The sequence below is a fragment of the Panulirus ornatus genome, chromosome 11 (assembly GCF_036320965.1).
Source record: "Panulirus ornatus isolate Po-2019 chromosome 11, ASM3632096v1, whole genome shotgun sequence".
Lineage (NCBI taxonomy): Eukaryota > Metazoa > Arthropoda > Malacostraca > Decapoda > Palinuridae > Panulirus > Panulirus ornatus.
Window position 1 is genome coordinate 62262022 of NC_092234.1, and position 72089 is coordinate 62334110.

Below are 72089 nucleotides of genomic sequence, written 5' to 3' on the forward strand. Positions count from 1 at the left end.
TGACGGGAACTGTTGCTGCGCTCTAAGGCGGTCAGATTGACCAGGGCACGTCTCATACCACTTTATCTCTCCAAGTCTCCCGGGTGAGCTCCACAAGACTCTAGCTCCCCAAGTCTCCAGGGTGAGCTCCACAAGACTCTAGCTCCCCAAGTCTCCAGGGTGAGCTCCACAAGACTCTAGCTCCCCAAGTCTAGGGTGAGCTTCACAAGACTAGCTACCCAAGTCTCTAGGGTGAGATCCACAAGACTCTAGCTCCCCAGATCTCCAGGGTGAGCTTCACAAGACTCTAGCTCCCCAAGTCTCCAAGTTGAGCTCCACAAGACTCCAGCTGCCCAAGTCTCCAGTGTGAGCTCCACAGAACTCCAGCTCTCTAAGTCCCCAGGGTGAGCTCCACAGGAGGATATACATTAAGTGTGGACTATAATTCACCTCTGTATATCACCCAGCCAGCAGACAAAGCACTGGTAGAAACGGTCGTCATTAACATTCAACACTGTACTGGTGATTACCATATGTAAAGTATTCCCAGTTCCCTTAGCTGCAAGACGTCAAAGGGAACTAATGCGTGCCACAACATACACGGACAATTCGGAGCTGGAATGGGATTGTGATGATGTTGAGACAAGAGGGGGTTGTCTGCACAACTCCCACCACCAACACCTACCTCTGCTGCAGGTGGCACACCTGGAATTTCAATAATATTGCATTACGTACTCCTCCGCGGGAGGAAGAGTTGAACCACATGCATTAGCACATTTAAAGTATACACATTATTCGTAGATTGTGTAGAATGGTAAAATATGCACACAAAACGTTTTTGATTAAAATGCGTTAGCATATCAAATAGTTCTGTATTCACTAAGACTGTCGATTATGTTGCATAAGTCTCAGCTATAACACCCCACCCCTGATGTTAGCCTCAGCTATAACATTTCATACCTGGTGGTAGTTTCAGCTATACCACTTCACCCCTGGTGATAGTCTCAGCTATAACATTTCATACCTGGTGATAGTTTCAGCTATACCACTTCACCCCTGGTGATAGTCTCAGCTATAACATTTCATACCTGGTGATAGTCTCAGCTATACCACCTCACCCCTGGTGATAGTCTCAGCTATGCCACCTCACCCCAGGTGATAGTCTCAGCTATACCACCTCACCCCTGGCGGTAAAGTGTGACACGTCCCATGACGACCCTCTACCTCACCTTGAACATTGCATAACTGAACGGCCTCATTTGAAGACATCTTACTATATTCAAAACTTGCAGATCTTGAAATAAACTTGTCTTTTACATATTTCCCAAAGCTTCTAGAGTGTTGTTAACGTAATCTGAGGGCTTCCCCATGATGATTTTACTTGACTTACTTTTTGCCAGGTGCTCGCAAAAGGGAAGCAACAGCTGCAGATGCCGCCAAGATTAGCTTAACGCCAATTAACCTAATTTCCTTCCATTTTTCTTTCAAAAACCTTCATAGCTTTCCCACGTCCTTTAATGGCTGTATAGCTCCACCAGTTTAACGCAATATATATATATATATATATATATATATATATATATATATATATATATATATATATATATAAATATATATATATATATATATATATATATATATATATTTATATATATTTTTATTTTTTATTTTTTATTATACTTTGTCGCTGAGAGTAAATGTGAATAAGAGCAAGGTTATTAGGTACAGTAGGGGTGAGGGTCAAGTCAATTGGGAGGTGAGTTTGAATGGAGAAAAACTGGAGGAAGTGAAGTGTTTTAGATATCTGGGAGTGGATCTGTCAGCGGATGGAACCATGGAAGCGGAAGTGGATCATAGGGTGGGGGAGGGGGCGAAAATTTTGGGAGCCTTGAAAAATGTGTGGAAGTCGAGAACATTATCTCGGAAAGCAAAAATGGGTATGTTTGAGGGAATAGTGGTTCCAACAATGTTGTATGGTTGCGAGGCGTGGGCTATGGATAGAGATGTGCGCAGGAGGATGGATGTGCTGGAAATGAGATGTTTGAGGACAATGTGTGGTGTGAGGTGGTTTGATCGAGTAAGTAACGTAAGGGTAAGAGAGATGTGTGGAAATAAAAAGAGCGTGGTTGAGAGAGCAGAAGAGGGTGTTTTGAAATGGTTTGGGCACATGGAGAGAATGAGTGAGGAGAGATTGACCAAGAGGATATATGTGTCGGAGGTGGAGGGAACGAGGAGAAGAGGGAGACCAAATTGGAGGTGGAAAGATGGAGTGAAAAAGATTTTGTGTGATCGGGGCCTGAACATGCAGGAGGGTGAAAGGAGGGCAAGAAATAGAGTGAATTGGAGTCATGTGGTATACAGGGGTTGACGTGCTGTCAGTGGATTGAAGCAAGGCATGTGAAGCGTCTGGGGTAAACCATGGAAAGCTGTGTAGGTATGTATATTTGCGTGTGTGGACGTGTGTATGTACATGTGTATGGGGGGGGGGGGGTTGGGCCATTTCTTTCGTCTGTTTCCTTGCGCTACCTCGCAGACGCGGGAGACAGCGACAAAGTATAAAAAAAAAAAAAAGAAAAAAAAAAAAAAATATATATATATATGAATGGAGAAAAACTGGAGGAAGTGAAGTGTTTTAGATATCTGGGAGTGGATCTGGCAGCGGATGGAACCATGGAAGCGGAAGTGGATCATAGGGTGGGGGAGGGGGCGAAAATTCTGGGAGCCTTGAAGAATGTGTGGAAGTCGAGAACATTGTCTCGGAAAGCAAAAATGGGTATGTTTGAAGGAATAGTGGTTCCAACAATGTTGTATGGTTGCGAGGCGTGGACTATGGATAGAGTTGTGCGCAGGAGGATGGATGTGCTGGAAATGAGATGTTTGAGGACAATGTGTGGTGTGAGGTGGTTTGATCGAGTAAGTAACGTAAGGGTAAGAGAGATGTGTGGAAATAAAAAGAGCGTGGTTGAGAGAGCAGAAGAGGGTGTTTTGAAATGGTTTGGTCACATGGAGAGAATGAGTGAGGAAAGATTGACCAAGAGGATATATGTGTCGGAGGTTGAGGGAACGAGGAGAAGAGGGAGACCAAATTGGAGGTGGAAAGATGGAGTGAAAAAGATTTTGTGTGATCGGGGCCTGAACATGCAGGAGGGTGAAAGGAGGGCAAAGAATAGAGTGAATTGGAGCGATGTGGTATACCGGGGTTGACGTGCTGTCAGTGGATTGAATCAAGGCATGTGTATGGGGGTGGGTTGGGCCATTTCTTTCGTCTGTTTCCTTGCGCTACCTCGCAAACGCGGGAGACAGCGACAAAAAAAAAAAAAGATATATATATATATATATATATATATATTTTTTTTTTAAACTATTCGCCATTTCCCGCATTAGCGAGGTAGCGCTAAGAACAGAGGACTGGGCCTTTTTTGGAATATCCTCACCTGGCCCCCCTCTGTTCCTTCTTTTGGAAAATTTAAAAAAAAAACGAGAGGGGAGGAATTCCAGCCCCCCGCTCCCTCCCCTTTTAGTCGCCTTCTACGACACGCAGGGAATACGTGGGAAGTATTCTTAAACCCCTATCCCCAGAGATAATATATATATATATATATATATATATATATATATATATATATATATATATATATATATATATATGGACGCTTGCTCAGATTATACAAGGAAATGATTCGTTCTTACACTTAGCATCCGGGTAGGTTCTTACTCTGCATTCCACGAAGGAGTCGAGTCCGAAACTGACTTCAAAATTAAGCCCATTTGCCCTCCGCTAGTGTTGTTGTTCTTCCCCTCCACTGTAGACATTACTCCAGGTTCTGCTTCCGAAAGTTGGATGCTTATGAACCCTTATGAGAGCTTGCACAAGTATTCCATGTCAGCCCGCTGCGTAAAATGATTACGGTATTTCCGATGGCAACTCAAGAAGTGACCATTGTTATGTCTTTCTTTGCTCCATCATTAAGCTTGGGAATTCTTTATCTTCTGTTTTTCTTAAGAGCTACAGGCTGCTCCCTTTCTATAAGGCATATATTTTCTCCTTGAAAACCCTTCGAATATGCTTCTACCTTTCTCTTTACTTCAGTATCTTCTAGGTCTCTTTGTCCGATGTAAAGGTGAAAAGAATTGGTAAATGAATTGTGACATCGATAAGAGAAAAACTGTACACAACTGCAGTAAAAACGAAAATGCGAAGTATAGTGTGAACTGTGAATATAAAAGGAACTGATTAGGAGAAAGGCAGGAAAAATGATCACTGTTACAGCCAGGTTAGTAGCGAGCAGAAGCTGTAAAAAAGAAGAAAAAATTGGGTTTCATCTTTTTGGGCATTTGAATTCGGGGCCGCGAAAATTATCCTCAGTCTTTACAGTTCATTGGTGCGTCCCCCGCCTGTGATGTTGTGATCGGTTTTGGTAACCCTACTCTGGGAAGGAAAAGGACGAAAAATAAAAGAATAAATCATTTTAGAAAGATTATGACGTCGAGTTGCGGTGGTGATTCTTGAGCTGAAAAGTAAATCGTGTGAGAGCCGTTGAGATGTCTTTAATTTCTTTAGCTTAGAAAGGGAATGCTTAGGAGGTGATTTCAATCAGGTGTTCAAAGCTATCGCAGGCATAGAGAATCTTGATCTAAGCAGCTATTCAAAACTAGGCTAGTAGGATATCGCCCATAGTAGTGGATATAAGGGAAGTAGGTAGGCGGTTTACATTGAATGAGGCGAAGAACTTTCTTTTCTTAATAGATTTTTTTTTCCTTCACATGGAACGATTTAATATCAAAGCAGTTCAGAGCAGTACCATAAACACGTATATGAATTATGGTAAACGAAGGTATCACTATAATTCCGAAGCTGATAATTATCTGTGCCTCCGTAGCGATAAAATTTGCTTCTCCGTTATTTCCTTGCCCGGCTCTATACCTCTTACCGCTTCTACCATCCTAAACAGCCTCGAGAGCACCCAGTGGTCTCTCGCTTTTTGCGTTTCTATTTATCAGTAAGTGATGAAAGTTACATGTAGTTACAGTGATGATGAAAGGAATGAAATTGTTATAATGATACTATAAGCAAGAGCATTAATTATAGGAACGTAATTAGTAATGATAATGATAACTCATTGTAGATTATGATGATAAAGATAACTCTGTTAACGGCAACATCAAGGATAATTATGAATGATACTGAATGCCCTGAAAATGATCGTGCAGATTCTGAAAGAAGAATTTTCCTTTGTACTTATCGCTGACAAAGGTAAGCTCAGTTGTGTGTTCCGGGCAGAGCTACTGCGCAATAAACCCTGCATGAGAGGTGGCTCTGTGATGGAACACAGGTACGTCTGGCCATCCCTGTGTGTTTATCATTCATTATCAAGCGATCTCAGTCTCTCTGAATGATTCAGATTCCTCAGTCAAGAGAACCAGGTCTCGCTCTTATTCATAGGCCATATTGAAAAATACATCAAACGTTCGCTTCAGTGCGTGGTTATCTTTGGTTCAATCACTACGTGGCTGGATCTCATCTTTGTCTGTGCCTAGCCAGCTGGCAGTCGCCGTGGGGGCACATATTCTCACCACTAAACCGCTGCATTACTACGACATATATTAAGCGAACTTACAGTGGCTAACAGTTAAAGTTGAAATATATTTTGCACTTTGTGACCATATTTTCCACCTCGCTTTTAAGGTACATAGTTATAAAAGTTTTAAGAATTTCCTGGTTGTGACAGCAACCTCCAGTAACAAAAATGACTTTTCTAACAAGTATTCAAATGGCAGAATTGTCAAATCTTTGTTCGTCCCGTAAGCGCCATTACAACATAGGGAATGTTTTGATATGTGGCTGTAAATGGTGCTTCATGTAGTTGTATGGTCGTCATATTAAAAGGTAATTCAAAGCGATTACTGGAAAACTCGCATTGTTAAAGGACATAGAATTCGGCGTGTAGCATTGCCTAGGTCGGATTGATCAACTTTAGGGAAATTACGAGCAATTAGGGACCCTTGGCTCCCTTGTGTGAAAAGTTTTTGGAGTGACGAGGCGAGTCTCCCTCTTGGGCAGTTCCCCAGCAGTCATATACGCCAGGAGGAGGAAGGAAGGGTGGGTAGTGTTAGCTAGGCGAGGCTTCTGTCCTTGTGCACATAAGAATCATTGCATGGATTTCAACCTGTGCATTTTACATTCGAAAATGAAATTCTGCTGAACTTCGTCTTTTTGATGTGGTAAGGTATTGTCATGCAGTCACCGGGATTGGGTAATGTGGAATGATTACAAAGTGGTTTGTTGAGGGTTGACGGAGCTGGTCTCATGGAAAGTACCAAGCGTCCAGTTACTGGTGTGGGACTGACTCGAGTGTTCGACTGGGCTCTTGTGAATGCTTGGTTAAAAGGGACCATTACTCTAACACTGTTCATTCGTGTGAACCCTTCTAAAGTAAACCTAATGTGATATACTAGGGACTTATGTGAAACCTTTGTTGAATCTTCATGAAAATCACGAAGATCTCTAAGAAAGTTCGAAGGTACATGAATGAAACTTCGATAGAACTCGTTGGAAAATGTGCTTTGGACATGGTGTGCAACCTGAGCAACATATGGGATCCTATGTAGTGGTTGGCGTGTGTACGGCAGAGGCTGGCATGTGTTTACATCGGCTAACGTGTTTCAGGCAGTGGCTGGCGTGTGTGAACAAAGGTTAGCGTGCGTGAGACTGCGGCTGGTGTGTGTGTTGGCAGTGGCTGGCGTATGCGAAGCTGTGGCTGGCGTATGTGAGACTGTGGCTGGCACGTGTTAGGCAGTGGGCTGTCTAAAATAAGAGATGAACACTGTCTTCCTTTTGGGTATGAAAACGAGGCAGTGGCTGGCGCGTGTGAGGCAATGGGCTGTCAAAAATAAGGGATGAACATTGTCTTTACTTTTGAGTATGAAAACGTTCTGTCGAGAAAAGAATCCTTGACGCAATGCAGTCAACGTTTACATCCTATCCTCATATCCTCTCGCCGTACACAATAGTGTTATATTTACTGCGTCTGTTTATCCTCGAATGCCATGTGATGCCCTCCGAAATATGTGTTCAGACATTAATAGGATATCCCACAAAATCAACTAACTTTTGTAACTTTATTTGTGGAATCTAACCTTTTACCATTACAAAACATCAAATGCATTAATCCAATAGAGAGAACCCTTAGATTAAAGGATACTGGAAATATATCCGGCACTCGTTGTTTTCTGTGTGTAAGAGAGAAGCGGTGAGAGTGCATCACGAGTCTACTGGGAGACAAAGCGGAGGACGCCAGCTGTCTGGGCAAGTCAGGACTGCTCATCGCTGACACTTACCAGAAGACATGGCCCGCGGTGGGCGGCTGTAGAGAAGACATCTCACTGGACAAAAGTGGAGATAAACTTAATGTTATGAGTAGCTAAGGTCTTTTTTTTGTGAGTGGCCTGGGACGTGTTTACTCCTACGTAGTTATTTCTTTTTCCACGGAAAGACACGGCGACCAGGATGTCCATCTCTCGCGCAGGTGTTGGGGCGCAGGCCATACGGAGGCTTTATACTGGATAGATCCCTGAGGGCTGAGGCCAAACACATGTTCAGGGATGTTGACCAGATAGTCAGAGATGTTGACCATATGGATGAAGATGTCGTCGACCAGATGATCATTGATGTCTGCCAGATGGTCAGAAATGGAAGTATATGACAAAGACAGAACACAGTTCTGATGGTCCATTACGAGGTTATCTGCTGAATGACTAGTGACCTGAGGTCAGAACTGTGGAAGAGACAGGATACCAAAGCTAAAGGCACGGCCCCACCCACCTTTCCGTCTGGCACATCATCTTGCATGAAAAAAGGAAAAAAAAAAAATATCTGCGAGGGAGCGCCATGTGGTATGGAGAGGGCATACTGCCAAACACATTTCATACAGACAGTGTGAACGGAAAAATTCCCTCCTCTCACTGGTTGACTGGAGTGGGCTTCTACAGAGAGATAGTTCAGATCTGAAACTAACAAAAAGGAAAAGGTCGATTTTGTGTCAAAACAGTAAGATTTAGATATTGATATTACCCTCTTAAAACCAGTGATATAGTTACTGATTATAGATACCACTAAACTTGTTTGTCTGCCTCAGTTTAAAGGTACTGATAGTCTTGATAATGAGACAACATGGTGGTAACTCACCCCAGTGTTCTACAGCTTTATATCTGAATAAAAGAAAAATACTTTTGCCTTGTTTACTATTCAGCCGCGCACCTTTTCATTTAGTAATGTTGTATTTGACCGTTGAATCTCTTATGTGAAGAAATATTTACGGGTTATGTAGCCGAAATCATTTCTCATTTTTTTGAAAATTTCGTTTAAATTTCCTCGGAAGTTTGCATTGTTTTGGAGAGAATTACTTTAGATCTCCGAGTCTTTCTTCATAAGAATTATTCTTGGGCAAGAAAATTATTTCTGTCGCTCTATATCTGAATTGTTTACAGTTTTTCATCGTCTTTGGTCCGGTGTGGTGACCAGAATCGAACAGCATATTCCAAGTGACCCACTTGCGCTGTCAAGGATGAGTACTGAATGCCTCGTATCATATTTAATGTTTCTAATCATGATAATGAGCATTTTGTTAGTTATAATGGACACAGTCTATCGTATTTCAGGTCATTACGAAATCACTTCAAGGTTTTTGTTTTTCACTTTGACTCCTATTTTGGTTTACTGATCGGTTTTACATTTGAGAATAAGATTTTTTATCGCTGAAATGCATTACTTAAGCAATCATTTGTCGACATTGAAATCTATTTGCCTTGGCTCTGACCATTCCATGAATTTCTCTAAATCACTTTGACTCTTCAGATAGTCTTCCTTTGACCGAGTCACATTTCCTAGTTTCATTTCTTTGGCAAAATTTGAAATCCTATTGGAGAATCTTGTTTCCAGATGAGTGATGTAGATGATGAAAAGTATGGGTCCCAGGATTGATCCTTGTGGTAACCCGCTTGTCGCGTTAAACCAGTTGGATGCTTCACCATACAATACCATGTGATCCAGTCCGCTACTCACGAGAATTCGATTTCCTTTGTTCCCACGTCGTGAGCTTTAGTGACCACCAGATGGTCAGAGATGTTGACCGGGTGGTTAGAGAGATGACCAGATAGTCAGAGAAGTAGACTAGATGGTCAGAAATGTTGACCGAGTGGTTAGAGATGACCAGATAGTCAGAGAAGTAGACTAGATGGTCAGAGATGTTGGCGAGATGGTCAGAAATGTCGACCAGATGATCGGGGGTTGTCAACCATATGTCTAGGAATGTTGATCATATGTTTAGGAACGTCGATTAAATGGACATGCCGATCACTTAGTCAGAGAAGTCGACAAAATGATTGGCGATCATGGGATAGACTTTCAGTCAGATGTTTAAGGATGTTCAGATATTTGGGATTGTTGATCAGATCATTAAAGATGTTGAAAAAGTGATCAGAGATTACGACTAGATGGTCAGGGATGTCGACCAGGTGTTTAGAGATATCGACCAGATGTTTAGGGATGTCGACCGGATGTTTTAAGGATATCGATCAGATATGTAGGGATATCGACCGGACATTCAGGGATGTCGACCAGAAGGTTAAAGATACTAAGTACATGTTTAAGGAAAGTCGACCTGTCGAGATGCCTTTATTGACAAATCAGCAACGTGGACGTCAAACGGAGACTTAAGGACGGTCATGAGGAGGGCGAGGGTGGGAGCTGCGAATCGCGTTCGGACGACCAGACACACACCACCGCCACCTGTGGTTAGGAAGAGGCTAAAGAGGACGACTTGAAGCGGCATCCTCTGGAGGAAGAGGTCAGTCTGTAGCGGGTCGTCTCTCGGGTGACGAACGCTGGCGCCCCAAACCCGGACTCAGCCGTCAGAGACTCCGCCAGAGGAGGAAGGTTCCCACAAGACGTTCCAACCAAGGTTCAGAGAATGAATTATTTCCTGGTTCACCAGGATCATGCAAGCACCCATGGGACTGAAGCTGTATCCCCAGCAAACCGGCCACCTCTCAGTGTCCTGAATGGATTTATGGGGGTCATTGTCCTTTCAGAAGCCAGCTGTGTGGATATATAAAGATATGCCAGTGACTGAGGTATCGCACAAAGGAGAAATGAGCCTGCCTTCTCACTGTTGTTCTTTCGATCACTGGGATGCCATGGAGAAATCGGTGTGCCATGAGATTCAGAATCACTCTCTTTGATGTGGCACAGAAGTTGCCATGATGAGAGCGCAGAGCATAAACACACACTCGGATGGTGGAGGCGAGGAGCCGTCCTCGGAGTGTCATCAACGAGGCAAGGAGCCGTCCTCGGAGTGTCATCAACGTCATTCATGATGCCGGTGGTGGTGGTGTTGGTGTCTTGGGTGTGGTTCGAGAAGTGTCGGGTGTTGGTGTTGTTACCAGGCTGGACTGCAGTGCGCCTGGTATGTCTCAGGTGATAAACTTGAAGTACAGATAAAGGGATCAAAAGCTGTAGGGAAAGGCAGTTGATCATGATGACTGTGGATGGGTAAGTGGCACTTGGGCTGTACCTTCACGAAGACTGCCACTATCTATTCCAGTCTAGTTGTGGCAGATGATGCGGTAGTGTTGGCGTTACGTGCTGGAGACTCTTGCGAGGGAGAGTACCTACCTGGTAACCTACGAGTACCTACGACGAGATTTAGCCAGAATGATAGAGCCAACGCGAAGTGCTCACAGCGCCCGTCTTGCTCGACGAATAAGACGGATCTCAGCTGTCAACTGTGTGATATGATAATCAATTCTTCGTTCATCTGAGGTTGATTTCAGACACGTATCGAGTTTTCCTTTAAATATTTCCATAGTTCCATGTATTTTTTTTTTAAATGTTCCTTGGTATTCTGAAAGATTTGATGGCTGTTTTCTTCCTTTGTTCAGAGGCTTTCAGGATTAACGCATTTTCTGTTATACCGTCAGTTTGTTGCCATGCGCAGATGATCATGTATCTTTCTCTTCTCTCTAGGCTATATAGTCGTAGTCCTTTCAGCCTCTCACGGTAGTTAGTACGTTCCATTCATTCGGCTGTTGCTCCTGAATGATCTCTAATTTGTTTACATCTATTTGTTTCCTTGGTTATTTTACTGAACAGCACCCAATTTTGTTTTATATATTCATATATGTCTGTACTTGATAGTTGTTTCCTGCGTTATCAAGGTAGCGGTGGGAAACAGACGCAGAAAAACACATGCATATGTAGGGGATAGGGGAGAAAGAATACTTCCCACGCATTCCCTGCGTGTCGTAGAAGGCGACTAAAAGGGAAGGGAGCGGTGGGCTGGAAATCCTCCCCTCTCTCTTTTTTTTATTTTTATTTTCCAAAGGAAGGAACAGAGAAGGGGGCTGTTTCCTCAGAGGCCCAGTCCTCTGTTCTTAACGCTACCTCGCTGACGCGGGAAATGGCGAATAGTATGAAAGAAAGATATATATATATATATATATATATATATATATATATATATATATATATATATATATATATATATATATATATATACATATATATATATATATATATGTATATATGTATATATATATATATATATATATATATATATATATATATATATATATATATATATATATATATATATATATACATATATACACATATATATATATATATATATATATATATATATATATATATATATATATATATATATATACATATATATACATATGTACATATTCATACTTGCTCGCCTTCATCTGTTTCCGACGCCAACCAGCCCCTCAGGACACAGCACAAACGCATGAAGAAATGAAAAATGACATACACATTCTCTTCTCCCCTGACACCCGATAACCGCCTCCTGCTTCATCGAGGTAGCGAAAAGGAGACAAAGAAAAGCCACATCCGCTCACATCCATACACGAGCTGTCATATGTAATGCAACAACGCCACAGTTTCCTATCCACGTCCAGGCCCCACAGACCTTCCCATGATTTACTCTGGACGTTTCACATGCTCTGGTTTAGTTCACTGACGGCGCGTCGACCTCAGTATACCACATCGTTCTAATTCACTTTAATCCGAGCACGCCTTTCACCCTCTTGCATATTCAGGCCCCGATCGCTCAAAGTCTTTTTCACTCCATCCTTCCACCTCCAATTTGTTCTTCCGCTTCTTTGCCCCTCCACCTCTGGCACATATATCCTCTTTGTCAACCTTTCCTCACTCATTCTCTCCCTGTGTCCAAACCATTTCAACACACCCTCTTCTGCTCTCTCAAACACACTCTTTTAATTTCCATACATCTCTCTTACGCTCTCATTAATTGCACATCCACCCTCCTCTGTAAAAACCTATTTATAGACCATGTCTCGCAACCATATAAAATTGTTGGAACTACTATTCCTTCAAACATACCCATTATTTGCCCTCCGAGATAATGTTCTCTCTTTCCACACATTCTTCATCGCTCCCAAAACCTTCGCCCCTCCCCTGTCCTATGACTCACTTCTGCTTCCGTGGTTCTGTTCACTGCCAAGTCCACTCACAGATATCTAAAACACTTCACTTCCTCCAAGTTTTCTTCATTTAAACCTACATTCCAACTAACTTATCCCTCAACCCTGCTGAATCTAATAGCCTTGCCTTTATTTGCATTTACTCTCAACTTTCTCCTCTCACACGCTCCTCCAAACTCAGTCTCAAACTTCTGCTTGTCTCACTCGAATCAGCCACCAGTGCTGTATTATCGGCGAACAACAACTGTCTCACTTCTCAGGCCCTCTTATTCCCAACGGACTGCATAATTCCCCCTCTCTCCAGCCGCTCATAGTGTCTTCCTTGCTTCACACGTACACGAACGCACGGTTGCGTTATTTTTCTTTCTCACCTTCGAGTTGTGGTGTCTTGTCGAAGTGTATGTGGTATGGAAGTCTATGTTAATATTTTGAGGTTTGAGTCAGATAACGCTGTAACGCAACTCTGAAACTTTATCAGAATGACGAAAAGAGGTGATTTATCCACACATATTTCAACAATGAAGCCACTCAAAAGGCCCTTCCTTTTCGAATAAACCATGCACACCACAGTACTGCCTGGCACTCCGCTAACGAACGTGTGCACGACAGGGGCGAGGTCTTTCAACAGCTAGGTCACGTGGGACCCGGTAATCACTGGTGTAGCTTCCTGTAATCATCTGCCTTCTCTTCTCTCCCGTCTGCTGAGCCAACAACTCATTCCGGTCCTGGAGTCGTACATAATTCTTCCTCGCTGACGGGGTCTCAGAGGTTTTATTCCATCCCATTGTTCTCCATGACGTTTTCCAGAGCAACAACATTCTCTTTATTGCAATATCGACTCTACCAGTCCCGTGGTGTGTCATATTGTTCGCCCCATCGTCTGGTCAGATGATAAACTTAATTTTCCACGCGATGATAACTCGTCTACCCTTCTACCTCACTCTCCACCAACCCTCCTGTGTACACCATGTGAAGCCTCCCTCCGGCCACACACACACCACTGCCTTTCCGATTTTTACATTTGTTTCTCCATCTTTTAAATTCGAGCGAGTATTTTTGACTACATATTGCCTTAATCATCCATTTTCCTTGATTTTTTTTCAAATGAGCTAGATGTTTTATATGATCCCTTATACACGGAAAGGTTGACGTGATAAATACAGTGAAAAGGTGATGTGTCAACACAGGGATTTCACTGATAATGATGGGTTTCGTTTCTCAAGTGTCTTTCGGCGCTTCAGGATCAGCACACGCGACACAATCAGCATCATCCTACTTTACGAAAGCCCTGTGGCTGTGCGGTGAGCCGGACAACATCCACTCATAGAGAGATATTGAAGGTAATAATATCCAGGCTAAGAGGACGCAACACACTCCCGTCTCCCGCGTGTAATGAGTGACCCCGGGCAAACGATGCCACATGCCACCAGAATATATTACTCGACTTAGTGGTTTTCATAATCAACGGTATTAATATACAAATTGCTCTTGCATTTTTTTTTTTTTCATGGATTCAACGTTTTCTGCGAATTCTAATATTGTTTAATTAAAACAGGACAACCATTGCGCCTGAGGCAGGATATTGAAATCTTGCAGATGAAGAATATAAAAGATATTCCGTAAAGTTTTCAATGGTTTCATCAACAATAACGCTTTTCCATTCTGTTAATCTTTTATGATATTCGAATTCATGGCTTTTCCTTTTTCTGAAATGAAAAATTTGACCTGAATATTTCTACTACCACAAACATTGACTTATCCAGTAGGCCAGCGGAGGTCAACACGTAGATTGAACTGATCTACCACGCTAGCACAGGTCAGTATGTGGTCTGTGCTGATCCAGTAAGCCATGATAGGTCAACACGTGGTTTGTACTAGACCAGTAAGCCAACGCAGGTCAGCACGTGGTCGTGACCGATCCAGTTGGCCATTACAAGTCAACACGTTGTCTCGATTGATCTAGTTAGCCAATACAGGTCAGCACGTGGTCTGTACCGAACCAATTGGCTATTACTGATCAACACGTGGTCTCTGTACTGGACCAGTTGGCCAAAACTGGTGAACACGTGGTCTCGACTGATTCAGAAGGGCAGAACAGGTCAACACGTGGTCTGACTGTTCAAACTGACCATCACAGGTCACCACGAGGTAAAGAGTGAGATAAGGTCAGCATAAGGATTAAACTGATCAAAAAGATCAGGTCAGAAATCACGAGGGCAGATAAATCAGGTCAAAATAGCTTAACCAGCGCTCTGGAGTGATCAAGCAAGTCAGCAAAGGACCTAGATTAATAGAGAACCCTGACCCAAACCTGTAGTTTGCTAGTTTGTAGCGACTTTCTGTTGGACTAACACACACACACACACACACACACACACACACACACACACCGTAGAGCACACCCTGGCTGGTTCAGTCTGGGCTCTACGTCAGTCACGTTGGTTGTGAGGACGTATTCAAATAGCTAACTCACGACAACAAGAATGAAGAATGTGTTTCACGTCCTTTACTGTTAAAGTCCAGGAAAAAAATGTAGATCACGTGTTATATCGGCACAATTTGCGTCACGTCGTATATGGTCAGTACTGCCACACAAGCAATTTATAATCGTTACGTATTAACATTCTGTAATCATTTATATCTTTGTGAGTCCTTCTACGAAAAGCAATGTCTGTCACGTCTTGTACGTCACAAAAACAATTTATACAACGTAATCATATTGTAATTACTACCACAAAAACAGTTTATGTTGTTTATAACATTGCAAGAAAGGCCACAAAGACGCAAGATGTTAAAAGGAGCGGAGGATGAAACCAGGTATTCCAGGCACACAACCCCTGAGTCACTACACAAACACCGGAGGGCAACTGGCTCAAGACGCTAGGAAAACTTGCACTTTTGGTGCAGTGATTCCGAGATGGAAACTTTTGCCTCACGGTAATTTTTATGTACAACCCAAGCCAGTCAGGGAGGGCCTCCCAGGCCACTGAGGGAGAGCAACCCAGGCCACTCAGGGAGGGTAAGCTAGGCTACTCAGGGAGGGCAACTCAGGCCACTCAGAGAGGGCAACGCAGTCCACTGAGGGAGGACAACCCAGGCCACTGAGGGATGGCAACCCAGGCCACTCAGGGAGAGCTACTGAGGCCACTCAGGGAGGGCATCCCAGGCAAGTCAAGGAGAGCAACCCAGCCACTCAGTGATGGCAACCCGCGCCACTCAGGGTGGACAACCCAGGCCACTCAAGTGGATAAATCTAGGCCACTCAGGGTGGGCAAGCCAGGCCACTCAGGTAGGGCAACCCAGACCACTGAGGGATGGCGACCAGGCCACTCAGGGAGGGCATCCTAGGCCACTCAGGGAGGACATCCCAAGCTCCTCAGGGAGAGCAGCCCAGGCCACTGAAGGAGTGTGACTCAGGCCATACTGAGGCGGTCGAGTCTGACGACCCGTTCTCTCTTAGACAGAATTAGTTCATACTCAAAGGTAGCTCGATCTCGACAGATTCGCCCCCGGGCTTTATACAACCAAGAGGCATCTCTTGCTCCGGGCAATATCACAGAAGTCCATAGGTCGTCAGGAACACTGAGCACGTACAGACCACGAAAACCTTTAATCATTAACGTCTCTGTTTCATGCACCAGTAACTTGATCACCTGAAGATTATTCCATGGCCTCTGTTTCTGTCATTACTCACCTCGTCAGGCTTGGAACACCACAGACGAACACCATAGACGTTATCATCCTTTGCCGCCATGACTGACCTCCTGTAGGTCCCCCTGTGGAATTGGGAATGTCTTAAGCTCGCACTCAGTGGTCCCAACTTCCTCTTTTGCTTCTGCCTGCCGACTCCGCAGCTGTTTATTCCAAAACAAATCTGCTATTGAAAGCCATTGCGTTTCCAGGATGATTCGTTGCCTGTAGTATCACGTACGAGAATGTTAAAGCTTCGTTGACTACAACCGTGGCACATATTGTCTCGTCTTAGAGTTACATGTAGCGGTAGATGTCTTCCCTGCTCGTTATACGTCTTGATCAAGTTGGCCACATCACTTACAATGACTCTAACACCAGGACACCACTTATCTCGTTCGGTTCGTCTCTTTGAACACCAGGACACCATTTATCTCGTTCGGTTCGTCTCTTTGAACACCAGGACACCATTTATCTCGTTCGGTTCGTCTCTTTGAACACCAGGACACCATTTATCTCGTTCGGTTCGTCTCTTTGAACACCAGGTCACCATTTATCTCGTTCGGTTCGTCTCTTTGAACACCAGGACACCATTTATCTCGTTCGGTTCGTCTCTTTGAACACCAGGACACCATTTGTCTCGTTGGGTTCGTATCTTTGAACACCAGGACACCATTTATCTCGTTCGGTTCGTCTCTTTGAACACCAGGACACCATTTATCTCGTTCTGTTCGTCTCTCTTTTTTTCCCGCTATAGTGGCAAACAACTTCTGGTCTATATCTTTTTTTTTGTGTATCCCATTTGCCTTTCTCGTCTTTTAAACGTTTGACTCCTCTTTTCATTTATCGTCTCTCTCTCTCTCTCTCTCTCTCTCTCTCTCTCTCTCTCTCTCTCTCTCTCTCTCTCTCTCTCTCTCTCTCTCTCTCTCTCTCCCGCCGTTTTTGTCATTGTCCCTCTGTCTCTCAGACATGAAACAGTTTTTAATTGCTTGTTAACTGAAGCTCCGTTTCCAGGTATCGTGTTCGTCCACACGGGGCCAGGTTTCAGAAGCCACCGTACCCAATGTCTTGTTAGTTACGTATAGGACAGTTAGTTACGTATTAGTTAGTTAGTTACGTATAGGACAGTTAGTTACGTATTAGTTAGTTAGTTACGTATAGGACAGTTAGTTACGTATTAGTTAGTTAGTTACGTATAGGACAGACGCGCGCCGGGTGCCGTATACCCATTACCGTCACCTGGACATTAAAGTTACATGAACGTTGAGTTTCCCGGAAAAAAAGGATATTGCTCTGTGGGCTTAGAACCGCCTCGGGCAGCAATCCAATATCCTACACGCGAAAATAAAAAGCCTTTTGACCAGAAAACAACAGAAAAAAACGATCCTGCTGAGTTGACTGAACGCTGCAGTTAGCTACTGCCATTTACCACCCAATCGTCCTTCCCGGAACGATTCTTTCACATCCCGTGGACGACAACACCGACGCATCTCATCATCATCATCATCATCATCATCATCATCGGGTCGGAGCTTTGCCTCATCTCACATCCCCACACATCAGCTGGCCTCGCTGGGTCTGCCAGGGTGCACTCGGGTATGTCCTGTCCTGGTGTGGGGTAAGGTAAGGTGGTGGTGGGAGAACCAACTCACGCGGGTAGATGTTGATTCACACACGATCGACGCTGACGCGGGACGACCCTGTGCTTGGTGCCTCCCTCCGCCCGATCGTCTCTCGTTACTGTGTCCACCTGACCTGTGTAACTCCCACGGGTGCATGACCTGACTTGCGTAACTCCCACTGGTGCATGACCTGACCTGTGTAACTCTCACTGGTGCATGACCTGACCTGTGCAACTCCCACTGGTGCATGACCTGACTTGTAGATGTGACTGGTAGATGTGGCAGAAAGACAAACAGACTTACTTCAGCTGTCTCCGCCACATTACTCTCTCTCTCTCTCTCTCTCTCTCTCTCTCTCTCTCTCTCTCTCTCTCTCTCTCTCTCTCTCTCTCTCTCTCTCTCTCTCGACTGTGGCACAAATATTTTGCTCCAGGTCATCAACCTTCATTTCCATAATTCCCTCAGTCTCCGCCGACCCCTTGCCTGGAGGGACCAATTTCCCAGGCTAGGGACTCTCGTCCCTGGAATGACCACCTCACCTAGATCTTTGCCAGCACTTATTGCCCTTGGTCTGTATTCCTCACATCAACAGTTGGTACACAGGTACTGTAAGGTAGAGTGGTAGATTTTGCCGGAAGCCCTCCCCTTCATGTATTTGTTCGGTGGAGTTTGTAGAGCACGGGACGTTAATGGTTATTCATTATTTTATGTCGGAAAGATACCGAAAATCTTTTAAGATATCTACACAGAATTGTTTATTCGAGGTTCTTGTAAAAGGTATCTAAAACTTTAAACTATTTGTAAAAGACTGTGCGTTTTTTCGTCCTCTTAAAAGATCGTATGACTTATCAGGTATGCTCAGTGGACTTATACCACTTTATTAGAATATTAATTTCTATCCTCCTTTGCTTTTATGTAATGACACAACACAGTCACTTTCCTCTTTCTCAGGTACCACACTTTTGGGTCACACATACACTGAAAATCTTGACTAAGTAATCAATATCACTCATCTAAATATCACTGTCGTCTCCTTCCTTGAGAAACTCTACTGCTGACCCATTCACTTTATCCGCGTTGCCACACCCCATAAAACGGAAGGTTTCACCACTTGATCTCCTTTCGTAAACCCGTCGCCATGACTCTCGCCGGCTGTATACCTCCTCGTTCGAAACGGTCCACCTCAGCTGTACCAACAATTCGTCTGACTATAACACGTTGAATAAACCCTGAGAATACCCACACCATCTCTTTTTTACCTGTTCTTTACCTGTTACCACTTACTTATCTATTCCCCTAATTGGTGCTCCCCCCTTTTTTTTCTCCTCACACTTTCCTCTCCTCTCAAAACATTTTACTCCCCCTTTTGATGCTTGCCGATACACTCTCATCCCTTCTCTCATTTGCTCTCTTTTGCAGCTTCTGTATCTTCCTCTTGGCCTCTTGCCGCTTCCTCTTGTATACTTGTGTACTGTAGGTACCGCATTGTACACTGCTCGTCTTTACTGAGACCTTAATCTCCTCTTTCCGTCGCTTACGACCTAATTCCCCCTTTCCATTTACCGCGCACTTCACCAACAACTGCTAGCACTACTTCCCTCAACCCCTTCCACTCCTCTTGTTTCGTTCACTCTCACCTTATGGCATTCTGCACTCAGCCTTTCTTTAGTATTTCTGCACACAAGCCTCTTTTCCAAGCTCACTCAAGTTCACGACCTTCATCCCACTATCATCATTTTCTTTTCTAAAGTCGTGTACCCAAGAAGTAATCAGGCATCCCACCAACTGCCCCTCTCTGCATATTCTCATCCAAGTCTTTCCTTTGCACGACACGCCTGTGTAATAGTGAGTACATAATCCACTTATGCCAGTTGACCTCAAACCCCACTGCTCTACTTACGCTTGCGCTTATTATTATTATTATTATTATTGTTATTATCATTATTATTATTATTATTATTATTATTATTATTATTATTATTATTATTACTATTATTATTATTATTATGATCATTTTTATTATTATTATTATTATTATTATTATTATTATTATTATTATTATTATTATTATTATTATTATTATTAACTGTATCCCAGTTATGCTCACAACAAGAGAAAGTGGCTTTCATGGGGGAAAATTAAATGAAATATGTGATGATAATGTAGGAATATGAGACGGGGCACCACGATTATGAAGCTCCCTCCCCTTATGAACAGGTAGGCCAATTCCATGGCTACCAGCAGACCAAGTAGTCTGAAAGTCATAGCTGGCACAGACTCATGCATATAGTCACTAGTAATCGTAAGAACTTGTTCGCCAACTGCCCCTTCGAGTCAAAGATGAACTAAACTACTGTCGTGAACATAAAGTTTGGACACACAGTGAACAGTTGAATTCCACACGGTCATCAGCAGACTCAGAACTCAGAACCCATAAACCTTCTCATGTTCCATAAGTGCTGCAAACACTAGACCCTCCTCCTCGTCCTGTGTATGTACATATATCTGGTTTACGCGTTCTCTTCCCTCTCTAAGCCCACTTTGTCTCTCACCCACAAGGGGTTCACAAACCCTGTCAACACGGCCGGTCACTCTCTTACCCCATACTTTTCAGATTAGCTCGTTATTCTCCCTTTAATCCACTCCTCTCTGGACATCCCCAGTCATGTGCATCAGATTCTAAATTGTCTCTTCATTGTTTTAGATCCTATATATTTTGCCATGACTATATGTATTCTTGGAAATTTAAGGTCTTCCTAACCTTCTTTTCACAATTTTCTTAAGTCTGAAGGAGGCATTGCAGACCACGCCTTAATAGAAAGAAAATAGCTTCTGAACACACACACACACACACACACACACACACACACACACACACACACACACACACACACACACACACCTGACACGCTTCAAAGTTCGGGGTTGCTTGTGTGAGACGAATAAGTTGGGCGTCACGGTCATAAACACATTATAAGTGTCTCACAAGTACCAAAAAGTAACTAATGTTTTTAATGTGGGCAAACATGGACGTCTGGCTCGAGCAGGTCGCACCATCAGAAGAAAAAAAAAAGACCTCGTCACTGAACACCGCTGTGGTGTGGCAGTCTGTGGCACTGATGACATATGCTGTACCACCTGCCAGGTTCCGGTTGAACTGGGTCGACGAGTCCTTCCCTGACAGTTTGTCTCGATTCCAGTGAATCTTTCTTCACTGTCTACTCTCTCTCTCTCTCTCTCTCTCTCTCTCTCTCTCTCTCTCTCTCTCTCTCTCTCTCTCTCTCTCTCTCTCTCTCTCTCTCTCTCAACAAGAGGAGGGCATGACTTGCTCTCAAGGCTTACAGTTAGTAGGGAGTTATGAACGGCTTACATCATAACGACTGTACGAAATATGAAGTTTTTGTAGATAATTGATATCATCGTCATCAATATTATTTCATTCTCTTTTAATTTCCGCTGTACTAATCCGACGTAAACATAATCACATACACAGGGCAGCAGTAAACTGTGCCACAATACGAGGTAGTGTGTGTCACAGTTCAAGGTCCCACGTTGAGCTGTGTAATATCCCTCCCTCGAGGTAAAATAAAAGTAATTTGGATAACAAATGGAACTAGGAATGACTCACTCCAGTTTAATGTATGACGCAAATGAATGTTGCCACATATCGCTATAGTTTCCATCGGTAGCTTTTCATAACCGGGAGATGAACATGCCAGATTTTCCTGAAGTTCTCATGAGTGGACACTTTTTTCGTCCCCACCTCCCCGCTCGCCCGAGTCACCTTCCCAAAATTACCGTCCGTCACCCACAAAGCGTCACACAGTGAGTGGACGTTTTGATAGAGAGGGTGGGAGGGAGGGAGGTTGGTGGGGGCGTAGGAAGTGCTTTACGAGGTTTATCAGTACCTGTGTTGCCTTGTGTTGCAGTGCTGGTGCAACATGTATATAAACAGTTCACGAGAACTGTAGCCTTAGATGATATTCATAGAACAGGAAGAGCGCGGTAACTTTACAGCGAACAGAAATAGCTGGTTGGAGAGAGGTGTTGTCAGGAGAATTATGAGACGGAAGGCTTTGAATCCCACTCTGGTTAATAAAGAGGTGGAGAATAAGGTACTCCAGATGGATGAGCGGTACTCCGTACTAGTCCTTTTACATATAAGATTGCTGCTAACCATAAAGATAGTCACAACATCTGTACAATGCCCCTACCTACTGGGAAGCAAGACTTTGTAATGTTGATTATGTGGGGTTTCCATGATTAGAGCAGAGGATATGGTTATCCCTAACATGCTGATGTTATCACGTGGTTGGACTGTGTTGTTCTGAAACTGAACGGACAGATACAGTTGACTTGTAGAGACACAGTGGGATATCGCTGTTCACCACCACTGAATCGAAGTAGGTCACTGCTTCCCTAGTCTAAGATTCTGCAAAGGTCCGAATTAAGAGAGGGAGTACGTTCCGTACGAAAGAAGGAACAAGGATCAGAAGGAAGAAAGGAGGGAAAGTGAGCTGCTGTGTGTAAAGTGGAATCCTCAGCACAGGAGTTAATAAAGGGTTTAATAGGGTTAGAAGTAACCACTGTTGATAGGACAGGAGAGGGAAATATGTCAACAACCATTGAATTGAAAAGGCCAAAGAGGATACCGTGCATTACGAACAGAGATAAGCAGAGAAGCCAAAGGAAGGGAGTTGAAAAAGCAAAGGCTCATACCACACCTTGTGGTATGAGCCAGATGCATCCCTGTCATTGTGTAGTGTGCTCCCTTTAGCGACGAGGAACGTGATGAGTTTAGTCGTTTCATGAACCAGCCACAGTTTACGCCCGCGGAGAGAGACGCTTGATGGAGAAAGAGGTCCTGAGACTGGAGAAAGATAGGAGGTTCCTCGCCAAGCACTACCGGCCGAAGGATAAGGATGGTTCGATCACCGTGACGTTCCCCGTCCATGTTCCTTACGTGTTGAATAAGGTCTTGTCTCGGATTCCCAAGCGAGGCGCGAGGGTAGGGGTCAAGGAGATCAGGCAGGGCGTGAGGTGCTTGTTTAAGAACTTGGAGGATTTTATTGACCCGCCCATTGACAATTAGGAAGAAGAGGATGCTTTCTGGGAGCAATTGGAGACCCCGAAAGGCCAGGAGAGATTTGATGATTTCACTCGGTATGAACTGCCGCGTCTCCCCCAGAAGGGGACCCAACGGCAAGTACCCGGAGCGTAATTACAACCGTGACTTTGAACTGAAGCGGGAAAAGAAGCCGTTTAAGCTGTTAGGGACCCCTCTGTCTTTCTTTGAGCGCTACATCCGCTAGCACGTCAATATCTTCGAAATGTTGAAGTTGAAGATCACCAGCAGGCAGTTCATCGGCGTGTTGCAGGAGATACGTATCAAGTTCCACGAAGGTAGACCCGAGATTAGGGAACACGTAGGGGCCCTAGCAGCCCAGGCCCTAGCAGAGCCACTTGTACAGATGACACTTAACGCTGTCCGCAGAGCAGTGTCTGGCTGGCACAGACACTGGACTTTTTGGCATAGTCACAGAACTGGCTGACACTGTCACAGGACTGGCTGACACTGTCACAGGAGTGACTGGCACGGTCAGAGGACTGTCTGGCTCAGTCACTGGGCTGGTTGGCACTGTCACAGGACTGGCTGGCACTGTCTCAGGGCTGGCTGGCACGGTTACAGGACTGACTGGCTCTGTCTCTAAACTGGTTGGCACTGTCACAGTTCTGGCTGGCACTGTCACAGGACTGCCTGGCACAGTCTCATAACTGGCTGGCACAGTCACTGTTCGGGCTGGCATACTCATTGGACTGGCTGGCACTGTCACAGGACTGGCTGGTACGGTCTCAAGACTGGCTGGCACTGTCACAGGACTGACTTGCATAGTCACTGGACTGGCTGGCACTCGAGTTTTTTTCCCTACGGTGAGCAGTTTTAAATGTTCTTGTTTCAAGAGAACGACTCCCCTATCAACCAGGATTGTACAATGGTGGCCCAATCCCCTGACCATGCTAATGACAATCCCGTTAATCAGGAGGATGAAACAATATAGCAGCGCGTGGCTCGGGTACGCAAAGCCGCAGCTCATAGAGAAAGGGTGGCTGCTCGCCAGTGGGCCACACACACACACACACACACACACACACACACACACACACACACACACACACACACTCAATGCTTGTATTTTCCCATCAGTATGAACTCCATTAATGTGTAACTGGCTATCTTCACTACACTACCCACCCATCCACACTTCCACCCCTTTTTAAACACCTTTGTACACTATTTGTCTTCCTGCATTATTTAGCTCCACACTTTTCTAACCTTCCACCCACATTTGCATTATATGCGTTCAGATGACTGTCTTCATCATGCACCTTCATACGTTCTTGTAGCCATTAAGAAACCTTACTACTCTGTTAGCCCCCTATATTCACTACACTACCTTACATTATAGTGCTGTTTTCTTGCGTATATATACCCTACAGTATCATGTAACTGGCTATCTTCACTACACTTCCCTGGCTATCTTCACTACACTACCCACCCATCCACACTTCCACCCCTTTTTAAACACCTTTGTACACTATTTGTCTTCCTGCATTATTTAGCTCCACACTTTCTAACCTTCCACCCACATTTGCATTATATGCATTCAGATGACTGTCTTCATCATGCACCTTCATACGTTCTTGTAGCCATTAAGAAGCCTTACTACTCTGTTAGCCCCCTATATTCACTACACTACCTTACATTATAGTGCTGTTTTTTTGCGTACATATACCCTACAGTATCATGGATCACGCCAAGGAGACCTTTACTATTATGTCCATTTAGTGATGATGACGATGGCAGCGCTACATCTACTCTATTTGAAACGGCTACGATGATTTCTCTGTACCCAAACCCTTTATGTTCACTGTTTGACACCTCATTATGTCTGCATTGAACCGTACTCTTCTTATTTGTGAATGTCGTATTTTCACTTCCTACCTATTCCAATCACACACACACACACACACACACACACACACACACACACACACACACACACACACACACACACACACACACACACACACACACACATGCATGTATTTTCCTATCACTATGAACTCCATTAATGTGTAGCTGGCTATCTTCACTACACTACCCTTACTATCTTCACTACACTACCCACCCATGAACACTTCCACCCCTTTTTAAACACCTTTGTACACTCTTTGTCTTCCTGCATTATTTAGCTCCACACTTTTCTAACCTTCCACACACATTTCCATTATATGCATTCAGATGACTGTCTTCATCATGCACCTTCATACGTTCTTGTAGCCATTAAGAAACCTTACTACTCTGTTAGCCCCCTATATTCACTACACTACCTTACATTATAGTGCTGTTTTCTTGCGTATATGTACCCTACAGTATCATGGATCACGCCAAGAAGAACTTTACTATTATGTCCACGTGTGATATGAAACTTTAGTCCTCTTTCTTTCATATCATATAAATCAATAAAATGTTCACCCCGAAATAAATGCTAGTAGATTCAGGTGTATCTCGAAAGAGAATACTGGAATTTGATGAGGAGAAGAAGAAGTACGACGTCTGGTTAAGAGAGTTAGGCGTGATGAATGGCATGTGAATAAAGTTGTAGACCTAGCCAGAACAAAGATAGATGCTAAACGGAAGAGGGAGGAGGAAGGTCATCAGCTTGACGCACCTAAAAAACAAAAAGTTTTCGACGGTAAATCAGCAAGTGCAAAGGAGGATAGATCTCCGAATGCAGTAATACTGAAGCGTGAATTAGAAAGAAAAGACGTCGCCTCTGATGAAGTCAGTCCTCTGCTATTTTCGGGAGTCAGTAAAGACGATCCCTACGGCTTTAATGAATTGCCCGACGCAGAAGCAGAAGCATGCCGGTCCGGCCTTGTTGATGCTATAATAGCTGCCCTTTAACAAGAATCCAACTCTGACGAAGAGTCTTTAGATGGTAAACGGAAGAGGGAGGAGGAAGGTCATCAGCTTGAGGCAAGGAAGAAACAAAAACTTTCCGATAAGAAATCAGCAAAGGTAGAAGCCATCCAGTCCCGCCTTATTGATGATATAGTAGCTAGACTGTAGGAAGAAGCCAACTCTTACGAAGAGTCTTTAGATTGTAAACGCAAGAGGGAGGAGGAAGGTCATCAGTTTGAGTCACGTAAAAAACAAAAATTTTCCGCTGAAAAATCAGCAAGAGTAAAAGCTTGCCGGTCCCGCGTTGTTGATGCTATAGCAGCTTGCCTGAAGGAAGAATCCAATTCTGACGAAGAGTCTTTAGGTGGTAAACGGAAGAGGTAGGAGGAAGGTCATCAGCTTGATTCACATAAGAAACAAAAAGTTTCTGATGTAAAATCAGGAAGTGCAGAAGCCTTCCAGTCCCGCCTTGTTGATGCTATGGCAGCTTGCCTGTGGGAAGGAGCCAACTCTGATGAAGAGTCTTTAGATGGTAAACGGAAGTGGTAGGAGGAAGGTCATCAGCTTGATTCACATAAGAAACAAAAAGTTTCTGATGTAAAATCAGGAAGTGCAGAAGCCTGCCAGTCCCGCCTTGTTGATGCTATGGCAGCTTGCCTGTAGGAAGGAGCCAACTCTGATGAAGAGTCTTTAGATGGTAAACGAAAGAGGGAGGAGGAAGGTCATCAGCTTGAGGCACATAAGAAACAAAAATTATCCGATGTTAAGTCAGGAAGTGCAGAAGCCTGCCAGTCCCGCCTTGTTGATGCTATGGCAGCTTGCCTGTAGGAAGGAGCCAACTCTGACGAAGAGTGTTTCTGTGATGGATCTTCAGACGAAGAGTCTGCCTGTGAGGAATCTTTAGACGAAGAGTCTTTCTGTGAGGGATCTTAAGACGAAGAGTCTTTCTGTGAGGGATCTTTAGACGAAGAGTCTTTCTGTGAGGGATCTTCAGACGAAGAGTCTTTCTGTGAGGGATCTTTAGACGAAGAGTCTTTCTGTGAGGGATCTTTAGACGAAGAGTCTTTCTGTGAGGGATCTTCAGAGGAGGAATCTTTCTCTGACGAATGTTCAGAGGAAGAACCCTATGAAGCGTCGTCTTTTTAGGAAGAATCTCTTGAGAGATTGCATAGTAGAGATTTTCCGTCCACAAGTCGATCAGCATTTGATTCTTCGTCAGTTTAGGGTAATGATTCATTTTACGATTAGAATTCCGACGAAGAAGAATCTGCTTCTGAGGAGACTTACTTTTCTTCAGAGAATGGCGGACCGTCTCATTTTACAGTGTGCGAATAAAGTTTCGATGTGATGGATGGTGAGGTCCTTCTGCAGTCTTAATAATACGGGTTATCTTACACTGACTATCGCTTCAACCCGGAGAGGAATTTACTGGAGAAACGCCTGGTGGAGTAAGCTTTCTTTGTAGACAGAACAATGGTGAATATCGATGGAAGTGAGTACACATTTGAGAGTTTACGTCATGTTGAGAATGCATATGCTGTTGGTGAAAATGTCTCATCTTATATGGAACCGTGAAACCGCTGAAAAGGCAGGAGGCATTACTTCACCAACGTCTCTTACACGGTATTGATTGACCTTGTGGTCTTGTCTCACCCAAAGTGTTACCGAGATTTAGGAACCGAGTTCCCTCACTTCACCACAACATACAGGTCTGGTCAAAAGCCATCCTTCCCCCCCCCCCCCCCCCCTCATCCTTATCTTTACCGCGTGCACAACACCACTTGCCTTTGACCTTCCAATTGAAGGCTTAGGCTAAGGAACGTATCAACTGTAGTGAAGATATGTTTTACTTGTCCCCAACGCGTCAGGTCTTCCTTAGTTTCCGGTGAAATTTGAGTCGACCGTTGAAGAGACGAGGGGATAGAAGATATTGGGTTCCTTTCCTTCGAGGGAAGACATAATAAAAGATAATATTCATAAAGGGACTTGCTATTGAGGAGCATTTGGTCTTGCTCAGTTAAGCAGGAATATAGTCATTTGATTGAGTGTAACAGCATTCACATCCAGTGTCACAAAAGCTAATGAAAGACATGGTAGAGCCTGCTTAGAAATTCCCAGTCTTCATATGTGTTATTTGCGCTGGATTCATCGTTGGGTGTTAGTGGGGAGGAGCGATAGCTTGCAGACTCTTTGAGTGATCTGTGCCGATGAACCCGGGCAAGTTTATTGTGCACCACCCTATGTTCATCCTGGGAGCGGTAGCGCAAGAGGATTACAGGGGGGAGGGGTGTCTTACTCTACCAGTGTACCGGTAGAGAAATATAACTATACGTATTAACAGTTCCCTTTCAATATAGCAGCAGTTTCTATATATATGTTTATTGTAGATATAGTTGTCATAAAAACATTGGTACTACCAATAATATCATAAATGCAACTGACAGAAAATAATGAATAGACAAGCGGTGCCGACAAGCTCTCCGAAGTGTAGGTGTTGACTGCATATATGTATAACAAACCTTGATGAATAAAGAAATGCAGCAGAGTAAATATATTTATTTATTTCATACCTACACGTTTCATGGATGAAACAATGTCAAAGATAGAATTACCCAACACTACTATTTCAGATATCTTTTGCCATTCTACGTGCAAAATCCAAAAGGGGTGGTCATGTCTCGGATAAATACACATAAATAGCTCGGAGCTCCTTCCATGCTGTCTTCATTGTATGATTGTATGATAATGACAATTGGTTTAATGAAAGATTAGCAACCCAACGTGACTTCCATCGCTCCTGTTTCTTACGTATTCTTATGAATGACATAAACACGATCCTCAGTCTTATATGATCCCTTGCAGATGATGCAAGAATGAGTAATAAGTATTATATTGGCGTGAATAGAGGATAGAGAAAGACGGACTAAATAGATATACAAAGAAATGCTATGCTAAGACCATCATAACTACACTTTCAATACATCCTCATCTTCATTGCTAAGGTCATCAATACCCCAACTACACCCTTATCTTCATTACTAATGTCATCATCACTGCATTCCAAATACGCCATCATATTCATTGTTAAGGTCATCATCGCCACACTTCTACACTCTTATCCTCATTTGTGAGATCATCATCGCTACACCCTTATTACACCCTCATACTCATTGTTAATGTTATCACTACTGCACTCCAAACAAAACCTTATCTTCATGCTAAAGTGATCGTCACTACACATCCAGTTACAATATCTTTATTGCTAAGGTCATCATCTGCTTTCCTGGTTAACTGAGCAAGACCGAATGCTCCTTAATATCAAGTCCCTTTATGAATATTATCTTTTATTATGTCTTCCCTCGAAGGAAAGGAACCCAATATCTTCTATTCCCTCGTCTCTTCAACGGTCGACTCAAATTTCACCGGAAACTAAGGAAGACCTGACGCGTTGGGGACAGGTAAGACATATCTTCACTACAGTTGATACGTTCCTTAGCCTAAGCCTTCAATTGGAAGGTCAAAGGCAAGTGGTGTTGTGCACGCGGTAAAGATAAGGATGAGGGGGGGGGGGGGGGGAAGGATGGCTTTTGACCAGACCTGTATGTTGTGGTGAAGTGAGGGAACTCGGTTCCTAAATCTCTGTAACACTTTGGGTGAGACAAGACCACAAGGTCAATCAATACCGTGTAAGAGACGTTGGTGAAGTAATGCCTCCTGCCTTTTCAGCGGTTTCACGGTTCCATATAAGATGAGACATTTTCACCAACAGCATATGCATTCTCAACATGACGTAAACTCTCAAATGTGTACTCACTTCCATCGATATTCACCATTGTTCTGTCTACAAAGAAAGCTTACTCCACCAGGCGTTTCTCCAGTAAATTCCTTTCCGGGTTGAAGCGATAGTCAGTGTAAGATAACCCGTATTATTAAGACTGCAGAAGGACCTCACCATCCATCACATCGAAACTTTATTCGCACACTGTAAAATGAGACGGTCCGCCATTCTCTGAAGAAAAGTAAGTCTCCTCAGAAGCAGATTCTTCTTCGTCGGAATTCTAATCGTAAAATGAATCATTACCCTAAACTGACGAAGAATCAAATGCTGATCGACTTGTGGACGGAAAATCTCTACTATGCAATCTCTCAAGAGATTCTTCCTAAAAAGACGACGCTTCATAGGGTTCTTCCTCTGAACATTCGTCAGAGAAAGATTCCTCCTCTGAAGATCCCTCACAGAAAGACTCTTCGTCTAAAGATCCCTCACAGAAAGACTCTTCGTCTAAAGATCCCTCACAGAAAGACTCTTCGTCTAAAGATCCCTCACAGAAAGACTCTTCGTCTAAAGATCCCTCACAGAAAGACTCTTCGTCTTAAGATCCCTCACAGAAAGACTCTTCGTCTGAAGATCCCTCACAGAAAGACTCTTCGTCTGAAGATCCCTCACAGAAACACTCTTCGTCAGAGTTGGATCCTTCCTACAGGCAAGCTGCCATAGCATCAACAAGGCGGGACTGGCAGGCTTCTGCACTTCCTGACTTAACATCGGATAATTTTTGTTTCTTATGTCCCTCAAGCTGATGACCTTCCTCCTCCCTCTTTCGTTTACCATCTAAAGACTTTTCGTCAGAGTTGGCTCCTTCCTACAGGCAAGCTGCCATAGCATCAACAAGGCGGGACTGGCAGGCTTCTGCACTTCCTGATTTTACATCGGAAACTTTTTGTTTCTTATGTGAATCAAGCTGATGACCTTCCTCCTACCTCTTCCGTTTACCATCTAAAGACTCTTCATCAGAGTTGGCTCCTTCCCACAGGCAAGCTGCCATAGCATCAACAAGGCGGGACTGGAAGGCTTCTGCACTTCCTGATTTTACATCAGAAACTTTTTGTTTCTTATGTGAATCAAGCTGATGACCTTCCTCCTACCTCTTCCGTTTACCACCTAAAGACTCTTCGTCAGAATTGGATTCTTCCTTCAGGCAAGCTGCTATAGCATCAACAACGCGGGACCGGCAAGCTTTTACTCTTGCTGATTTTTCAGCGGAAAATTTTTGTTTTTTACGTGACTCAAACTGATGACCTTCCTCCTCCCTCTTGCGTTTACAATCTAAAGACTCTTCGTAAGAGTTGGCTTCTTCCTACAGTCTAGCTACTATATCATCAATAAGGCGGGACTGGATGGCTTCTACCTTTGCTGATTTCTTATCGGAAAGTTTTTGTTTCTTCCTTGCCTCAAGCTAATGACCTTCCTCCTCTCTCTTCCGTTTACCATCTAAAGACTCTTCGTCAGAGTTGGATTCTTGTTACAGGGCAGCTATTATAGCATCAACAAGGCCGGACCGGCATGCTTCTGCTTCTGCGTCGGGCAATTCATTAAACCCGTAGGGATCGTCTTTACTGACTCCCGAAAATAGCAGAGGACTGACTTCATCAGAGGCGACGTCTTTTCTTTCTAATTCACGCTTCAGTATTACTGCATTCGGAGATCTATCCTCCTTTGCACTTGCTGATTTACCGTCGAAAACTTTTTGTTTTTTAGGTGCGTCAAGCTGATGACCTTCCTCCTCCCTCTTCCGTTTAGCATCTATCTTTGTTCTGGCTAGGTCTACAATTTTATTCACATGCCATTCATCACGCCTAACTCTCTTAACCAGACGTCGTACTTCTTCTTCTTCCTCATCAAATTCCAGTATTCTCTTTCGAGATACACCTGAATCTACTAGCATTTATTTCGGGGTGAACATTTTATTGATTTATATGATATGAAAGAAAGAGGACTAAAGTTTCATATCACACATGGACATAATAGTAAAGTTCTTCTTGGCGTGATCCATGATACTGTAGGGTACATATACGCAAGAAAACAGCACTATAATGTAAGGTAGTGTAGTGAATATAGGGGGCTAACAGAGTAGTAAGGTTTCTTAATGGCTACAAGAACGTATGAAGGTGCATGATGAAGACAGTCATCTGAATGCATATAATGGAAATGTGTGTGGAAGGTTAGAAAAGTGTGGAGCTAAATAATGGAGGAAGACAGTGTACAAAGGTGTTTAAAAAGGGGTGGAAGTGTGGATGGGTGGGTAGTGTAGTGAAGATAGCCAGGGTAGTGTAGTGAAGATAGCCAGTTACACATTAATGGAGTTCATAGTGATAGGAAAATACAAGCATGTGTGTGTGTGTGATTGGAATAGGTTGGAAGTGAAAATACGACATTCACAAGTAAGAAGAGTACGGTTCAACGCAGACACAATGAGACGTGTGAAATAGTGAACATAGAGGGTTTGGCTATAGAGAAATCATCGTAGCAGTTTCAAATAGAGTAGATGTAGCGCTGCCATCGTCATCATCACTACATGGACATAATAGTAAAGGTCTCCTTGGCGTGATCCATGATACTGTAGGGTATATATACGCAAGAAAACAGCTTTATAATGTAAGGTATTGTAGTGAATATAGGGGGCTAACAGTAAAGAGGTTTCTTAATGGCTACAAGAACGTATGACGGTGCATGATGAAGACAGTCATCTGAATGCATATAATGCAAATGTGGGTAGAAGGTTAGGAAAGTGTGGAGCTAATTAATGCAGGAAGAAAAAAAGTGTACAAAGGTGTTTAAAAAGGGGTGGAAGTGTGGATGGGTGGGTAGTGTAGTGAAGATAGCCAGGGTAGTGTAGTGAAGATAGCCAGTTACACGTTAATGGAGTTCATACTGATTGGGAAAAAAAGCATTGAGTGTGTGTGTGTGTGTGTATGTAGCTCACTGGCGAGCAGCCACCCTTTCTCTATGAGCTGCGGCTTTGCGTACCCAAGCCACGCGCTGCTATATTTTCATCCTCCTGATTAACGGGATTGTCATTAGCATGGTCAGGGGATTCGGCCACCATTGTACAATCCTGGTTGATAGGGGAGTCGTTCTCTTGAAACAAGAACATTTAAAACTGCTCACCGTAGGGAAAAAAAACGAGTGCCAGCCAGTCCAATGATTATGCAAGTCAGTCCTGTGACAGTGCCAGCCAGTCTTGAGACCGTACCAGCCAGTCCTGTGACAGTGCCAGCCAGTCCAATGAGTATGCCAGCCCGAACAGTGACTGTGCCAGCCAGTTATGAGACTGTGCCAGGCAGTCCTGTGACAGTGCCAGCCAGTCCTGTGACAGTACCAACGAGTTTAGAGACAGAGCCAGTCAGTCCTGTAACAGTGCCAGCCAGCCCTGAGACAGTGCCAGCCAGTCCTGTGACAGTGCCAGCCAGTCCTGTGACAGTGCCAGCCAGTCCTGTGACAGAGCCAGCCAGTCTTGAGACCGAACGAGTCACATCGTACCCCTCTCATCGGATTATGCTACTCGTGATGTCATTTAATGTCCTAATTCTTAATCTCAAGAACTTTAACTTATTCCCAGGTACCTTTTAAAGCATCTCCATTATCAAGCAAATCAGTAAGAGTAAAGTATCAAGAAAGAAATAGCACAAATATAAAATGGACACACATCTCGCTACCTAGGTCGCTCAGGTTTTCATTTCAAAGCTCCCTTCCTGCAGATATGGTACCCTCAGTCCTCACAGCAAATCTGCCTTGCCTCGGGATGACAATACATTATCTGGGTACCATTTACTCATTTTCACTAAACCATAGTCCTGCCAGGGAATGAAGCAAAGCCTGCCTCGAAGATAATCGATTTTGCAACTGTACCTTTTGAGCATCGACCTCCCAAGTATAACATCAAACTCCTTGGTTTGAATAGTCTGTAAATGTTTGATTTCCACGTTCCGGTGTGAGCTGATGTTGATATCGATCGCATTGATACGCCTGTCTGGAGGTAGACCCAATGTACCATGGACGAAGTTGTCAGATATATAACACCCTGGAGAACTTGTGTCGATGAGCATCCTGACAGAAGGCGACTTGAATTTTCGTATGAGGGAGGCGTTTAGTGTGTACAGGAAACGCTTAGTCTTCCTACAGCGCCGACAATTCAGCGTTCTCATACGGAAAGATACATAGGAAACTTTACCGGTATAAGATTGCACCATATCTTTCCGTCTCATTGTCTTGGGATCGAAGACCAGGTCGGCTTTGGGATACCAGATAAGCCCCTCCGGGAGAACGCTTACATTGCATCGATAGAGCAGTGTATAACATTTTGTAGGAAATTTGACCATGACGCCTTTTACAATCCCAAGACAAATTGTCTGGTTTGAGTGTGGCATTCGTATGTACTCAAACTTTTCTATGCGTCGCAACAGGTCCAACCTCTTAGCCATTCTGTAGGTCATGAAGGGATGTGTGGCCGAAGAATCAAACTGCACTCGGCATTCGACATCTTCCAAACGTCCATCATGCACTGGATGAACGGAAACTTTTGCCGTAGTAAACAGCATCTTTTCCAAAGCAACGCGTGGATACTTGATTGATTCATCATATGCGTCGACCTTTATGCGCTTCATATACAAAGTTAACTTGCCATTTGTAGCTAACTTAATCTTTTCCAGTTCTTTAAACGCATTTCTGCACATGCTGCAGGAAGATGTGTCTTTTGATAGAGCTATTCTTCTTTCCTGTAGCCTCTTGCTGCGGCGAAGTGTTAACAGTCCTTGACCAGCTGGGACTTGAGAAATGTTCCCTCTTCTTTCTTTTTCCTGTAGCCTCTTGCTGCGGCGAAGTGTTGTGGGTCCTTGACCAGCTGCTGAGACTTGAGAAATGTTCCTTCTTCTCTCTATCTCCTGCAGTATCTTCCTACGGCGGGGTGGTGAATCCACAGGTTTGATTCTCCTAATTTCTTTTGGGTTTACCCTCGGAATACGGCAGCTAGACCACAAGTTTTTATCCATAATGCTTCTTGAAGAATTCACAGAACATCTTTGCTCTCTTTCTGTCTCCTGTAGCCTCTTGCTGCCGCGAAGTGTTGACAGTCCTTGATCAGGTGTTACTTGAGAAATGTTCCCTCTCCTTTCTTTTTCCTGTAGCCTGTTGCTACAGCGGGGTGGAGAGGGTCCTTGACCGGCTGGGACTTGAGAAATGTTCCTTCTTCTCTCAATCTCCTACAGTGTCTTGCTACGGCGGGGTGGTGAATCCACAGGTTTGATTCTCCTAATTTCTTTTGGGTTTACCCTCGGAATACGGCAGCTAGACCACAAGTTTTTATCCTTAATGCTTCTTGAAGAATTCACAGAACATCTTTGCTCTCTTTCTTTCTCCTGTAGCCTCTTGGTGCCGCGAAGTGTTGACAGTCCTTGATCAGGTGGGACTTGAGAAATGTTCCCTCTCCTTTCTTTTTCCTGTAGCCTGTTGCTACAGCGGGGTGGAGCGGGTTCTTGACCAGCTGGGACTTGAGAAATGTTCTCTCTTCTTTCTTTTTCCTGTAGCCTCTTGCTACCGCGAAGTGTTGACAGTCCTTGATCAGGTGGGACTTGAGAAATGGACTCTCTTCCTTCTTTTTCCTGTAGCCTCTTGCTACGGCGGGGTGTTGTGGGTCCTTGAGCAGCTGCTGAGACTTGAGAAATGTTCCTTCTTCTCTCTATCTCCTGCAGTATCTTCCTACGGCGGGGTGGTGAATCCACAGGTTTGATTCTCCTAATTTCTTTTGGGTTTACCCTCGGAATACGGCAGCTAGACCACAAGTTTTTATCCATAATGCTTCTTGAAGAATTCACAGAACATCTTTGCCCAAGTTACTTAAGATATACGAGATGAAATATAGGAAAATAAGAACAACTGGTAAGGTAGCAAAGTCGACAAATATCTATCCCATTGAAAGGATATAGATAGATAGATAGATATATAGATAGATAGATATAGCAGTGATGGCATGTGCAAGAGATGCATGCGGCATGTGAAAGTGTGTGTGTTGGGGGAGAGAGAGAGAGAGAGAGAGAGAGAGAGAGAGAGAGAGAGAGAGAGAGAGAGAGAGAGAGAGAGGGGGGGGGGGGGGTAGCGAGTGGCGGGATGAAAAAGTATAGTTGCTAGTGAAGGAGAAAAGGAGGCGTTTGGGTAGTTCTGCAAATGAGTGGGAAGTTATATAAGAAAGTAGGAGATCAGGAGAAAGGTGCATGGGTTCAAAATGAGGGCAAATGAGAGGTGGGGTGAGAGAGTAATTATTAAACTTTACGGAAAACTAAAAGGTTTTGGAAGGAGGTTAATAATGTGCGAGAGACAAGAGAACAAATGGGAACATGGGTGAAGGCGGCAAAAGAAGAAGTGATAAAAGAGAGAGATGTAGTCAAGAGGAGATACAGTGAGTAATTTGAAGGACTGTTAAATGTGCTTGATGATAGAATGGCAGACGTATGGTGTTTTGGGTGCGTTGGTACGCGAGGTGAGAGAGACATGGAGAGTGGTTTGGTGAAGAGAGAAAAGGTAGTGAAAGCAAAAGAGAATCATATGAGTGGGTCAAGGGGCGAAGGTTCTGGAAGCATCGAAGAATGTGTGGAATGAGACATCGTTAACTTGGAGGGCAAAAGTGGTTATACTTGAAGGTATAGCAGTCCTAGCAATAGTATATGGTTGCAAGGCATTGGTTATACATAAGGTTGTGCGGAGGGTGGATGTGTCAGATATAAAAGGTTTGAGGACAATATGTGGTGTGAGGTGGTGTGATCGAGTAAGTAATGTAAGGGTGAGATGTGTGGTACTAAAAAAAAGTGTGTTTGAGAGAGCTGAAGAGGGTGTGCAGAAATGGTTTGGACATATGGAGAGAATGAGAGAGGAAAGATTGACAGAAGTGGAGGGTAGGAGTACGGGAAGACCAAATTGGAGATGGAAGAATGGAATGAAAAAGATTTTGTGACCAGAGCCTGAACATGCAGGAGGGTGAAAGGCGTGCAAGGGTAGAGTGAACTGGCACGTTATGGTATACTGGGGTTGTCAACCAGAGGATTTGAAGCGGTCGGGGTAAACCGCCAACCCTTCATCGGCTTATGCAACTCGTTATGCCATAAGCTGTCCTAACTGTTAATATCAACTTTAACCTATCCCCAGGTAACTTTTAAAGCAAATCCCATCGTCAACCAAATCATTATGAGTGAACTCTGAAGACAGAAATAGTATAAGAATATTGAATACACATGTCATTACCCAGACCAAACCACCTCCCCACCACCCAGCATGACCCCAACTGACCGCTCTCTGTCACCCATCCCTACACTTCCTTAACGGTCACAGTTTCTGCCCTAACATGGCGCTGGTGAGAGGGTTTGTGTATGTGTTAAAACTTTGCGATCATTCATTGGATTACATCTGCTGAAGTGCGTTGTCCTTATAGAACAGTCAACATTAATATCGGAGCTGACAACTTCTCTCCTTGCAAATATGGCTTCCTCAGTCCTCTTTGTAAATGCGTCATTCTCAAGCATGAGTATTATCCGGGAACCATCTACTCATTTGGACTGTACCATAATCTTTTCTGGGAAGAAAGGAAAGCCTACCTTTAGAATAATCGATATTGCACCTGTATTAGGAAAAAGCCGATCTCCCAAGTATAACATCAGTCCTCTTCGTTTGAATAGTCTGTAAATGTTTGATTTCCACGTTCCGGTATGAGCTGATGTTGATATCGATCGCATTGATACGCCTATCTGGAGGTAGACCCAATGTGCCATGGACGAAGTTGTCAGATATGTAACACCTTGGAGAACTTGTGTCGATGAGCATCCTGACTGGAGGCGAGTCGAATTTTGGTGTGAGAGAGGTGTCCAGTGTGTAGAGAAAATTATTCATCCTCACACAGCGTCGGCAGTTCAGCATGTAACGGAAACACAGGAAAGAATCGTAACGTGAGTAAATCTGCACTATGCCGTTACGGCTCATTGTCTTGGGATCTAAGACCAGATCAGCTTCGGGATGCCACAACATTCGCTCCGGGAGAACTCTTACATTGCATCGTACAAATTTCTTTCCCTTTGATGTAGACATCTTGACAAGGATGTGATTTACAATCCCAAGGCGGACCAACATCTACTACGAATTTGCCATTCGTACATAAACAAAATGTTGCCTATGATGCAAGACACCCAACTTTTCAGCCATTCTGTAGGTCATAAAGGGATATGTGGCCGAGGAATCAACGTACACCCGGCATGGGACTTTTGCCATACGTCGCTTATGCAGAACAAAAGCATGTATTTTTCCCATTATAAATGCCTTGTTTTCCAGGACAGTGTGTGGAAACCCGAATGGCTGACGATACGCGAATGTTTTTTTGCGTTTCATATACACAGTTAACTTGTCGCCATTGTACTTCATCCTTCTGTGATCTTTAAAGACACTTCCGCGCGTGTTGCAGGATGAGGTGTCTTTTGAATGACCAATGTTTATCTTTCTCTCCTGTAGCCTCTTGCTACGGCGGGGTGGAGAGGGTCCTTGACCAGCTGGGACTTGAGAAATGTTCCCTCTTCTTTCTTTTTCCTGTAGCCTCTTGCTACGGCGAAGTGTTAACAGTCCTTGACCAGCTGGGACTTGAGAAATGTTCCCTCTTCTTTCTTTTTCCTGTAGCCTCTTGCTGCGGCGAAGTGTTAACAGTCCTTGACCAGCTGGGACTTGAGAAATGTTCCTTCTTCTCTCAATCTCCTACAGTGTCTTGCTACGGCGGGGTGGTGAATCCACAGGTTTGATTCTCCTAATTTCTTTTGGGTTTACCCTCGGAATACGGCAGCTAGACCACAAGTTTTTATCCATAATGCTTCTTGAAGAATTCACAGAACATCTTTGCTCTTTTTCTTTCTCCTGTAGCTTCTTGGTGCCGCGAAGTGTTGACAGTCCTTGATCAGGTGGGACTTGAGAAATGGACTCTCTTCCTTCTTTTTCCTGTAGCCTCTTGCTACGGCGAAGTGTTAACAGTCCTTGACCAGCTGGGACTTGAGAAATGTTCCTTCTTCTCTCAATTTCCTACAGTGTCTTGCTACGGCGGGGTGGTGAATCCACAGGTTTGATTCTCCTAATTTCTTTTGGGTTTACCCTCGGAATACGGCAGCTAGACCACAAGTTTTTATCCATAATGCTTCTTGAAGAATTCACAGAACATCTTTGCTCTTTTTCTTTCTCCTGTAGCTTCTTGGTGCCGCGAAGTGTTGACAGTCCTTGATCAGGTGTTACTTGAGAAATGGACTCTCTTCCTTCTTTTTCCTGTAGCCTCTTGCTACGGCGAAGTGTTAACAGTCCTTGACCAGCTGGGACTTGAGAAATGTTCCTTCTTCTCTCAATCTCCTACAGTGTCTTGCTACGGCGGGGTGGTGAATCCACAGGTTTGATTCTCCTAATTTCTTTTGGGTTTACCCTCGGAATACGGCAGCTAGACCACAAGTTTTTATCCATAATGCTTCTTGAAGAATTCACAGAACATCTTTGCTCTTTTTCTTTCTCCTGTAGCCTCTTGGTGCCGCGAAGTGTTGACAGTCCTTGATCATGTGGGACTTGAGAAATGTACTCTCTTCCTTCTTTTTCCTGTAGCCTGTTGCTATAGCGGGGTGGAGAGGGTCCTTGACCAGCTGGGACTTGAGAAATGTTCCTTCTTCTCTCAATCTCCTACAGTGTCTTGCTACGGCGGGGTGGTGAATCCACAGGTTTGATTCTCTTAATTTCTTTAGGGTTTACCCTCGGAATACGGCAGCTAGACCACAAGTTTTTATCCATAATGCTTCTTGAAGAATTCACAGAACATCTTTGCTCTTTTTCTTTCGCCTGTAGCCTCTTGCTGCCGCGAAGTGTTGACAGTCCTTGATCAGGTGGGACTTGAGAAATGTCTTTCTCCTGTAGCCTCTTGCTACCGCAAAGCGTTGACAGTCCTTGATCAGGTGGGACTTGAGAAATGGACTCTCTTCCTTCTTTTTCCTGTAGCCTCTTGCTACGGCGGGGTGGTGAGGGTCCTTGACCAGCTGCTGAGACTTGAGAAATGTTCCTTCTTCTCTCTATCTCCTGCAGTATCTTCCTACGGCGGGGTGGTGAATCCACAGGTTTGATCCTCTTAATTTCTTTAGGGTTTACCCTCGGAATACGGCAGCTAGACCACAAGTTTTTATGCATGACCGGCGCTTGTTACATCTGAGGTCTTCGGAGACCATCTGTTGTCCGAGGTAGGTAAAATATACGAGATACAATTATATGAAAGTTTGAATATTACTAAGTGTAGAGATGATGACCTTAGCAATAAAGATATCGTAATTGGATGTGTAGTGACGATCACTTTAGCATGAAGATAAGGATTTGTTGGAGTGCAGCAGTGATAACATTAACAATGGGTGTGAGGGTGTAATAAGGGTGTAGCGATGATGATCTCAAATGAGGATAAGAGTGTAGAAGTGTGGTGATGATGACCTTAAAAATGAATATGATGGCGTATTTGGAATGCAGTGATGATGACATTAGTAATGAAGATAAGGGTTTAGTTGGGGTATTGATGACCTTAGCAATGAAGATGAGGATATATTGAAAGTGTAGTGATGATGGTCTTAGCATAGCATTTCTTTGTATATCTATTTAGTCCGTCTTTCTCTATCCTCTATTCACGCCAATATAATACTTATTACTCATTCTTGCATCATCTGCAAGGGATCATATAAGACTGAGGATCGTGTTTATGTCATTCATAAGAATACGTAAGAAACAGGAGGGATGGAAGTCACGTTGGGTTGCTAATTTTTCATTAAACCAATTGTCATTATCATACAATCATACAATGAAGACAGCATGGAAGGAGCTCCGAGCTATTTATGTGTATTTATCCGAGACATGACCACCCCTTTTGGATTTTGCACGTAGAATGGCAAAAGATATCTGAAATAGTAGTGTTGGGTAATTCTATCTTTGACATTGTTTCATCCATGAAACGTGTAGGTATGAAATAAATAAATATATTTACTCTGCTGCATTTCTTTATTCATCAAGGTTTGTTATACATATATGCAGTCAACACCTACACTTCGGAGAGCTTGTCGGCACCGCTTGTCTATTCATTATTTTCTGTCAGTTGCATTTATGATATTATTGGTAGTACCAATGTTTTTATGACAACTATATCTACAATAAACATATATATAGAAACTGCTGCTATATTGAAAGGGAACTGTTAATACGTATAGTTATATATCTCTACCGGTACACTGGTAGAGTAAGACACCCCTCCCCCCTGTAATCCTCTTGCGCTACCGCTCGCAGGATGAGCATAGGATGGTGCACAATAAACTTGCCCGGGTTCATCGGCACAGATCACTCAAAGAGTCTGCAAGCTATCGCTCCTCCCCACTAACACCCAACGATGAATCCAGCGCAAATAACACATATGAAGACTGGGAATTCTAAGCAGGCTCTACCATGTCTTTCATTAGCTTTTGTGGCACTGGATGTGAATGCTGTTACACTCAATCAAATGACTATATTCCTGCTTAACTGAGCAAGACCAAATGCTCCTCAATAGCAAGTCCCTTTATGAATATTATCTTTTATTATGTCTTCCCTCGAAGGAAAGGAACCCAATATCTTCTATCCCCTCGTCTCTTCAACGGTCGACTCAAATTTCACCGGAAACTAAGGAAGACCTGACGCGTTGGGGACAAGTAAAACATATCTTCACTACAGTTGATACGTTCCTTAGCCTAAGCCTTCAATTGGAAGGTCAAAGGCCAGTGGTGTTGTGCACGCGGTAAAGATAAGGATGAGGGGGGGAAGGATGGCTTTTGACCAGACCTGTATGTTGTGGTGAAGTGAGGGAACTCGGTTCCTAAATCTCGGTAACACTTTGGGTGAGACAAGACCACAAGGTCAATCAATACCGTGTAAGAGACGTTGGTGAAGTAATGCCTCCTGCCTTTTCAGCGGTTTCACGGTTCCATATAAGATGAGACATTTTCACCAACAGCATATGCATTCTCAACATGACGTAAACTCTCAAATGTGTACTCACTTCCATCGATATTCACCATTGTTCTGTCTACAAAGAAAGCTTACTCCACCCGGCGTTTCTCCAGTAAATTCCTTTCCGGGTTGAAGCGATAGTCAGTGTAAGATAACCCGTATTATTAAGACTGCAGAAGGACCTCACCATCCATCACATCGAAACTTTATTCGCACACTGTAAAATGAGACGGTCCGCCATTCTCTGAAGAAAAGTAAGTCTCCTCAGAAGCAGATTCTTCTTCGTCGGAATTCTAATCGTAAAATGAATCATTACCCTAAACTGACGAAGAATCAAATGCTGATCGACTTGTGGACGGAAAATCTCTACTATGCAATCTCTCAAGAGATTCTTCCTAAAAAGATGACGCTTCATAGGGTTCTTCCTCTGAACATTCGTCAGAGAAAGATTCCTCCTCTGAAGATCCCTCACAGAAAGACTCTTCGTCTAAAGATCCCTCACAGAAAGACTCTTCGTCTACAGATCCCTCACAGAAAGACTCTTCGTCTAAAGATCCCTCACAGAAAGACTCTTCGTCTAAAGATCCCTCACAGAAAGACTCTTCGTCTAAAGATCCCTCACAGAAAGACTCTTCGTCTAAAGATCCCTCACAGAAAGACTCTTTGTCTAAAGATCCCTCACAGAAAGACTCTTCGTCTAAAGATCCCTCACAGAAAGACTCTTCGTCTACAGATCCCTCACAGAAAGACTCTTCGTCTTAAGATCCCTCACAGAAAGACTCTTCGTCTGAAGATCCCTCACAGAAAGACTCTTCGTCTGAAGATCCATCACAGAAACACTCTTCGTCAGAGTTAGATCCTTCCTACAGGCAAGCTGCCATAGCATCAACAAGGCGGGACTGGCAGGCTTCTGCACTTCCTGACTTAACATCGGATAATTTTTGTTTCTTATGTCCCTCAAGCTGATGACCTTCCTCCTCCCTCTTTCGTTTACCATCTAAAGACTCTTCATCAGAGTTGGCTCCTTCCTACAGGCAAGCTGCCATAGCATCAACAAGGCGGGACTGGCAGGCTTCTGCACTTCCTGATTTTACATCAGAAACTTTTTGTTTCTTATGTGAATCAAGCTGATGACCTTCCTCCTACCTCTTCCGTTTACCATCTAAAGACTCTTCATCAGAGTTGGCTCCTTCCCACAGGCAAGCTGCCATAGCATCAACAAGGCGGGACTAGAAGGCTTCTGCACTTCCTGATTTTACATCAGAAACTTTTTGTTTCTTATGTGAATCAAGCTGATGACCCTCCTACCTCTTCCGTTTACCACCTAAAGACTCTTCGTCAGAATTGGATTCTTCCTTCAGGCAAGCTGCTATAGCATCAACAACGCGGGACCGGCAAGCTTTTACTCTTGCTGATTTTTCAGCGGAAAATTTTTGTTTTTTACGTGACTCAAACTGATGACCTTCCTCCTCCCTCTTGCGTTTACAATCTAAAGACTCTTCGTAAGAGTTGGCTTCTTCCTACAGTCTAGCTACTATATCATCAATAAGGCGGGACTGGATGGCTTCTACCTTTGCTGATTTCTTATCGGAAAGTTTTTGTTTCTTCCTTGCCTCAAGCTAATGACCTTCCTCCTCTCTCTTCCGTTTACCATCTAAAGACTCTTCGTCAGAGTTGGATTCTTGTTACAGGGCAGCTATTATAGCATCAACAAGGCCGGACCGGCATGCTTCTGCTTCTGCGTCGGGCAATTCATTAAACCCGTAGGGATCGTTTTTACTGACTCCCGAAAATAGCAGAGGACTGACTTCATCAGAGGCGACGTCTTTTCTTTCTAATTCACGCTTCAGTATTACTGCATTCGGAGATGTATCCTCCTTTGCACTTGCTGATTTACCGTCGAAAACTTTTTGTTTTTTAGGTGCGTCAAGCTGATGACCTTCCTCCTCCCTCTTCCGTTTAGCATCTATCTTTGTTCTGGCTAGGTCTACAATTTTATTCACATGCCATTCATCACGCCTAACTCTCTTAACCAGACGTCGTACTTCTTCTTCTTCCTCATCAAATTCCAGTATTCTCTTTCGAGATACACCTGAATCTACTAGCATTTATTTCGGGGTGAACATTTTATTGATTTATATGATATGAAAGAAAGAGGACTAAAGTTTCATATCACACATGGGCATAATAGTAAAGTTCTTCTTGGCGTGATCCATGATACTGTAGGGTACATATACGCAAGAAAACAGCACTATAATGTAAGGTAGTGTAGTGAATATAGGGGGCTAACAGAGTAGTAAGGTTTCTTAATGGCTACAAGAACGTATGAAAGGGCATGATTGAAGACAGTCATCTGAATGCATATAATGGAAATGTGTGTGGAAGGTTAGAAAAGTGTGGAGCTAAATAATGGAGGAAGACAGTGTACAAAGGTGTTTAAAAAGGGGTGGAAGTGTGGATGGGTGGGTAGTGTAGTGAAGATAGCCAGGGTAGTGTAGTGAAGATAGCCAGTTACACATTAATGGAGTTCATAGTGATAGGAAAATACAAGCATGTGTGTGTGTGTGATTGGAATAGGTTGGAAGTGAAAATACGACATTCACAAGTAAGAAGAGTACTGTTCAACGCAGACACAATGAGACGTGTGAAATAGTGAACATAGAGGGTTTGGCTATAGAGAAATCATCGTAGCAGTTTCAAATAGAGTAGATGTAGCGCTGCCATCGTTATCATCACTACATGGACATAATAGTAAAGGTCTCCTTGGCGTGATCCATGATACTGTAGGGTATATATACGCAAGAAAACAGCTTTATAATGTAAGGTATTGTAGTGAATATAGGGGGCTAACAGTAAAGAGGTTTCTTAATGGCTACAAGAACGTATGACGGTGCATGATGAAGACAGTCATCTGAATGCATATAATGCAAATGTGGGTAGAAGGTTAGGAAAGTGTGGAGCTAATTAATGCAGGAAGAAAAAAAGTGTACAAAGGTGTTTAAAAAGGGGTGGAAGTGTGGATGGGTGGGTAGTGTAGTGAAGATAGCCAGGGTAGTGTAGTGAAGATAGCCAGGGTAGTGTAGTGAAGATAGCCAGTTACACGTTAATGGAGTTCATACTGATGGGGAAAAAAAGCATTGAGTGTGTGTGTGTGTGTGTGTGTGTGTGTGTGTGTGTGTGTGTGTGTGTAGCCCACTGGCGAGCAGCCACCCTTTCTCTATGAGCTGCCGCTTTGCGTACCCAAGCCACACGCTGCTATATTGTTTCATCCTCCTGATTAACGGAGCTGTCATTATCATGGTTAGGGGATTGGGCCACCAAGGTACAGTCCTGGCTGATAGGGGAGTTATGCTCTTGATGATCGTCGAGTAGTTCTGTGAATACAGTAGAAGGACCATTGTTATTGTGTGATTCATCCTCCGGAGGAGGATTGACTCTATCTCAATAATGGTAAGGGACAAGGATTCTACACTCATTTCCTTGGTTTCTTCTCTGTCTTGCTTCCCTCCATGCAGCAAAGCGGCTTGCAGCCCACTGGTTGGCTTCCACCCTTTCACTTTCAGCTGCCGCGTTGCGTACCTGATCCACGCGATTTTCTCTGCTCAGTTCCTGTTGGTGCACAGGTACCATCACACTAGGAGCTCTCCTACCCCTCCGGCGCTCACGTTGCATCTATCGCCACACTCTTGCGTTTTCTCGTTCTTCCCTTTTTGCTCTTTCACGCACCTCAACTAATCGTCTAATTCTTTGTTGAGGGTCCATTAATTTTGTTATCTTTTTACTTACTCTTGCACGATGTTATACAGCTGCAGAATGGTGCACTAAATAACAATTGAATTGAAGGTAGAACAGTATCATCAATGGTTTCCACTTGTAGTGAACATAAAGATTGAGCAGTATCACTGATTTCAACCTGAAGTAAAGGTATAACGAGCCTGTATCACTGATAACCCGCTACGGTGAGTGTAAAGTTTGACCGAGATGATTGTTATCTGTGTTGATAACACTGTATGTGTGTGTGTGTGTGTGTGTGTGTGTGTGTGTGTGTGTGTATGTGTGTGTGTGTGTGTGTGTGTGTGTGTGTGTGTGTGTGTGTCTGTGTGGAAAGAGATCTATGAACCTCACCCTTAATGATAAGGCCAAAGGTCATTGTTATTGAGGGTGAAGTGATGATGGTCTTAATTAAGATAATGAAGGTGTTGTTAGGTTGTAGTTGATGATGGCCTTTTCAGGTAGAATAAGGGCAATGGTATTGTGAGCATGATGGTGAAGTGAAGAATATAGTGAACACAAAACAATCCAATCTAAAAATAATAATATTTTGTAGTTTTGGGTGTAGTGAAGATAAGGATTAGTGAAGATAATGGTTAGTGAAGGTGAATGTGTAGACATAGTTGTCATAAAAACATTGGTACTACCAATAATATCATAAATGCAACTGACAGAAAATAATGAATAGACAAGCGGTGCCGACAAGTGCTACGAAGTGTAGGTGTTGACTGCATATATGTATAACACACCTTGATGAATAAAGAAATGCAGCAGACTAAGTATATTTATCTATTTCATACCTACACGTTTCATGCATGAAACAATGTAAAAGAATTACCCAACACTACTATTTAAGATATTTTTTACCATTCTACGTGCAAAATCCAAAGGGGTTGTCATGTCTCGGATAAATACAAATAAATAGCTTGGAGCTCCTTCCATGCTGTCATCACCTTACCCCTGAACAAAGGCATCATCGTTTCACTCTTGGCGAACTCATTTTCACTACACCTTACACACTGCTGGCCAGACCATGCAAATCTAATGTATCCTCCCTCTTAGAGAAAGACACGATGATAATGTTACAATAATGATGATACTGATCATAGCATTGAAAACGATATTATTAACAAACACACATTTCGTTAATCAATCGAGAACGCAATGGTGAAGTTCTTCTCTAATCCACCCCCATTGACTTGGAGCTTCTAAAATATATATTGCTCCTGATTTGAACATAGGTATCGTTTGTGTCCCAGTCACCAGCTGCAAACTCGTAAAAGACACATTTACCAACAGCGGAGACGACCATGAATGGCATGACGAGGATGATGATGGAGAGGCCACACACAAGGTATAGCACCATGAGGAACTTCCTTCTCCCGATGAAGATGAGAGCTGGCCACAGGAGGAGGTATAACGGTATCTCTTGACAACCCTCCCACGAACATGTACAAGTAAGGGTCAGTCCTGAAACAAGAGCGAGGGAAGAGGTCAACAACAGAGCGAGAAAAAGGGAGAGGTTTGATCCCATACTGACGCTCGCGGGAAGAACAAAAGTCAGTGAACTGGACAAGTTAAACATCTGGGGTCATACAAAAGATGGAAGCAACTGGGTGTGAGGATAGAGGAGACAAGATGGTGGAGGCAGGACAGTGGGGAAAGGATAGCAGAGGCAGAATAATGGAGGAAGTGGTACACAACAGGAATCACGTTGTTATTGACTGGTTGTGTTTCCCTAAAACTCCCATATTTTGCTTCAGTATTTCTACATAATCCCTCCGGTGGTTCCTGTGTACCGCATGCTGTCATGTCTGGTGACTGGTCGAGAAGGCAGGAACCCAGCGGACTGTTGACACAGGAATGTAGGAAGCCTTACCATACGACTCAGTCACTGTTTGAGTCAGAAGTCTAAAATGAATGTTTTGATTATGTCCTTGGTCCGTAATTTGACCTTTTGCTCTTGTTCTTCATTGTTGTAACCCTTCAGTAATGCTCTGTATCCACAGCTTCTTTCATAATATACGTTGAAACGTGGAACAACTAACTATACGTAAAAGCGCTTCCTACTCGAACATATATGAAAACGTTTACTCTTTTACTATTTATGCTAACCTGATTTCTCACGTGAGATTAATACCTTCAAATTCAAATTACAAACTTCATTCATAATCCCCAGTAGTTCCCCTGGCATCTTCATTTGAGATATCCTTAACATTTCGGCATGCTGAGAGAGCTAGGTTAGTGCGATACAAGGCTGAGAGAGCTAGGCTTGTGTGATACAAGGCTGAGAGAGCTAGGCTTGTGTGATACAAGGCTGAGAGAGCTAGGCTTGTGTGATACAAGGCTGAGAGAGCTAGGCTTGTGTGATACAAAGCTGAGAGGAACCTTAGAGTACAATGAAGTGACGGGTTTGAAATCAGGGCTACAAGATGATATAAATGGTTGAGCAAGAGGAGTGGCATTATCAATGAAGGATGAGTGGCTTAGAAATATGTTGGACTACAATTGTGCCTGGAGAATTTAAGTGCGAGTCCAAGAATGTCTTTATGGCCCGTATTCAAGAACCATAAGCCGGGCGGTCGACTTTGCGAAGGCGACGAAGCTTCACATCGCCGTATTCAAGAACGTTCGTGTGTAACGCGACGTAGGTCGACGCTGATTGGCTGGCTGGTATGACTGTGCGATGAATTATTGGAACGTTGCAAAGGTGGCCTTCGCAAGGGGACCCCCTTACGATGAGAATTGACGACAGAAAATAATCGTAAACTATTACATATTTTATCTCGAATTATTATTTATGCATCAAACACGTTCGAAAATATTATTATCTTATGCTAAAGAGATGGGAATTCGAATAAAAGTTACTGGGAAACATTTTTTCGAAACTGGTGCGAGTCTTACCGCTACTTAAGAATGTTTTGGGCAAAACATCAATGACTATATAACAGAGTCTTTGGCAAAACATATACGGGTCTATGTTTCATATGCATCATGCAGTGATGAGGAAGTTAATGTAGAGCTGTCGTGATTCGTCTTTTTGTGAGCAGCTATTTCATATTTACAAGGGTTTGGTACGCCCTAGTATGGAGTACCGCTCATGCATCCGGGATGACTCTTCCTCCACTTTTTTTATATTGACCAAAGTGGAATTTATAGCGTTCCGTCTCATTAATACTCCTGATATCACCTCTTTCAGCCATCCCTATCCGTCCTCCGCGATGTAGCTTCTCTCTCTTTTCTACAGGTATTGTTCTTGCCGCAGCTCACGTGAGCTGTCTGCATATGTCTCCGCTCCCAGGGCTCCTGCCCAAGGCGTGCGTCTGACGGCTGCTTCCTATAGTTTCTGTGTGGAGACCGGCCGCTCGAGAATCGACCGTTGTGATACACTTCCTTCCCTCGAACAGCTAACCATAAGTGTACTCGAACTCCTTACATCTGTCTTTCTCATAACCCTTCTAGCCTTTAAGAGTCAGGTCTACAAACACCTACGGAGCCTTAATTCCTACGCTTCTCTCCTCACTATATTTCTGTCACTTGAGATGGCCTTTGACTGGGACATATTTAGCCGTGACATGTCGGTCACCATAAAAGATAAGGATGTAAGTCCAAGATAGGGATACTGCGTGTGATGGGTGACTTGAATTGGATGGGTTGGGAATCTAGTGTACGAGGGATTGATAGGTACTTATGGCGTCCCCGATGTGGATTCAGCGTAGTCGTCAAAGAATACATGGATTGTGCACATCAGTAGGCATGAGTGTTGCAAACACCTAATTTAAACAGTAAGACGTTCATGTAATACACATGATATAGACAGAAAGGAAGACAGGATAGACAGGTGCATGGTTGATGATTTGTTTCTGGTAAGGAGTGTGATGAGTGGTTTGTGTGATGTGCTGTCTAGGACAGGGTTAGGTGGAAGTTTGTCAGACCATAGGGTAAAGGTTTGTAAGTCAGCCAATCTGTGGATGGTACGGAACTAGAAGTGTAATGGAAATAACGAAAAGGGTTAAAACAGGTTTGCTGAAGTATGAAAGTGCGAAACTTACCTTTCAGTTGAAGGTAACTGAAAAGTTAAGAGGATCTGAAGCTGGGGCGATGTAGAGGCAGTCTGATATTGCATTACTGGAGGATTGTCAGGGATGTGGACGATACAGCAGGTGCAAGTTGTGGGATGGCAGGTACTGCATGGTGGAACGAAGAGCTAAGAAAGTTGATGGAAGGGAGAACCGAGTTTGGAATCTACCAGAAGCGTTAAAAAAGATGGCGTATATGAAAGAAATGGGGATCTGGGGAGATAGATTAATGAGAACGACAGACTGAAGGAGGTAAAGGTATGTAGAGGAGAGCAATGTATGTACGTCAGTGACGAAGCATGAAATTGATCAGACATGGTAGGAACATCTTAGAGAACAGGTTTGAAATGATGATGAAATAGTTTTGTTACATGTTTACTGTAATATAAGGATTAGAGTTAAAGAGAACAAGAGGAGTAGATGTGTATGGCAGAGGACGACACTGAATAGGAAGAAGTAAGAGCAGCAACAAAACCAAAAACGAAAGGATAGAGCTGCAGGTATTGATGCAGGGGTGAACGAGGTACGATTGAATGGGCACGAAGCTGATGTGAAGTGGATCTGGAAGGTGTGTATGAAAGTCCGAAAAGTGGTTAAGCGCCTGGTGACTGAAAGAAGGAGGCAACTGTCCCACACCATAATATTAGGGTGATTAAAGAGGAATTTGTCTTCTTACCATTGCTGGTGAGTTATATGGTAGAGTGGTATTAACCTTGATGTTAGAATTAGTTGGTAAGGCACAAGATGATTTAGGAATGGCAAAACAAGAGATGTACACCAGACCTTTGCACTTAGATAGATAGTGGGGAAAGTCTTGGAGAAAATAAAAGTATTTACAAAAGACATATATTGTAGAATGAATAAGAAAACACTTAAAAGTTTTTTTTTATTAATTAATTTTTTTTTCATCCACTTTCGAAAGACACTCATGCTGTTCGTGCATCCTCGGAAAAAATATCAGTTGATCCTGTTGTCGTTGTAGTACGTCCAAAACCCGGCACGACGTGCGCCTCTGTACAGCTTACGTCTGCCCATTCGTCACGCCTCCTATTACTTCGTCTGTCAGTGTATCAAAAGCTCATTTCATCTGCCTGCTAGTCTCCTGGGTGCGTCAGTGATGCCAACAGTACTGTAGAGAGTGGCAGCTGATGAGTGCGTCTGCTTGGCCTACAGGATTGTGCAGGGTGGCAGCTGATGAGTACGGCATTGTGATCAGCAATACCACGGAGAGGGGCAGTTACTGAGTACTTCAGTGGGGCCACCAGCACACCGTGGAGGGTGGCAGCTGTCGAGTGTGTCAGAGTGACCAGCAGCAGTTTGGAGGGTTGCAGCTCTTGTGTCAGCGTTGCCAGAAGGGTCGTGGAGGGTGGAAACTGTAGAGTGCGTTAATGTGGTCAAAAGGGATCAAGGAGGGTGGCAGGTGTTGGATGCGTCGGTGTGGCCAGCAGGATCATGGAGGTTGGCAGGTGTTGAAAACATGGGAACGTATATAGAGTCTCCCGCATTACGAAGATAGAATTCTGTCTGTCTTATATCAGAGACAGAATACCATGTCTGGTTTCATAATGGCATCCAGATGTTCCGACAAAAGCATCGCAATCTATGCACTGAAGCCTTCCAGACTTTCCTCTCCAAAAGGATTAATGATTGAATAAACTGGCACTGTGATATGTAGCTTGCTTTTGCCAGCATCAACTACTGAATATATAGAAGACCACATTTGGTCGCATTCCACTCTATTGGGCCTAAATCCAATCACCTGTGTAGTGGTAGGTGACGTTTCAACAGTGGCGGCTCACACAACCAACACATCCTGGCTGTTGGAGCTTTGTATGTGCTATGGAAGTGCGCGTCCATATGCACTATATTCGTATTCATATACCCCCGTGTTGTAGAGTTAGGCTCTATGAAATGCTGTCTGCTGGTTGTGTGAGCCTGATGGGAAATGACCGGTCTAGACCCCGTTACTCTGCAACGTGAGACGAAGAGTATGCGAGTACATAGTATTCGAACAGCCATTTCCCTATTAGGGGCGATCATAGCCTAGCGGTACCGATCCCGCCAGCCAGGCAGGGGTCCCGGGTTCGATTCTGGCTGTTGGAGGTTTGTATGATAATATATCATTATTATTTCAATGCTAAATGTGTAATAAAAAGTACGAAATGATGCTGGAAGCTGGCCCATTAGATGTTCGAAGCGAGGCTGCTGTTGCTGTGTGATGTAAGTGTAGTCATATCCGATTGACCGTTGGCTTAAGTAGTGTTCTGAAAGCTGAAATCTCTCAGAGGAAGTTGTCGGAAGGGATCATATGAGTGCGGTAAGGAAGAAGAACGTAGGGAAAAGAAGAGGGGTACAAGGAGGAGGGTGTTAGGTCTTGGAGCCCACCAGGTGGCCGAGACCTTTGCTCTCATATACCGTCTGCCGGATATTTTCAAATTTCCTGCGGCTCTGACTGGTTCGCTCTTGCCTACCTGCATCGTTCTTATCCCGCTCGTAATCTTCACTTGGCTGAACATTTTTCTTCTGAGTATGTTATGTAACATCACATTCTTACCGAAACTAAACTGCTTGAATTTTAAGAGTAAATATATGCTTTAATCAATAAGAAATTATGCTATAGTGTACAGAATGAATGTTAAAACTATATTGTATGGATAAGTGACATTTGAAAGAATAATCACTTGTTCTGTTAGTGGGGATGTATATGTAAATTAGCATGCGCGTGTATGTGTTTACACACACAGGTACATATACGGTACAAACATGGAAGGTTCAGATACGGGACGACACGACTGTAAAACTCTTTCCCTATAACACAGAAATAGTAATCGCACACACACACACACACACACACACACACACACACACACACACACACACATATCTAGAAAAGACATAAACGGAACACATGAAGAACGTGACCCACACAAGGCTCATGATCCTGATGAAATGTCACCACATGTGCTGAAGATGCGGTATATCAACTTCATGAAATGCCGTCCAAGATGTCGCTAGAGAGAGAGAGAGAGAGAGAGAGAGAGAGAGAGAGAGAGAGAGAGAGAGAGAGAGAGAGAGAGAGAGAGAGAGAGAGAGAGAGAGAGAGAGAGAGAGAGAGAGAGAGAGAGAGAGAGAGAGAGAGAGAGAGAGAGAGAGAGAGAGAGAGAGAGAGAGAGAGAGAGAGAGAGAGTCAATACAACGTAGAATGCGAACGTCATACTTTCTATCAGGAGGAGACCGGGAAGAGGCACTGAACCACTGACCGGTATCAGTGAGGAGTGTGGCCTGTAAGGCACTACAGAAACTACAGTATCTTGTACCGATGCAAGGCATGGGCCCCATATCGAAAAATAAGGTAGACGGTGGATGTGTTGGTTACGAAATGTGTGACGATAATAGAAAACTGAAGAGGGTGTGCTGAAATGGTTTAAATGTATAGAAAGGATGAGGGAGGAGAGGCTGACTACGATGGTATTATGCCAAACGTGGAGAGAACAAAGAGAGAGACGCTGAGGACGAGATGGAAGGATGTAGTGAAAGATGCTTTGAGTGCTTGGTGCCTGAGCATGCAGGAGGGTGCAAGGCGTGCATGGGACAAAGAAAATTATAACCATATGGTATACAGGGGGCGACGTGGTGTCTTTGAGCTGAAACAAGGCGTATGAAGCAGGAAAAGGCACTGTGGGGGATTAGCCGTGGATGGGGGCGCTCGTGGTTTCGGTGCATTATACGTGACAACTGGATAGTGTATGTGAGCAAAATGAGGCCGTTCATTGTCAGTTCATGGTCCCGCCTCGCTATGTGGGAAACGGCTGAGGAAATACAAAGCAAGATGAAACACCACGATTTAAACGCTGCCATGAACCACTTGCTTATAAAAGTTACCATGAAATAACCCTCCCCCCCAAAAAAAAAAAACAAAGCCAGCAATGAACCATCAAGTTCTGAATGCTACCATTAACCAGAATGGTTAAGCGCTGCCGTAAAACACCAAGATTTAAACACCGGCCATGAACTATCAAGATTCAAATGCTATCATAAAAGCAGAAAGATCTGACCTCCCCACCTCTCTGGTGCATGACAGGACCTTTCCGCCTGCAACATGGCAGTGAACAGAGGAGCGTCTCCTACGCTGCAATAGCTCCAATAACCTAGCCTTCTTCTTGGGGACAAATATTTGGCCCTGGGTCATCGGTTCTCATTATTCCCTAATTGCTCCAACCACACAGGACTTGCGTCGAGGGACCAGTTTCTTGTGGTGACGTGGGCAATTTCCTTGCCCTTCGCCTGGTATGAGACTCACCGGACCCATTCTCATCCATCTTAAGACACCATAACTTCTTTGTGTACACTTTGGTAAACAGACTGAGAGGAAGTAATGAGGACATACATCTTGGGTTAGCGGGTATGTTCTTGCTTTCAGATACGTCAGCCTATTTCCTCCTTGCCTCACTGTTTGTGTGTTACTCCGCCTGTAGACACACACTCGTGACAGGAATGACGCCATCCGTGCCTCTCTGGCCAACAGATAAAGCGGTGGGCATACCCTGCTGATTCTGAGGTTAGCGATATGCAGTTGTATAATATGTAAGGTGGAGTGAATGCAATTACTAGGATGAGCACAACCAAGAATGGCAGCATATATTGCTGGAATATAATGACTTTAGATATCTCGCTATTAACATCAAACCAGATGCTATAATACATTCTGATTCATTGCATGCCACTCTCGCGACACTGAAGTGGAGGTAATGGTTAATGACGCTCCCTTGTTAATAGTTCCCCTGACGATCAATACGTTGTGTTACTGATCTCTGCTATCTGACTGCCGTGATGGTTCTAAACTCCTTGTGATATTGGCTTGAAGCAAGTGTTCCGGCACGTCATGATAGCCGAAGACTTTTTTTCAGTCTGCCAGGGACTTTTACAAGTTTCCGAACATGCCTCTTGGATTAAATGATTCCATTGATGAACATTGGTTCAAGGATAGCTTGGTAGCGCACCTCAGGGTATACTGAGATGATATTACTGTATTACTGGGCAGCACACTGAGAAGCTTAAGTTAAGTGTTCCAAAACTTAGAACAAGTAGGACGGAAGTGTGAGCTGACCAAGTGTAGGTGTCTGAAGAAGCAGCTGAAGTGTTTGAGGCGCTTGCTAAGTGAAGAAGCCATCACGACGCGTGACAAGGAAGTTAAGATGACAACAAAAATCCACACCTATAAGTTGGGGGATGAAGTTCGTTGTTTTGGAGGATTTACGTTATTGTATTGATCATTCTTACGCAGTTTTGCTAGACAAGCAGACCATGAACGGAATTAATGAAGAAAGATAGTTCTTTATTTTGAATGCGGAAGAACGAGAGGCATTGGACACTTTGAAATGGACTTCAATCACTCTATCAGTTCTTAGGGTTCCCGATTTTTACAGAGATTTTCATGATGGCACCGGATGCCTCAGGAGAAGGTCTCGTTACCTTCCTAACGCTGAAATACGAAGGGAATTTCCTCCTCGCAGAGTTTGCAAATAGAACCTTGTCTAAGGCAGAGTCTAATTACTCGGTCACTGAGTTGGAAAGTGTGTGCGAGGAGAACTTGAAAGTTAACTTGAATAAAAGTTGGGTAAAGAGGTTTAACGAGGGAGAGACAATTCGATCCGGGCGTGACCATGAATGAAGAGAGGCTCTTGAGGTGGTTCGGACACGAAAGCATTTCAGAGATCTGGTGTATGGCCGTCCAGTTTATATACTTTGACGGATTATGTTCCAGTTGTAGAATTACCTGAGGAACAAGAGAAAACTAGCTAGCTGGCACCTTGCAATCCCAGAGATCGTCCCACATTTGAGTACCTGGAAGGAAGTAATGCAGTCACAGCCGTAGATGATCTCTCATAGGAACATAGCCCCAGTGTTGCCATGCTATGACCGTCTGGATGGAGATGATGTTACCAATTTACAGCTGCAGGACCAACTTCATGGTCCCATTATAATCTTATACTTGAAACAAGAAGATCAGACCAATCCCAGTAAACCGGTTGTTCCCGTCAAAGATCCAGTGGTTCGAAACCATACGTTGAACATAGGTTAGGAAATCTTGCAGCTCATGGTGCCGTGAACCTGGTCCACAGTGTTGATGATGCTGGTGTACGATGCCCCTAGGAGTGCATATCCTGGTAAGGATTTGACAGTAATCAAGCAGTCTGGGCTGAAGTATTCCTGGTCAAGAATGACTAAGGATAGATAGGACACCGTATACAGGTGCTACTTGTGCGTTGTACGTAAAGATATATAATTCAGCTCCAGTATCGAGGTTGACGTATGACGTATGGGCAGCGTTAAGCCCATTATGTAAGACATTACAGGATACGTAACATAAAGAATATCAAATGTGAAATACGCCCATGCTAATGTGAATTTGAGTGATATGGATGTTGATGCATATTATGCTTCTACCTATTATCACCTCCATGTTCCTCCACCAGTGAGCTCGGTATCATAGTAGTAGCAGCGGTGATTTTGTATTAGAGCAGTTGCGTGTGGTTGGAATTATCTGATTTCACTGGTCATAAGGAATACGAAATTCCAGGAAGATGTTTCTCTTCGAATGAGGGGAAGTACTTCTTGAACAGTATCGTTAACCTATGGAATGATTTGCCAGTCAGAGCACTTGAAAGCAACATCTCAATAAGTATCTTTAAGACTTGCTCTAGTAAATACTCCCCTTAAAGTCCACAACTAATGTTCCTTGCACCTCCTCTGTAACATGAAAGTAACAGATGTTTCTCTTTGAATCATCTGTATGCCTTTCTACTCTCATCACGTTAGTCTATACGTTTCTCACCATCTACCACTCATAAACACTCTCGAAAGGACCCTACAGTCTGTTACTGTTTAAATTCCTTTGTATGTATATACTTGTACCTATAAATCTAGTTCATATTTCTGTGAATTACCATTTCTCTTGAAATGTGGGTTGGAGGAGCGGGGGACACAGCAGGTAGGTGGTCCGAGCCTTGTGTTGGTTTAGTTGCCATGTGGAATTAGTGGACCTATATGTGGACATGTGATCACGCGAGCCTACTGTACAATGCTCGAGGTTTCTCTTCGGCGCTGAAGAGGAACGTAACCGACGCCCTTTAGTTTGTTCTGGGCATTCGCAGGGAATGGTCGTATTGGTGTGGAATGTTACGGAGAGGACTGTACTTCAGGAGTATACTTTTATGGTGAAGATTAATTAATTTTGTCGTAATAAAAGATAAAAAAGCACAAGGGATAAAATCATGTGAACTTTGTGGAAGAAATGTACAACAATTCCTTACGATCATTTACTCGTCAGACCAACAACACTGTAGGTGGAAGGGTTAGAATGGTTATCCATCCCTGGGTCAGGCTTTACCGATGATTGGATTTCAAGAAGGTCGGTTGCGGGTTCTCGGCAGAAGCATGACAAGAGTGTAAGTACGGGCGCATGTTCGGAGGAACACTTACTGAAAGCATGAGCAGGGTTGACATCCGCTCCATACGTCTTACCTGTGTCCAACGAAAGAAGTGCCTTTTGGATTTTACGAAAAGGAATTCTAAGAAGGGGGCACAGGATTAGTAGGAGTTATGCCAAGGAGTGAGGAAATGTTTCAGACGTTTGAGGTGGAGGAAAAAGAAAAAAAAAAAGCGTTCCTTTCTGATTTGGCGTGGCAGATGTTGCATTGCCGGAATGGGAGAGCATAAGGAGGTATGACGACAAAAGCCGATTGAAATATTCTTGTTCAAGAACCAGACAGACGTGTCACAAAAAAAAAAAAAGAGAAGATGGAGAGATCTAACCGCACCTACATTGATTCCAGGCACAGATAAACGCTGCGTGCGAGTCGAAGGAAGGTGGGTTTTGTTCCGGGTACGATATGCTGGATCCCATGGCTGAAGGTTCTCGGAGAAGGAATGGTTGAGCGATGGCCTGGGGGAAGTAGGTGGTCTTGCAGGAAGGGGGAATAAATGCCTCCATTCCTGCAACAATAACCTTTGCTAACTGCTCGCCAAGACAGAATAATTGGCCAAGCAGAGGCTGGAATGCGCCACCAACCCCAGCCTTAAATAAAATGGCCGTAAATTAGTCCACTTGGCTTTAATAAAGTGCCATGATTAGCGTTCAGAGGCAGTGAAGAGAGACGCTTATTACATTGTCGACAGATGAAGTAACTGAGGATGAAATTGTGTCGCTATTCCTCGAGAGATTACTGCTGGAAAACACATCCAGTGTTGGCAGAGTGGTCGTGACGACCTGGAATATCCAGGGTTGGGGAAAGTGGTCGTGACGGTCTGGGACATCCAGCGTTGGCAGAGTGGTCGTGGCGACCTGGAATCTAAACTAGGTGATTGACAGTATACAACATATTATGTACTGCATAGTTTATGATATGCACCGTGTGTACAATGTATAGTGTGTTGTGTGTAACATGTAGTGTGTAATGTACTGTGTGTGTGTGTGTGTGTGTGTGTGTGTGTGTGTGTGTGTGTGTGTGATGTACAGTGTGTGTAACATATCCTATATTATACACAGTGTGTAGCATGGAGCGGGTATCGTGGTTAGTGAGTAGAGCACATTATGTGACGATACTGGGTGTAGTTGCCAGCCAAGCCTACCTGTATGAGTCTCATGAATTGTGGGTACTGTATAGTTTGTGTGAATTCTAGCAAGGTATTTGTAAAGGCTATGTAGTCGGCCATCAGTTGTGTGATATACAGTGTATTTGTGTACGTTGTGTTATGTAAAGTATGTGAAATAGTGTGCAACGTATAAGGCGTATAGCGTCCAATATAAATCATGCAATATACGGTATTCAGTGTCTAGCTGCTGTGTCTAGCGGGAAATGTGAAATGTAGTGTGTAACACAGTGTCAGCAACATACAGTAAGTCTGATATATAGTCTGTGTAATATGTTTAAGGTAAATAGACTCATGAGGCAACGTCTGGTGCTCACCATCAACCTCGTACCTAACCTGTGGGTCGACCAAAGTGATCGTCAGCTGCCTGGCTGGAAGAGGGAGGTAGGTGTCCGGGGTTAGGAGAGCCAACCCCCCACTATGTATTAGCCTCGTCTGTTTCATCTGATTCTCTTACGTATTAAAGTTTCATCCTTATGATTACTTGTATTCATTGTCATGTTAGCTGATGATACAGTCTAACATAATGTTGTGTGAGGTATTAGGACAGTTCCTACCCACAGTTTTCTGTGTTTCAGTGATCCTCTGCGTCAGACAACTCAGGCAGGTGGTATAATCACCACACTCCGTCCTCTAAGACTGAACGTACCCTTGTGATGACTGTGAAGTCATGAGACTTCAAGACTGCTATTCATCCCACGACGCAAAGGCTGTGCAGGTAATACTTTCGTACAGTAATGTACCAACACTAAAGAGATACACTATACCAAGAGGTAATGGAAGATGTAGAGGTCTTCACACATCTGCAAACACACAGAGGTAGATGGTTACGCAATCTAAGAACCACTGTCATGGGAGCCTCACAGTTTCGAGGCTGTACTCCACGCGGGAGGGTCCTCGACAATGCTAAGGTGTTCCTTCCTCTTTCCTCAATTGGTGTCTCTCCCTCTTATCATTTGACTGCATTCTTTGCTTTTCTCCCTCCCCTCCATGTGTCTGTCATGTGTGATAGATATATATTTTTTTTCGTACATGCACGCTCGCCAGCCTAAGCCAGGTGTGTGTGTGTGTGTGTGTGTGTGTGTGTGTGGAATGGGGAGAATGTGAAGGTGGAGTGCCGCCGGCGGGCAGGATAGTGGAGTATAAGGTGGTCAGTCAGGAGGAGTGTGGCCAGAGGCCCATAAGAGGAGAATGGGAAAGAGAGTCAGGGGGGGGTGTGGCGCCAACGGTCTTGGGGGAGAACTGACCGAGGCTGAAGGGGAGTCGATCCTTTTTCTTTGTTGATTTTTGTACCACAAGTCCGGCTTATAGCTGTGCTAATGACTGAACCCTGCTTTCTCATACTACCTATAACTCCCAAACTTTCTTACTTGCTTGACCCAATCTTTCGTTTCACTTCCACTGTTTCCCTTACTTCAGGCTTGGGCAAAGCCTCTGGCTGGGTACACACAACCTAGATTAACTCAATATCTTCAAGACTCATTCGCTTTGCTGCTACTTTTATATTCCAAATACCTTCTGACTTGGCCATCTTTTAAATGAATTTGTTGTTTTACCCTTCCACTCTGATTGTACACTTGATATAGATAAATTCATTGTTTAATCTGTTCTGGGAAAATGAATGATCGTTCAAGATCACGATTACATTTCTCTTCAGAGTAGAGCTACCTAGACTACAGGGAGTTGGTTAATCCGTCTCTAGATGGATTACTGCTCACACATGTGGCAGGCTCTTCCTCCTCACTCCTCCAGAGATTTCAGTCGAAATTCACATTATCATCTCCCCTTCTATCTCGCTCCTCAACCTGAACTGATTTCTCCACGTGGTAATGTTGCTCCTCTCTCCTCTCATCCAGCGCCAGTGTAGTCTACCGACCCGTGACTACTCGCTCCTACTACCAGACTACACCATCATCCTTCCTCCTCACATGTTGGACTTCCCTCATCTTCCTCTGATTACGTGGTCGTGATATTCTGTCCGAGATCGTTTCAAGTATTTGAAGCTGTCGGTTGTTTGCACGTATCAGTAGTTTGGCATTTTGTTCTGATTCTACCAGCACTGACATCATCTCGTATAATTTCATTTCTCATTTCATGTTGAGTAGTTTTTTTTTGTCATTCTCAAGACCTTCATTATTGTTCATTGAATTTTTGGCTATGATCTTTTCTCCTCGGCAGATCTTTGATCTGTACTTTGTTGATCAAGTCTCTCATCAATACGTTGTAGATCAGGTCTCTCATCTATACGTTGTTGATCCGGCCTTGGCTCTATACGTTGTTGATCAGATCTTTGATCTATAATTTGTTGGTCAGGCCTCTGTTGTACACGTTGTTGATCAGGACTCGAATCTATAGGTTGTTGATCATTCCTCTGACCTATACGTTGTTGATCATTCCTCTGACCTGTACGTTGTTGATCATTCCTCTGACCTGTACATTGTTGATCATTCCCCTGACCTGTACGTTGTTGATCATTCCTCCGACCTATACATTGTTGATCATTCCTCTGACCTGTACATTGTTGATCATTCCCCTGACCTGTACGTTGTTGATCATTCCTCTGACCTGTACGTTGTTGATCATTCCTCTGACCTATACGTTGTTGATCATTCCTCTGACCTGTACGTTGTTGATCATTCCCCTGACCTGTACGTTGTTGATCATTCCTCCGACCTATACATTGTTGATCATTCCTGTGATCTATACGTTGTTGATCATTCCTCTGACCTGTACATTGTTGATCATTTCCCTGACCTGTACATTGTTGATCATTCCCCTGACCTGTACATTGTTGATCATTCCTCTGACCTGTACGTTGTTGATCATTCCTCTGACCTGTACATTGTTGATCATTCCCCTGACCTGTACGTTGTTGATCATTCCTCTGACCTGTACGTTGTTGATCATTCCTCTGACCTGTACGTTGTTGATCATTCCTCTGACCTGTACATTGTTGATCATTCCCCTGACCTGTACATTGTTGATCATTCCTCTGACCTGTACGTTGTTGATCATTCCTCTGACCTGTACATTGTTGATCATTCCCCTGACCTGTACATTGTTGATCATTCCCCTGACCTGTACATTGTTGATCATTCCTCTGACTTGTACGTTGTTGATCATTCCTCTGACCTGTACATTGTTGATCATTCCCCTGACCTGTACATTGTTGATCATTCCTCTGACCTATACGTTGTTGATCATTCCTCTGACCTGTACATTGTTGATCATTCCTCTGACCTGTACGTTGTTGATCATTCCTCTGACCTGTACATTGTTGATCATTCCCCTGACCTGTACATTGTTGATCATTCCTCTGACCTATACGTTGTTGATCATTCCTCTGACCTGTACGTTGTTGATCATTCCTCTGACCTATACGTTGTTGATCATTCTTCTGACCTGTACGTTGTTGATCATTCCTCTGACCTATACGTTGTTGATCATTCCTGTGATCTATACATTGTTGATCATTCCTCTGACCTGTACGTTGTTGATCATTCCTCTGACCTATACGTTGTTGATCATTCCTCTGACCTGTACGTTGTTGATCATTCCTCTGACCTGTACGTTGTTGATCATTCCTCTGACCTGTACGTTGTTGATCATTCCTCTGATCTATACATTGTTGATCATTCCTCTGACCTGTACGTTGTTGATCATTCCTCTGACCTATACGTTGTTGATCATTCCTCCGACCTATACGTTGTTGATCATTCCTCTGACCTGTACGTTGTTGATCATTCCTCTGACCTGTACGTTGTTGATCATTCCTGTGATCTATACATTGTTGATCATTCCTCTGACCTGTACGTTGTTGATCATTCCTCTGACCTATACGTTGTTGATCATTCCTCTGACCTGTACGTTGTTGATCATTCCTCTGACCTATACGTTGTTGATCATTCCTCCGACCTATACGTTGTTGATCATTCCTGTGATCTATACGTTGTTGATCATTCCTCCGACCTATACGTTGTTGATCAGTCCTCTCATCCATGTGTTAAAGAATGATCTCAGGATTAGTGTTAACTACGCCTGACTACGCACCGAATTCAGGCCTCGGCTTCGGCGCAGCCCTCTCAGTGTCCGTGTGTATCGTATGTCTGTGTCAGTCGCATTTCGGAAGGGATTCGCTAAAAATCTGTGAAGTTGTTTTCATCATGGCAGACCAGGTGTGGTCTCATAAATCATGTCTCTCTGCTATTCTCCCACCTGCATTATTTTTGTGCTTGTTTTTTGTTCGATTGCAAAACGCTCTTGGCGTCAGATCCCTTGGCGTGTGCGGCCTGATGCCATCGCTCTGGATCCAGGGACCTGAAAAACGTTCACTTGGGTAAGTTGGATCGATGTTTGCATAGTGGCCCGGAGCACCATCTTGTTGAAACACGACCGTGCTGGGAATTCTATCTGAGGGAAGAGGGAGCTTTAGATATCATTATTTCTGTGAAATAGATCGGGAATTTTCGGACGATCTTCATGCACGGCAACTTGCTCGCATATGGCGTTATCTTATCCTTAAGGAAGGTATATAAGATTCTGATGTTTTCGTATACGTCAATTAATTGTTGTTTGTTTACACTTCCTGTAGATTTTTGATTAGAATTGTCTCATTTATGATTTCCTACTTGTTTCCTCTCGTGCCTTTCCAGGATTATTTCATTCCTCTCAGCTTCACTCACTTTGATTTCAATTCACTGACTTTCTTTTCCTCTTCTTTCATGTTGAACATAGCACTTGTTGATGTTATTCTGTGGCCTTCGCTCACCGTCTACCACAAATGCCAAATCATCGGCATATTTCAAAGTCCTTTTTACCTTCCTCAATAATTTCACATTTCCCTCGTGAATTAATTCATATGCATCATATACTTCAAACGTCACACCTCTGTGTTCGACCCCAGTCTTCACATCAAACAATTCACAGTTTATTTCTTTACATTTTACTCTGGTCTTTGAAATGATGGCGAATGTCCATTATTACTTTGATCAGTTTCCATTCATCCGCATCGTCGATCATGCCCTAAAGCGTTCCATAGTTTTAAGCAGAGATTTGTCCATCGCTTCCTCTAGACTGAAGGGGGCTGTCTATTGTTTCTCGTGTCCTCCCACCTCTGTTATATTATGATTCTGTGATGAGGATTTCTACATTTTCTTCAATTTGTGTTCTCACTTTCGATTGGAAATCATTCCGTAGGGGTCGCTCTCTCCTCTATAGTTTCTGTTGTCTGTTTCTCATCCTTTCGTATGAGATGGAAGGACTATAACTTCACCCGAGTCCTTACTTCCAAGCAACGACAAAGTGATGCCTCAGCCGCTTAACCCATCTCTTCGTGCTCTCCCGTTTTCCTTACTCTCGGTTGACCTTTCAGTGACCAGGACTCTGATTTTCAAATAATCTTGCTCCTGGATTCTCTTCTTCCACTTCACTATCCTCCTCAACCTTTAGTAATTTCTCAATTTATCCTTCCGGTGTGTTGGCCATCTTACTCCTTATTCATCCGGGAACTCTGTACCCCTTGCATTCATGACTGCATGTATTGGCAAAGCTGTGCCCTTGTACCCCTTGCATTCATGACTGCATGTATTGGCAAAGCTGTGCCCTTGTATCCCTTGCATTCATGACTGCATGTATTGGCAAAGCTGTGCCCTTGTATCCCTTGCATTCATGACTGCATGTATTGGCAGAGCTGTGCCCTTGTACCCCTTGCATTCATGACTGCATGTATTGGCAAAGCTGTGCCCTTGTATCCCTTGCATTCATGACTGCATGTATTGGCAAAGCTGTGCCCTTGTATCCCTTGCATTCATGACTGCATGTATTGGCAAAGCTGTGCCCTTGTATCCCTTGCATTCATGACTGCATGTATTGGCAAAGCTGTGCCCTTGTATCCCTTGCATTCATGACTGCATGTATTGGCAAAGCTGTGCCCTTGTATCCCTTGCATTCATGACTGCATGTATTGGCAAAGCTGTGCCCTTGTATCCCTTGCATTCATGACTGCATGTATTGGCAAAGCTGTGCCCTTGTATCCCTTGCATTCATGACTGCATGTATTGGCAAAGCTGTGCCCTTGTATCCCTTGCATTCATGACTGCATGTATTGGCAAAGCTGTGCCCTTGTATCCCTTGCATTCATGACTGCATGTATTGGCAAAGCTGTGCCCTTGTACCCCTTGCATTCATGACTGCATGTATTGGCAAAGCTGTGCCCTTGTATCCCTTGCATTCATGACTGCATGTATTGGCAAAGCTGTGCCCTTGTATCCCTTGCATTCATGACTGCATGTATTGGCAGAGCTGTGCCCTCACGGTATAGCTGTGCCATGTTATGTCTGTCACCAACAATAGACCCTTGGATAATATTATGCTCAAAATTTCAACCTGTTCAGATTTTAATGAAAATCTGGGTATAAGTGGTATTCTCTATGGTGATTAAGTGTATCGAGTCAAAAGATTGCATTTCGTAAAATCAAATGTTTAATTGCATACTTAATATTAATTATAATTACATTAATATGCTAATTACTCGACCACTTACACGAATTTTAAGGTTTTGACCAAAGATTCTTATTCAACAGACGTAAAAGCATAAATGCTGAAATTTTCAGGAAAATCCATTTTTTCAAAAAAATCAAGAACAATCCAAGGCTATAGCCCATGGATAATATTTTGCTCAGATTTTCAACTCTTTCAGATTTTAATGAAACTGTGGGAATATGTGGTATTCTCTAAGATGATTAAGTGTATCGAATCAAAGGATTGCATTTCGTAAGATTAAGTGCTTAATTACATACTTAATATTAAGTATAATTATATTGATATGCTAATTACTCGACTAATTACACGAATTTTAAGGTTTTGACCAAAGATTCTTACTCAACAGACGTAAAAGCATCTATGATGAAATTTTCAGGAAAACCTATTTTTTCAAAAAATCAATTTTCCTTGGATAATATTTTGCTCAAATTTTCAATTTGTTCAGATTTTTATGAAAATCTAGAAATATGTTGTATTTTATATTGTGATTAAGGATATCGAGTCAAAACACTGCATTTCGTAAAATTAAGCGCCTAACTACATATTAATTATGATTATATTAGTATGCTAATTACTCGACTAATTACACGAATTTTACGATTTTGACAAAAGATTCTTATTCAACCGACGTAAAAGCATCTATGATGAAATTTTCAGGAAAAACCTATTTTTCTAAAAATCAAGAAAAATCCAAGCTTATAGACTTGGATAATATTTTGCTCAGATTTTCAACTTGTTCAGATTTTAATGAAACTGTGGGAATATGTGGTATTCTGTATGGAGATTAAGTGTATTGGATCAAAAGGTTGCATTTCTTAAGATGAAATGCTTAATTACACACTTAATATTAAGTATAATTATATTAAAATGCTAATTACTCGACTGATTACACGAATTTTAAGGTTTTGATCAGAGATTCTTATTCAACAGACGTAAAAGCATCTATGATGAAATTTTCAGGAAAACCTATTTTTTCAAAAAATCAAGAAAAATCCAAGGCCATAGCCTTGGATAATATTTTGCTCAAATTTTCAACTTGTTCAGATTTTTATGAAAATCTAGGAATATGTTGTATTTTATATGGTGATTAAGGATATCGAGTCAAAATACTGCATTTCGTAAAATTAAGCGCTTAATTACATATTAATTATGATTATATTAATATGCTAATTACTCACTAATTACACGAATTTTAAGGTTTTGACCAGAGATTCTTATTCAACAGACGTACAAGCATCTATGATGAAATTTTCAGGAAAATCTTTTTTTTTCAAAAAATCAAGAAAAATCCTAGGCTATATATAGCCTTGGATAATATTTTGCTCAGATTTTCAACTTGTTCAGATTTTAATGAAACTCTGAGAATATGTAGTATTCTATATGGTGATTAAGGATATCGGGTCAAAAGATTGCATTTCGTAAATTTACGCGCATAATTATATATTTAATAATTGTAATTATATTAATTTGCTAATTACTCGACTTATTACACGAATTTTAAGGTTTTGACCAGATTCTCATTCAACAGACGTAAAAGCATCTATGATGAAATTTTCAGTAAAATGAATTATTTTAAAGAAAATCAAGAAAAATCCTTGGATAATATTTTCCTCAAATTTTGAACTTGTTCAGATTTTAATGAAACTCTGGGAATATGTGGTATTCTCTATGGTGATTAAGTGTAACGAGTCAAAAGATTGCATTTCGTAAAATTACGCGCATAATTATATATTTAATATTAATTGTAATTATATTGTGGTAATTACTAGACTAATTACGGGAATTTTAAGGTTTTGACCAAAGATTCCTATTCAATAGACGTAAAAGCATCTATGATGAAATTTTCAGGAAAACCTATTTCTTCAAAAAATCAAGAAAAATCCAAGGCCTTGGATAATATTTTGCTCAGATTTTCAACTTGTTCAGATTTTAATGAAACTGTGGAAATATGTGGTATTCTCTAAGGTGATTAAGTGTATCGAATCAAAGGATTGCATTTCGTAAGATTAAGTGCTTAATTACATACTTAATATTAAGTATAATTATATTAATATGCTAATTACTCAACTAATTACACGAATTTTAAGGTTTTGACCATAGACTCTTATTCAACCAACGTAAAAGCATCTATGATGAAATTTTCAGGAAAAAGCAATTTTCAAAAAATCAATAAAAATCCAAGGCTATAGACTTGGATAATATTTTGCTCAGATTTTCAACTTGTTCAGATTTTAATGAAACTGTGGAAATATGTGGTATTCTGTATGGTGATTAAGTGTATCGGATCAAAAGATTGCATTTCGTAAGATGAAATGCTTCATCACATACTTAATATTAAGTAAGATGAAATGCTTAATCACATACTTAATATTAAGTATAATTATATTAGAATGCTAATTACTCGACTAATTACACGAATTTTAAGGTTTTGACCAGATTCTTATTCAACAGATGTAAAAGCATCTATGATGAAATTTTCAGGAAAACCTATTTTTTTAAAAAATCAAGAAAAATCCAAGGCTATAGTCTTGGATAATATTTTGTTCAAATTTTCAGTTTGTTCAGATTTTTATGAAAATCTAGGAATATGTTGTATTTTATATGGTTATTAAGGATATCGAGTCAAAACACTGCATTTCGTAAAATTAAGCGCCTAACTACATATTAATTATGATTATATTAGTATGCTAATTACTCGACTAATTACACGAATTTTAAGGTTTTAACCAAAGATTCTTATTCAACAGACGTACAAGGATCTATGATTAAATTTTCCGGAAAATCTATTTTTTTCAAAAAATCAAGAAAAATCCAAGCCTTGGATAATATTTTGCTCAGATTTTCAACTTGTTCAGATTTTAATGAAACTGTGGGAATATGTGGTATTCTGTATGGAGATTAAGTGTATCGGATCAAAAGGTTGCATTTCTTAAGATGAAATGCTTAATTACACACTTTATTAATATTAAGTATTCTTATATTAAAATGCTAATTACTCGACTAATTACACGAATTTTAAGGTTTTGACCAAAGACTCTTATTCAACAGACGTAAAAGCATCTATGATGAAATTTTCAGGTAAACGTATTTTGCTCAAATTTTCAATTTGTTCCGATTTTTATGAAAATCTAGAAATATGTTGTATTTTATATGGTGATTAAGGATATCGAGTCAAAACATTCCATTTAGTAAAATTAAGCGCCTAACTACATATTAATTATGATTATATTAGTATGCTAATTACTCGACTAATTACACGAATTTTACGGTTTTGACCAAAGATTCTTATTCAACAGACGTACAAGGATCTATGATTAAATTTTCAGGAAAATCTATTTTTTCAAAAAATCAAGAAAAATCCAAGGCTATAGCCTTGGATAATATTTTGCTCAGATTTTCAACTTGTTCAGATTTTAATGAAACTGTGGGAATATGTGGTATTCTGTATGGAGATTAAGTGTATCGGATCAAAAGGTTGCATTTCTTAATATGAAATGCTTAATTACACAGTTAATATTAAGTATAATTATATTAAAATGCTAATTACTCGACTAATTACACGAATTTTAAGGTTTTGATCAGAGACTCTTATTCAACAGACGTAAAAGCATCTATGCTGAAATTTTCAGGAAAACCTATTTTTTTAAAAAATCAAGAAAAATCCAAGGCTATAGCCTTGGATAATATTTTGCTCATATTTTCAACTTGTTCAGATTTTAATGAAACTGTGGGAATATGTGGTATTCTCTAAGGTGATTAAGTGTATCGAATCAAAAGATTGCATTTCGTAAGATTAAGTGCTTAATTACACACTTAATATTAAGTATAATTATATTAATGTGCTAATTACTCGACTAATTACACGAATTTTAAGGTTTTGACCAAAGACTCTTATTCAACCGACGTAAAAGCATCTATGATGAAATTTTCAGGAAAAAACCTATTTTTCAAAAAATTAAGAAAAATCCAAGGCTATAGACTTGGATAATATTTTGCTCAGATTTTCAACTTGTTCAGATTTTAATGAAAGTCTGGGAATATGTGGTATTCTCTAAGGTGATTAAGTGTATCGAATCAAAAGATAGCATTTCGTAAGATTAAGTGCTTAATTACATACTTAATATTAAGTATAATTATATTAATATGCTAATTACTCGACTAATTACACGAATTTTAAGGTTTTGACCAAAGACTCTTATTCAACCGACGTAAAAGCATCTATGATGAAATTTTCAGGTAAAACCTATTTTTCAAAAAATCAAGAAAAATCCAAGGCTGTAGCCTTGGATAATATTTTGCTCAGATTTTCAACTTGTTCAGATTTTAATGAAAGTCTGGGAATATGTGGTATTCTGTATGGTGATTAAGTGTATCGGATCAAAAGATTGCATTTCGTAAAATGAAATGCTTAATTACATACTTAATATTAAGTATAATTATATTAAAATGCTAATTACTCGACTAATTACACGAATTTTAAGGTTTTGACCAAAGATTCTTATTCAACAGACGTAAAAGCATCTATGATGAAATTTTCAGGAAAACCTATTTTTTTACAAAAAATCAATAATATTTTGCTCAAATTTTCAATTTGTTCAGATTTTTATGAAAATCTAGAAATATGTTGTATTTTATATGGTGATTAAGGATATCGAGTCAAAACACTGCATTTCGTAAAATTAAGCGCCTAACTACATATTAATTATGATTATATTAGTATGCTAATTACTCGACTAATTACACGAATTTTACGGTTTTGACCAAAGATTCTTATTCAACAGACGTACAAGGATCTATGATTAGATTTTCAGGAAAATCTATTTTTTTCAAAAAATCAAGAAAAATCCAAGGCTATAGCCTTGGATAATATTTTGCTCAGATTTTCAACTCGTTCAGATTTTAATGAAACTGTGGGAATATGCGGTATTCTGTATGGAGATTAAGTGTATCGGATCAAAAGGTTGCATTTCTTAAGATGAAATGCTTAATTACACACTTTATTAATATTAAGTAGTCTTATATTAAAATGCTAATTACTCGACTAATTACACGAATTTTAAGGTTTTGACCAAAGAGTCTTATTCAACAGACGTAAAAGCATCTATGATGAATTTTTCAGGGAAACCTATTTTTTTAAAAAAATCAAGAAAAATCCTAGGCTATAGCCTTGGATAATATTTTGCTCATATTTTCAACTTGTTCAGATTTTAATGAAACTGTGGGAATATGTGGTATTCTCTCAAGTGATTAAGTGTATCGAATCAAAAGATTGCATTTCGTAAGATTAAGTGCTTAATTACACACTTAATATTAAGTATAATTATATTAATGTGCTAATTACTCGACTAATTACACGAATTTTAAGGTTTTGACCAAAGACTCTTATTCAACCGACGTAAAAGCATCTATGATGAAATTTTCAGGAAAAAACCTATTTTTCAAAAAATTAAGAAAAATCCAAAGCTATAGACTTGGATAATATTTTGCTCAGATTTTCAACTTGTTCAGATTTTAATGAAAGTCTGGGAATATGTGGTATTCTCTAAGGTGATTAAGTGTATCGAATCAAAAGATAGCATTTCGTAAGATTAAGTGCTTAATTACATACTTAATATTAAGTATAATTATATTAATATGCTAATTACTCGACTAATTACACGAATTTTAAGGTTTTGACCAAAGACTCTTATTCAACCGACGTAAAAGCATCTATGATGAAATTTTCAGGTAAAACCTATTTTTCAAAAAATCAAGAAAAATCCAAGGCTGTAGCCTTGGATAATATTTTGCTCAGATTTTCAACTTGTTCAGATTTTAATGAAAGTCTGGGAATATGTGCTATTCTGTATGGTGATTAAGTGTATCGGATCAAAAGATTGCATTTCGTAAAATGAAATGCTTAATTACATACTTAATATTAAGTATAATTATATTAAAATGCTAATTACTCGACTAATTACACGAATTTTAAGGTTTTGACCAAAGATTCTTATTCAACAGACGTAAAAGCATCTATGATGAAATTTTCAGGAAAACCTATTTTTTTAAAAAAATCAATAATATTTTGCTCAAATTTTCAATTTGTTCAGATTTTTATGAAAATCTAGAAATATGTTGTATTTTATATGGTGATTAAGGATATCGAGTCAAAACACTGCATTTCGTAAAATTAAGCGCCTAACTACATATTAATTATGATTATATTAGTATGCTAATTACTCGACTAATTACACGAATTTTACGGTTTTGACCAAAGATTCTTATTCAACAGACGTACAAGGATCTATGATTAGATTTTCAGGAAAATCTATTTTTTTCAAAAAATCAAGAAAAATCCAAGGCTATAGCCTTGGATAATATTTTGCTCAGATTTTCAACTCGTTCAGATTTTAATGAGACTGTGGGAATATGCGGTATTCTGTATGGAGATTAAGTGTATCGGATCAAAAGGTTGCATTTCTTAAGATGAAATGCTTAATTACACACTTTATTAATATTAAGTAGTCTTATATTAAAATGCTAATTACTCGACTAATTACACGAATTTTAAGGTTTTGACCAAAGAGTCTTATTCAACAGACGTAAAAGCATCTATGATGAATTTTTCAGGGAAACCTATTTTTTTAAAAAAATCAAGAAAAATCCTAGGCTATAGCCTTGGATAATATTTTGCTCAGATTTTCAATTTGTTCAGATTTTTATGAAAATCTAGAAATATGTTGTATTTTATATGGTGATTAAGGATATCGCGTCAAAACACTGCATTTCGTAAAATTAAGCGCCTAACTACATATTAATTATGATTATATTAGTATGCTAATTACTCGACTAATTACACGAATTTTACGGTTTTGACCAAAGATTCTTATTCAACAGACGTACAAGGATCTATGATTAAATTTTCAGGAAAATCTATTTTTTTCAAAAAATCAAGAAAAATCCAAGGCTATAGCCTTGGATAATATTTTGCTCAGATTTTCAACTTGTTCAGATTTTAATGAAACTGTGGGAATATGCGGTATTCTGTATGGTGATTAAGTGTATCGGATCAAAAGATTGCATTTCGTAAGATGAAATGCTTGATTAATACTTAATATTAAGTATAATTATATTAAAATGCTAATTACTCGACTAATTACACGAATTTTAAGGTTTTGATCAGAGACTCTTATTCAACCGACGTAAAAGCATCTATGATGAAATTTTCAGGAAAATATGTTGTATTTTACATGGTGATTAAGGATATCGAGTCAAAACACTGCATTTCGTAAAATTAAGCGTCTAACTACATATTAAATATGATTATATTAGTATGCTAATTACTCGACTAATTACACGAATTTTACGGTTTTGACCAAAGATTCTTATTCAACAGACGTACAAGGATCTATGATTAAATTATCAGGAAAATCTTTTTT